General features: G+C 45.4%; 3 protein-coding genes, 2 long non-coding RNA genes and 1 pseudogene across 5 annotated transcripts; 2 read left to right on the forward strand and 4 right to left on the reverse strand.

Moving 5' to 3' along the window:
• Window positions 1-3,916: 3,916 nt before the first annotated feature.
• LOC147961598 (uncharacterized) lies at window positions 3,917-5,565 on the reverse strand. Its single transcript, XM_087531576.1, has 5 exons — window positions 5,474-5,565; window positions 5,264-5,387; window positions 4,855-4,954; window positions 4,181-4,322; window positions 3,917-4,097 (listed from the first exon to the last, which is right to left on the reverse strand). The coding sequence occupies exons 1-5, from the start codon at window positions 5,563-5,565 to the stop codon at window positions 3,977-3,979; spliced, it is 579 nt and encodes a 192-aa protein (XP_087387702.1). The 3' UTR covers window positions 3,917-3,976.
• Window positions 5,566-10,135: 4,570 nt separating this feature from the next.
• LOC147961599 (uncharacterized) lies at window positions 10,136-11,344 on the reverse strand. The gene has a single exon (XM_087532622.1). It carries the CDS (start codon window positions 11,342-11,344, stop codon window positions 10,136-10,138), a length of 1,209 nt encoding a protein of 402 aa, XP_087388748.1.
• A 7,457-nt stretch (window positions 11,345-18,801) lies between these two features.
• LOC147961600 (uncharacterized) lies at window positions 18,802-21,135 on the forward strand. Its single transcript, XR_015611019.1, has 2 exons — window positions 18,802-19,057; window positions 20,862-21,135. It is a non-coding gene; the product is annotated as an uncharacterized LOC147961600 (long non-coding RNA).
• An 18,227-nt stretch (window positions 21,136-39,362) lies between these two features.
• On the reverse strand, window positions 39,363-41,011 carry LOC147961601 (uncharacterized). The gene is made up of 5 exons (XM_087533578.1): window positions 40,920-41,011; window positions 40,710-40,833; window positions 40,301-40,400; window positions 39,627-39,768; window positions 39,363-39,543 (listed from the first exon to the last, which is right to left on the reverse strand). The coding sequence occupies exons 1-5, from the start codon at window positions 41,009-41,011 to the stop codon at window positions 39,423-39,425; spliced, it is 579 nt and encodes a 192-aa protein (XP_087389704.1). The 3' UTR covers window positions 39,363-39,422.
• Window positions 41,012-47,901: 6,890 nt separating this feature from the next.
• On the reverse strand, window positions 47,902-49,110 carry LOC147961602 (uncharacterized; annotated as a pseudogene).
• Window positions 49,111-55,102: 5,992 nt separating this feature from the next.
• On the forward strand, window positions 55,103-58,083 carry LOC147961603 (uncharacterized). The gene is made up of 3 exons (XR_015612136.1): window positions 55,103-55,743; window positions 56,463-56,823; window positions 57,999-58,083. It is a non-coding gene; the product is annotated as an uncharacterized LOC147961603 (long non-coding RNA).
• The last annotated feature ends 13,690 nt before the right edge of the window (window positions 58,084-71,773 follow it).

Here is a 71,773-nt window from a genome sequence, read left to right on the forward strand (position 1 = left end):
ATTCTAAATCACAAACCGGATACGTGTTTACATTAAATGGTGGAGCTGTCAGTTGGTGCAGTTCTAAACAAAGCGTTGTGGCGGGATCTACATGTGAAGAAGAGTACATAGCTGCTTCAGAAGCAGCAAACGAAGGAGTCTGGATGAAGGAGTTCATATCGATCTAGGTGTCATACCTAGTGCATCGGGTCCAATGAAAATCTTTTGCGACAATACTGGTGCAATTGCCTTAGCAAAGGAATCCAGATTTCACAAGAGAACCAAGCACATCAAGAGATGCTTCAATTCCATCCGGGATCTAGTCCAGGTGGGAGACATAGAGATTTGCAAGATACATACGGATCTGAATGTAGCAGACCCGTTGACTAAGCCTCTTCCACGAGCAAAACATGATCAGCACCAAAGCTCCATGGGTGTTAGAATCATTACTGTGTAATCTAGATTATTGACTCTAGTGCAAGTGGGAGACTGAAGGAAATTTGCCCTAGAGGCAATAATAAAGTTATTGTTTATTTCCTTATATCATGATAAATGTTTATTATTCATTCTAGAATTGTATTAACCGGAAACATAATACTTGTGTGAATACATAGACAAACTAAACGTCACTAGTATGCCTCTACTTGACTAGCTCGTTAATTGAAGATGGTTATGTTTCCTAACCATAGACATGTGTTGTCATTTGATTAACGGGATCACATCATTAGGAGAATGATGTGATTGACATGACCCATTCCATTAGCTTAGCACCCGATCGTTTAGTATGTTGCTATTGCTTTCTTCATGACTTATACATGTTCCTATGACTATGAGATTATACAACTCCCGTTTGCCGGAGGAACACTTTGTGTGCTACCAAACGTCACAACGTAACTGGGTGATTATAAAGGAGCTCTACAGGTGTCTCCAAACGTACATGTTGGGTTGGCGTATTTCGAGATTAGGATTTGTCACTCCGATTGTCGGAGAGGTATCTCTGGGCCCTCTCGGTAATGCACATCACATAAGCCTTGCAAGCATTGCAACTAATGAGTTAGTTGCGAGATGGTGTATTACAGAACGAGTAAAGAGACTTGCCGATAACGAGATTGAACTAGGTATTAAGATACCGACGATCGAATCTCGGGCAAGTAACATACCGATGACAAAGGGAACAATGTATGTTGTTATGCGGTCTGACCGATAAAGATCTTCGTGTAATATGTAGGAGCCAATATGAGCATCCAGGTTCCGCTATTGGTTATTGACCGGAGAAGTGTCTCGGTCATGTCTACATTGTTCTCGAACCCGTAGGGTCCGCACGCTTAACGTTACGAAGACAGTTTCATTATGAGTTTATATATTTTGATGTACCAAAGTTTGTTTGGAGTCCCGGATGTGATCACGGACATGACGAGGAGTCTCGAAATGGTCGAGACATAAAGATTGATATATTGGACGGCTATATTCGGACACCGGAAGTGTTCCGGAGAAGTTTCGGAGAAAACTGGAGTACCGGGGCGTTACCGGAACCCCCCCCCCCCGGGGGTTAATGGGCCTAATGGGCCGAAAGTGGAGCAGAGGAGGGGCGGCCAGGGCAGGCCGCGCGCCCCCTCCCCATCTAGTCCGAATTGGACAAGGAGGGGGGGCGGCGCCCCCCCTTTCCTTCCTCTCCTCTCTCCCTTCCTTCCCCCTCTCCTAGTTGGACAAGGAAAAGGAGGGAGTCCTACTCCCGGTAGGAGTAGGACTCCTCCCTGGCGCGCCTCCTCCTGGCCGGCCGCCCCTCCCCCTTGCTCCTTTATATACGGGGGCAAGGGGGCACCTCTAGACACACAAGTTGATCTTCGTGCTCATTCTCTTAGCCGTGTGCGGTGCCCCCCTCCACCATACTCCTCGATAATATTGTAGCGGTGCTTAGGCGAAGCCCTGCGATGGTAGAACATCAAGATCGTCACCACGCTGTCGTGCTGCCGGAACTCTTCCCCAACACTTTGCTGGTTCGGAGTCCGGGGATCGTCATCGAGCTGAACGTGTGCTAGAACTCGGAGGTGCCGTAGTTTCGGTGCTTGATCGGTCGGGCCGTGAAGACGTACGACTACATCAACCGCGTTGTTATAACGCTTCCGCTTTCGGTCTACGAGGGTACGTGGACAACACTCTCCCCTCTTGTTGCTATGCATCACCATGATCTTGTGTGTGCGTAGGAATTTTTTTTAAAATTACTACGTTCCCCAACATTTTTTCCTTCGCGTCACGTGTTATGTTCTTTTCTTTATGACACCTCTTGCTTTCTCCTATTATTCTCATCCTGTATTTATTTTAAATAGGTTTTAATTGCATAAAAATATATTTTATGACAAAGAAGTAACATATCGAAAAGGATAAAAAAAAGAATGAAACATATAATTCCATTCCTGCTCTTCGTACCATCTCACTCTCCCTTTATTTTTCTTGTCATTCTTAAAAAAAATCTATTGTTTTTCGTGTAACAAAAGTAAAACTAAAAATCAAAAAAATATAAAATAAAGATAATTTAAGTGGGTGTGTGGGTCCCACGAACATGTAACTGTGGGCGGCCGACCAATGTGCAACGGGTTGTTGCATATAATGGGTGAGAATCAATGACGAGACTTGCACTTGCGTGCCTAGTGGCATACATGCAACTGCCCCCTCGCCTCTCCCCCGGAGATACTTGCAGCGGCAGTTACGATGAAGACATGCAGTTGCAGTCGAGGGCAACACTTGCACCTGCATGTCTAGTGGTAGACATGCAACTCCCTTAGACAAAAAGCACCGCTAAGTTGCAGTCATATTGATGACATACAGTGTGAGTCGGGGATGACACTTGCAGTTGCATGTCTAGTGGCAGAAATGCAACTTCCCTCCTCACCCTCAGATAGAAAATGTCACTAAGTGGTAGTCACGGTGAACACATGGAGTTGTAGTCTTTTTTTTTTGCAGGGACATGGAGTTGTAGTCAAAGGGCAAAATTTCTAGCTGTGTGCCTACTGGCAGACGTGTAACATCCCACTCTACCAACAAAAACACTGTTGAGTTGTAGTCGCACTGATCTCACGCAGTTGCAGTCGGGGGGGTGGGTGGGAGCGGGGCGACAATTGCAGTTGCGTGCCTAGTGACAGACATGCAGCTATCACTCCCTCCAACAAAACACCACTAGAGTGCAATTGGGGACGGCACTTGTAGTTGCGTTCCTAATGATAGACATACAAGAAAAATGTTAAAAAAACAATAAAAATAGACAAACAAAAATAACAATATGAAAAATACAAATGCAAAATAAAATAAATGTCACAAAGAACACATAAAAATGTTTAAAAAATACTTACAATAAAATAAAAATAAACTAGAAAATGTTTTAAAAAGAAAAGAAAATGAAGCCGAAAAAACCAAGCCATAAAACATCAGGGGTGGACATGCAACTAGCTTACATCCCTCCCATTCAAGTTGCTTCAGTTGTAGGCAGGACGACACGCGTAGTTTCAACTATACTAGTGAACATGCAATGCCCCTCCAGGAGGCCCTTCTCTTGAGACCATCTTTGCATCTTCTTTAATGGGCCGAAATCGCTTGGTGCCACCACATACATACAGGGCTAATTCTCCAGCAGGTACATAGTTTCTCACCGCCAATTTTTCATTCGTTAGTCTATTAAGTGGAAGATGAAACTTTTAACAAATATAATGAATTCTTAAAAACAAATATAATGAGAAAAAGAAACTCTATGCACAATGACAAGAAAATAACGTGGCAACGCATGTTGTTTCTTCTAGTTTTTAATCAATTTTGCAACAAATTAACCACCAAACACAATGCTTATGATAATTTTTCCTGTTAGAACACGAGGTAGCTCTAGTTGGAGCATAGTAGGCAGTGGGATTAAGGGTTACCATTTTCAAATTATTCCTAGCGGCCTAGCTCATGTGGATTGAAACCTGAAATCTAAGGGGTGGCAATTAATGGCTGAGCGTTGTACGTGCTAATCATTCAAACTAACTTCTTCTGATGGGTGCTCGAAGCTGCAGTCTTGAATGGCCCGGAGTAGCTCAGGCTCGAGCAAAAAGTCCCTGAAGCCTAAGTTGTGGATTCCGTCATAGCCCCTACGTGCATAGACCGTTCGTCAGAAAGGGAACAAAAAGGGGCGGAAAGAAGAAAAAACCAAGGAAGTTGAATGAATAATTACTCGTTGGGGCTTGCATGCCCAGTGGCGAGCTTGGCGGCGGCATTAACGACCTTATCAGTCCTTTGGGTGCTCGAAGGCGCAGTCCTGGATGGCCTTGAGCACAATGTCCCTGAAGCCGGAGCCGTGGATTCCAATGTAGCCCCTGCATGCATAGGCCATCCATCAGAAAGGGAGCAAACAAAGGGACGGGAAGAAGAAAAACAGGAAGTTGTAGTGGAGCTAAGGCTCCATGGCACCTCTTATCCGACTTACACATCACAATCCGCATAGGCACATTTTTTTTGTTATCCAACATAAAACAACATATGAACTTCAAACTTTGCAGAGAAACAAACATTCTTACTACAATGTGGAAAATTTATTTTGATTTTTTTCGTGAATCATAAATACTTAAGATAGCCTTTTTACTAAAAATATATCTCATTTTGTATATTTATGCCGGACCAAAAAAATCTAAAAGTATTTCACACATTGAAGTTTGAAAGTTTGGTTGACCTGCAAAGTTTAAAGTCTATATGTTATTTCATTTAAGAGAAACATAGAAGAGAAATTTTCATGTAGTAAGTTAGTTGACTAGCACAGATCTCAAAGTAATGTTGGATGGTAAGTAAGAATAAGGAGTGTCATAAAGCCCGAGCCAAAATAAAAAACAAGAGAGCTGAATTAATAATTACTTCTTGGGGCTGCATGCCCGGCGGCTGGCTTGGCGGCGGCCTTGTTGTCCTTCTCGTAGTCGACCAGCCCTGTGCGCGTAGGCCGTCCGTCAAAAAGGAACTGAAATAAATTAATGAAATGATGAACGTGATCAGCATCTCTGCTAGCATACATTTGATAGCTTCCAAACACGTTTTTAATCAATTGTGCAATATATTAACCACCACACACGTAGCCTATGATTTCTTTTTGCTATTAAAACAGAGGGTAGCTCTAGCTAGTTGGAGCATGGTAGACGGTGAAATTAAGGGTTGGCTTTTACAAATTATTCCTAGCTGTCTAGCTCATGTGGGCTGAAACCTGAAAGCTTAAGAGGTGGCGATTAATGGATCCAAGGGCGAATAGCTAACCGTAATCGAACTAACTTGCCTTCGGGGGGCCGTTGCTCCAAGCGTTAGGCCTGGTCTCAAGGCCGCAGTCCTGGATGGCCCGGAGCAGCTCGGGCTTGAGCAAGAAATATGTGAAGCCGGATCTGTGGCTGCCGACGTTGCCCCTGCGCGCACAGGCCGTCCATCAGAATGGGAGCAAGCAAAGTGAAGGGAAGATGAAGAAAAAGAAGGAAGTTGAATGAATAATTACTTCCTGGCGGCTGCTTGCCCGGCGGCGTCGACAGCCTTGTCGTCGTCGAGCAGCTCCTGCTTGTACACGTCGTTCTCCTTGGCCTGTCCCATCCTGGCAACCAAGGAAAAGGCGGGTGTCAATTCGAGTGAGAAACTCTAGAAATCGCACGCAGGAAGTCAGACTCAGATGTCGTCTCGCGGAGATAGAAAAGATGCGGGGGCGGGCTGCAAAGAAAGAAGCGGCAGGACCGCGTGATCCGCCCAGATCGAGGCTCACCTGAATGAATTGTGTCGCTCCATAGGGTACGGCCAGATCCAGGCTCGACGAGGAGGAAATCGTTGAATTGGGGATGGAGAGGAGTGGATCGTGGGGGAGCAGAGAGAGGGATGGGAGCGGCGCTAGAAGGAATCGGGGCAGAAACGGCGCTAGAAGGAATCGGAGCAGAAAATTTAGGGTTTCGGAGGTTTTCTATGACGAGGTGGGTTAATCCGGTTTGGGCTAAGAAGGAAAAAAATCGTAGCGACAAGTAGCAATGCGAATCTTGGCGCAGCAAATTCCTCATTTCCTTTTTTTACACATTATAGACGCAAGCGCTCATACATACGCGCATACACCCATCTCTATGAACGCACACACGCACACCATACCCCTATGAGTCCTTGCCTGTTAGCAAATCTCGATTCCAAGCTTGGTGTGCTCGTTTGTGACGAAAACGTCATCGTGCCAACCATGGTAGCAGCACCGGTGTTAAATGATTGTCATAGTAGTTTGCTTGAAGTTTGGAAGGTTATAATTGAGCTTTGTATTAGAGAGTCGAATATAGTAGAGCTCATGAGCTGGTTGGATACGGATGTGCGAATTCCTCATATGTTTGGGCGGATGCACCCCCTTATTTTCTTATGAAAATTTTGGGCAATGATGTAACCATTATTTGGTGAAGCATGCCCCTTCCTTTAAAAAATAAGGCACTGAGGAAAGACGGCGGTGACACGGAAAGACGGACAGAGCCAACCGGCCAACTCCATTCCTGTTAGTTTTGCCTAAGTAGATTGATTTTTATCGACTGCTCTGGCGCCGAGACAAGGAGAACTCATTCCGGTGGCGTGGAGAGGACTTGCCCGATGTACAGAATCTGGCCTCGACCGGCTAGGGTGAGCAGCATGATTGTGTTTGCATCGAGGAGTTTGGCTGCGACCTACGGGCAAATGACCTCGACAAACGTTGTGATTAGGGGAAATTTGCGCCGGCCGCCAACAGTGTGGCTCCATCATTCGGTGGTGGTGGAACAACAGTGGCATTTTGGATCTAAACTGTAAAGAGAATGGCAACGGTGGCTGGTTTCACGGTAGGGAATTTGGTGGGTGGGGGATCGGTTGTGTCGAGATTCACACTCCTCGGTATCACTCAAAAAAGATTTGACAAGAATATGACTTTATTCTTGGACAATTCACATATCATTTACAATTAACTTAGAGAAATCAAATGATCTATTGAGATGAGAATAGCTGGTTTGTGCATCCGCTACTCTGTTTTCTTCTCGGTTTGTAAAATCCAAATTCAGGAGGTCAATTAAGCACGTCTATCGACCAAAACTATACGAACAGGTCGTACATGATTTCCTTCCGGCTGAGAAGGTCGTACGCGGGTTACCTACGATAAATAGGCTTGGATATTTGGTGCGACCTAAAAACTCAGCCAAGGCTAAAAATTATCTGTGGTGTGCGTGTGGGGATGTGCGTCACTAGTGAGGCACTGAGGCCGCAGAAGAATGGCATTGGGAGGTAACCGCCCTAGGAAGAGGACTTCACAGGACGCTGACATGGACGATGATGATGATTTAGATGCTATCACTTCTAGTCTGTTGAAACCGACAGATGGGGACAATGCAGAAAAAGGGCGACAATAGTAGTTCGATTCTCCCGCGAGGAATAAGTTCTATTTATCCCTAGTTCCTGCCTCATGTCTGGGGAAGCATTACTAGGGAAAAACTTATACACATGATTTTACCAGCAGCGAGTTTAAAAATAAGGCGCTGCTGCATTGTAGTAGTAGCGCGCTCTGGCAGTACTCGCTGCTGAAATAGACGTAGCAGCAGCGCGCCTCCTCTAAGCCGCGCTACTGTTATAATTCCCACGACCCCGCCGTGATGCTAGTTCTAGCAGCAGCGCTTTTATTCAGACCGCGCTACTGCTAGGTAGTTTAACAGTAGCGCATTTGCCTTTAGAGCGCTACTGCTAAAACTAGCTATCTCCAACCCGCCCCCATGCTCTCCTCTATTCGATCCACACTCACACTCAAACTCACTCCCCCTCAACCCCCCCCCCCCCCCCGTGCGCGCCGGTCCTCCCCCGCCGGCCGCCGTCGCCCCCGCCAGCCGCCGTCGCCTACCCCTCTTCCCTCTGTGCCGCCGTCAACTCATCCTCCTCGCTGGACTCGGTACCGCCCTCCTCCTCCGTCCTCCCTCGACTTGCCGCCGGTCGGCCCCTCCTCGCTCCGCCTTCCTCCTCCGTCCTACTCTCTTCTCCCTCCTCGAGTCGCCCCTCCTTCTTACTCCTCCCTGCTACATTTTGATTTAGTAGGCTAGTTCATATGCAACATTTTGATTTAGTTGATATGATTTAGTTATGGTAGCGCCATATTGGTAGCGCGGCCGCCCGCGCTGCTGATAGCCTCAAAACCTGAGCTACTACTAGGGTTTTCCCTAGTAGTGAAGGGGTGATGTCTCCCACCTTAACACCTCTTTCACCTTCAGCATATGTGTCAATGAGAGATTGAAGAGGCCGAATAAAGAACATTCCACAGAAGAATGATACTCTGGCATTATTGCCGGGCCCAATGGATTTGTTACTTTGGAACTGTCGCGGGTTGAGCGACCACACAACAGTTCATGAACTGCGCGATCTCATGCCGAAGTCTGTGATACATCACTGATATATCTATAAACTTTGTATATTTCACGCCTATTAACTTCTAAGTGTGCAATGTTTCTAATTTTTTTAGGGACCAACGTATTAATTCAATGCTCACTTCTAGTTCCTATTTTTTGTTATTTTTGGAATTTCAGAAAAAAAAATCACCAAACAAAAATTCCTCAATAAAATCTGAGAAAATGATAGCGTGTTTTTGTAGCACTAGAGGACTAGAGTGCCAAGGCCCATCATCTGGAGGGGCATGGTGGGCCCGCAAGGCCTAGGCACCTAGTGAAGGTGCCCGTCTTACAAATGCGCCTATGACATGTGGGGCTTTCCTCCCTCCTCTGTGGCTTCGGTGGCCAATTGCTTTATATACCCTTGAAACCCTACCCTGGATAATTGTGAATTTTTTCGCCGCCACTTTGTGATTCTGAGGGCGATCTTCATACTCAACCCTTTTCGTTACTCTCCAAAGGGAGAACTCGTTTGCATCATCACCAACATCGATCCTCATGCTTCTAGATAAGTTATAAGTAGCACTACAACATATCCGAACACTATTGATCGTGCATCACTGACCGGCCATTGGCCATACGTTAGTGATGAGCACTACCACTGACCTGCCATAAGCACTTTGGTGCTCGGCCGGACGCTTATCACAGACTGAAAAACAATTGCCTGTTTGTGATACGGTGATTCTAAATGAAAAGGCTGCTCCATTTGACATGTCTGAGTTTTCCTTCTAAATCCGACCCTTAGTCTTTCCCACCCGCCAGTGATGTTGTTTAGTTCGGTTGTTATATGCAACCTCCATGGCTCATGTACATTACAACCCTCCCCGCCCATGGCCGAGCACCAGCCACTTTAGCTTTCAGTTTGTCCTGCCCGGCATCATCGAACGTGTGTTGCCAGCCAATGCGGGGCACTACTCTGACACGGCAGCACCCATGTCGTCCCTAGCGGCATTCTGTTTCATGAGTCGCATGTACGGTCACGTGACTATAGACCCCCTCCTCCCCCCCCCCTCAATCGTTCTTATGGTGGTGCCGGTGTTGATATGCCACAGTAGTAAGATTCATTCCTTGTAGGTGCCGATGTATATTCTTCCATGCATGCTTTCATGAACTTAGAGGTGAAAATATTACAATTCTTCTGAATGTTACAATTGGTATGTGCGGCGATACATATTATGTTATGCGTAGTTAGAGGTGACAATGTTACAATTTTTATGAATGATACAATTGGTATGTGTGATGATACATATACTATTATATATGCATTTTTAGAGGTGACAATCTATATTATTTTATGCATTCTTGTAGGTACTGATGTACTCTGCTATGCATGCTTGCACAACTCACCATCTGTCATAAGAAAACATATAAAATCCATGATATGTCATTATGCATTCCATGCGATTACATGAACATGTATGTGATACCGGAGGCAGCATATCACTTGGAAAGTGTTTGATTTGCCTAGATACCGATCAAACATTTATATTTTTTTTATCCTTTTGTATTTCATTGCGCACAATATTAGCATAACGCACAATGGAAGCTAGACCAAAGTAGTAAACAAATCAGCAAGAGGTAAACCTTGCATTCCTCCTTCATTGCTGGGAACTAAGGATGCCAGTTACCGGCCCATTCACATTTTTAATGGTCAAACAGATATAAGCATATAGCAGCATCATGTACATTAATTGTAACTAGCAGACCACATTTATATAGGCAGATTAAAAAGAGGCAAACCTAAGCTAGCAGTGTTATTCTTTCAGCAGATCACGTCCTTCCTTCATCAGAGGGAATTTTGGAGGCCAAACCATCATAAAGGGGCTGACACTAAACACGTAATCATCCTCTTCTGTCACGTCGTAAACCTTCTTCAAAACCTTGCTTTTGATATAAAAAAGGTAGAGGGCATTGTCCGCCTCGGTCTCAGAATTGGACCCAGGTGCATGTACATCTACATCCTTGAAACCATGACTTGGTATCATATGATTAGCACATATCTCACGTAAACAAATGGTATTCACAAGGAACCAGTTGGCAGCGCCATTATTGCCATCCACCCCGTGCAGCCAGATGCGTATTTGTAGGTCCTTGAGAGTGATGAGATGAACCCCAGAATCATCATCTGCGAGCGACAGCTTGCCACACCACGATAACACCTCTTCTGGGAGGTTAACTAACGACAGAGAGGCAGACACAAGATCTAGCACGATTAAAATATTGATCCCGCTCACATAGGCCAGAGTATAGATCTTGCCGTCACCAATCAAACTAGCAACATGATCGAGTCGTAGCGAAATACGGGTGAATTCGGTTGCAACCGAAGAGTAGATGGCCCATATATCATCTTGTAAGACATACACATCCACAATTGTCTGCTGCCCTTCCACGCCCATTGCCAGATAGAAGAAGGACAGGCCGTCGTCGCCGCCTTTGAGGATGACCTCTCTGTCGTAGTATGTGAAGCGGTCATCATGGCTGCTGCTGGTTTGCGGAACTGGCGGGAGGATGGTCGTGTATCTCCCAGGGTAGAGCGGGCATCGGACTGTTCTTACTGGTGGGCCGTCGTGCAGGTAGGAGGTGAGTAGGAGGAGGCCGTTCCAGCAATCCACACAGAAGCCGAAGCTGTCGCTGCCCAAGGTGCCCAAATCGAAGTTTGCAGGGTGGACAACGGCAGCGAGCTCAGGGGGCTGAGGCATCGGCACGAACCGCGGTGGCTTGGTGCCTCCAGTTTTGACGTAGAAGCCGAGGAAACTGGGTGGGTGGAGGTCGCGGAAGCAGCGGAGGAAGACGGGGTCGGAGGCAAGGCGGAGCCAGCTCTTGCAGACTAGAGCGGTGTGGACGAGGCTGGTGGGGAAGGCGACGCGGAGGAGGATCTCGCCGAGGAGATCGTCGTCGTCGAGAACGGCCGAGGTGGCCGCTGTGGCCGGTGGCGGCGATTGCGGCGCCCTGAGTGCTTCCATGGTTTGGTGATCTGATGAGATGAGATTTGGGCGAAGAAGAAAAAGGTAGGAGCTGATTTTTGTTTTTCGATGGGTTTTTCTGATATAAAACACCTGAACGCGTTTCGTTTTTATTACAAAGAGTTGCAAATCCCTGCAAAAAAATAATTTATGCACAAAGCTCTAAAATATTGTTTTTTCTCTACCGGTCTAGTATCTTGTTTTCTGCATCGTTACAAAGTTTTTTTAACACAGTACAGATACAAGCGCTCATACATACACGCATACACTCACCTTATGAACGCACACACGCATACCCTACCTCTATGAGCACCTTCGACAAACTGAGTTGGCATATCATCTTGAGATGTACGAAGACACCGTAGCCGCCTCTCGTCGTCGACGGGAACGTTTTCTCCTACTGAAAGCGCATCGCCGGAAATCCTAAAATAAATCCAGGACTAATGCGAGCACCAGGACTTGACCCCTGGTGGGTTGGGATACCACTGTCTCTCTAACCATCCAACCACAATAAATTGTTGTGGCATTGTCAAAGAGGTCATAGACGATTCCGAACCCTGCATAACATGGCAACCCCAATAGATTCCCACCTCTTGACATCATATTGGCGCTAGAGGCGGGTGGAGTGGCGATGATTTGGCGGTGGAAAAAGAGGCAGAGATGGTCTTCACGCCTATCTACAGGAGAAAGGGGAATAAGAGGCGAAGGGCTCTCTCGATGATTTTTACTTCTTTTATTCGGTCGGAGTTTTATTTACTTGACACTGACAAAAGTCCTCCCATCACTCTTCATATATTCTCAAAGCATATGAGATATGATGACCCTAACTTTCTCTTCACAAAGACATGTAAGATGACTCAAATCAAGAAAGACATGTAAGATCATTTGAGTTAAAAAAGTACACAGAAGATATTTGCAAACAAAAAAGTAGGACCTTTTTTCTATATAAAGTACTTTTGGCACTTCATTTAAAACCACCTTTTGAAGCATGCAAACTTCAGCTTGCATGGTCTATCACAAGAGCTAAGGGCATCTCCAACCGGTCCCTTATAATTTAGCCCCTCAAATGGCCACAGATACCTTAACCCCTAAATAAATCTTCAGCAACTATTTTAAGTTTTTGTATATGATGTAGGGTGAAATCCTAGATGGCCAATCTTTTCACACTTGAAGGGCGGAAAGGAACACTAGTAGAAAACGGGCCTATTCTCCCGGTTTGTAAGGGCCTTTTGTCCCGGTTCTTGAACCGGGACTAAAGGGTTGTTACTAATGCCCTGACCCTTTAGTCCCGGTTCTAACCAGAACCGGGACAGATGGGCCTCCACGTGGCCTGCGCGCTGAGCCCAGGCAGGAGGGCCTTTGGTCCCGGTTGGTGGTACCAACCGGAACCAATAAGCATCGACGCGTCAGCATTTCTGTGGCTGGAGTTTTTGTTTTTTTAAGGGGGGGTGGGGGTTTTGGGGGTTTTGGGGGGTTAATTTAGGTATTTCATATATTGTGTTAGCTAGCTAATTAATAGAGAGAAGTGTCCTCTCTTATGTCCGTACTTGGTCGACGCTACGTACTATACATACGTATAGAGAGGACTAGGCACGCTAGCTAGCTAGTAAGCAAACGAAGGAAACAGAAGATCGTCATGAACATATATGCATACGGAGAGAAGTGATATCGACCACCTCTCCTTCTCCGAGAGATTGGTCGAACAACAAGTTCTCGTATATCTATCCGACACTACAGACTACATATATACAATAATTATCTCTTACAAATATAATCTCCTAAATTACGGACGCATGGTCCACATAGTATTCTCCGTCTTCAGCGATCACGTGGTCAAGAAAGAATGCCGCCAATTTCTCTTGAATTGCTCGCATGCGATCTGGTGCTAGGAGTTCATTCCGCATCCGAAACATCTAATTTGAAGAAGGGGGTCAATACATATATATAGATGTGAATGAATGAAACTCAACACAAATGATGGTAATAAAATAAAATTGAGAATATTGTTATTTACGCACTTCATATTGTTCGTCAGAGTAGCCCCGCTCACAGGTCGTGTGGCGGATGGACTCGCAGACGTAGTATCCACAGAAATCATTCCCTTGTTCCTGCAACAAACACTTTACAAGAAATAGAGGTCAATCAAACTGATAAGCAAGAATACCAAATGGTATTGATGAAACTGGCGCTTGAATCACTAGGAGATGCGCGGAACATGCTACTATAGTACTTACTTTCGGGTGTCTAAATTCCAGCTCCTTCGACAGTCCCGGAGCTTTTCTGGTGAATTTTCTCCAAACCCTGCCGGACGAAGAAAACAATTACTTGATATCAGAAATGAACAAAGTTGCTGATATGGTGGATAATGATCGATTTAACTTACTTCTCGAGCATTTGAGTCATGCCCGCATACTCCTGGGGATCTTTTCATCTAGAGTCCAAGACAGTTACTACTCCCTGCTCAAGCCTAATCTCTAGGAGAATATAGTGGTACCTGCGCACGCATGCATAACTCATCAATTACATTACTATAATCTGGACTAATATATAAGGGAAACCGAATATGCACAAGATAGTAACACTCACTTGAAGTTGTAAGGAAAGAGTATTATATCTTTGTGTTCATTTATTTTGAATGATCGTAGCAAATTGGCCTCGGTTTCTGCAGCATGAAATTTAACCTCAGTTGCATCTATGAGATATGTGTTAATGAACCCAATATCACCGACTTGTCTTTTCTTAAATTCGGCGATCTTCAATCTGCATAATTAATATAGTGAGGATAATTATAAATAAATGCAATGAAAGAGCTGAGCTATATAGAGAGACTTAATGACAGAAGTAGTAGTACTTACAGACAGTAGCAGGTGACCGTTGCTTTATCGAGGGCCAATTGATTGAAAAACTGATAGAACTCCTCAAATGGAATAGGCAACAGATCAATTCCAATGAGGTCATGCTCCTTTTTAACTCTCACATACAAAGTACTCCTCCCCCCAGACTCTCTGCAGATTTTCAAGTACCAATCATGCAATCTTCGCATCATCGTTGTTAGAGATTTTTCATCTTTGACGAGAGGCTCCCCGTACTCGTATCTGTGTATCTGCACGTCCATGAAATCATAATGTACATCGTCGGACAGGTAATCTTCAAGATTGCTATAACCGGGCACCATCCTCGGATCGACGATGTCGCTAGGCACCTTGAGTGGGGGGCACGATTGATTTCCTTGTTCGCCGAGCTGGGCAATTTGTTTCCCAGCTGCTCGTCGTTCTTTCATCCTTTGATCACTGATTGTACTTCCCGACCGCTCCGCTTCGGCCCATGTCTTTCCAATAATGCGCTCATAGTTGCCTTTTCGGCGGAGACTTGGGTGGTTTTGCCAGGGCAGCTAGAGTGCGCTTCACTTTCACCAGATCTACCTTCTCCTCCGGAGGTGGATGTCTCTTTGCTTTCAACCCTTGAAACCAGTCATCCACTTCGGTTCGTGCGATCTTCGCGTTCTCCTCCGGGGTCCTCTCGTATGGTAACTTCTCTGGAGTCTTCAGAGAAGGACCGAATCTGTACGTCCTCCCGCCTCTGGTTGTACTGCTAGACACCGGCCGAACAGACGGAGCGGCTGTCTTCTTTACTTGCTTACGAGGCGGAGGAGAAGGACTACGACGCGCTTGCTGACGAGGTGGCGGGTCTCTTCCGCCCTTGCTGACGAGGCGGAGAAGGAGGAGGCTGGCTGCTCGGGCGCGCCAACGCAGGCGGAGAAGGAGGCGGAGTGCCGCCACGCGCCGGAGAAGGAGCCGGCCGAGGGCCCTGATCGTCACTCGCCGGAGGAGGAGGCGGTGGAGGAGGCAGAGTGCCCTGACTCGCCGGAGGAGGAGGAGGAGGCAGAGGCGTCCAGTTCGGAAGGTTGATGAGCTCCTTCCGCCATAGGCATGGAGTCTTCAGAGAAGAACCCAGCCGAGTATCCCCTTCTCCGGTAGGGTGGTCAAGCGGGAGGTCCTCAAATCCCTCTGTTATTTCATCCACCATCACCTTAGCATATCCTTATGGAATCGGCCGGCAGTGAAAAGTTGCGCCAGGTTTATTAGGAAAAACAGAGCCAACAGCCGCCTTGACCTTCATATTAATCCATTGCGTCATAAGGTGGCAATTTTGAGCCTCCGTGATAGCATCCACGGGATAGCTGGCAGGAGCCGTCAAGACAAGCTCCGGCTGAAGCAGCTCGGTGGAAGCCACGCTGCTTCTCCGCTGAGATGGGGGGGTAGCTTCAGGGGAAGCTTCGGCAAGTCGTTTGCTGCGATTTTCTTCTCGTTCCTCTATCGCTTGTACCCTTGCGTGCAGCGCCTGCAGTTCGGTCTGCTGCACTTTCTTCCTCCTCTCGTGGCTTTTGTAACCGCCTGCGTCAGGAAACCCAGCCTTCCACGGAATGGAGCCTGGCATACCTCGTGTCCGTCCAAGGTGCTCAGGATTTCCGAGGGCCTTTGTGAGCTCGTCGTTCTCTCTGTCTGGAAGGAACGTCCCTTTCTGCGCTGCATCGATATAGTACCGAAACTTCTTCAAGGGTATGTCAAGTTGCTCGTCCGTCCAAATGCACTTCCCTGTTACAGGTCCAAGGATCCACCAGCCCCGAAGAACCAAGTCCGGCAATGGTCTGTCTAGTTCATTGTCTCTAGTTCGATCCCTTTATCAAGCAGATCAGTCTCAGCCTTTGCCCACTTAGGCCGGGGTTTGAGGTAGCCACCTGACCCCGTGCGATGGTGAAGCATCTTCTTCGCAGCATTTTTCTTGTTTGTCTCCGACATCTTCTTACTCTTATCCGATGTCTTGTGGGCCACAAATGCGGGCCATTGATCTCTGATCTTCTCATATTTGCCCTTGAATTCTGGTGTCTCTTTTTTGTCGACAAACCTTTACAGCTCATTCTTCCACCTCCTGAATAGCTCTGCCATCTTCTTAAGAGCAGCAGACTTAATTAATTGCTCTATAACCGGCTTCTCCGGATCCTCCTCTGGCGGTAGGGTGAAATTTGCCTTCAGCTCCTTCCAAAGATCATCTTTCTGCATATCATTGACATAAGACACCTCAGGGTCTTCTTCAACTGGCTTAAACCATTGGTGGATGCTGATCGTGATCTTGTCCCTAACAAGAACCCCGCACTGAGCAGTAAATGCATCCTTTGTCCGGATGGGTTCAATCGGTAGGCCGTCGCGCGCGATTTCTGTGATCTCAAACCTTTCATCCTCGCGCAACTTTTTCTTCGGGCCTAGTCTCTTTACCGAAGTTATGCTCGAACCGGAGGGCTAGAAAAAAGAAGAAAGACGAGAGTTAATTAATATGTGTACGTACCAAAACAATGAATGCATCAATTAGCTAGTCTCAGCACAGGCTTAACTAATATATTTACCTGGCCGGACTCTGTTCGGTCACTGAAGTCGTCACCCTGTTCTTCCGGACCTGCTTCTTCACCTTGCTGTTCTTCCGGACCTGCTTCTTCACCCTGCTGTTCTTCCAGACCATCATTGTCGTTAAGAAAACACGACATGACATCACCTCCGTCTAAGATTATGTCCCGCAACCTCTCTTCTGCTTCCTCGTCTCGTCCGTGCTCCATATTCACTACAAGAAATCTGTTAATCCATGACGGACTTCGGGTGACGTTCCTGAAAACTATCACGGGAACCGTCATGGATGAACAAGACGCGAATAACCTCCAAAACGGCAGCCCCTTGATGACGGGCATTGAAGGACCGTCACAGAAACTGTCATGAATCGACCATCTATGCCTTTTTTTTTCTTTCTTTAGTTGCCATATGAACCGTCATGGATGGCTTCTGCCGATGTGTCTGTTGTACCCGCTTATTTGGTCCACTTGTCAATCAGCCATATATAAAAGTTGGAAAGAAAAGGGCGCGCCTGAAATTTGAGAGAGCGCGGAGATGCAAAATTTTAAGTGGCCAACGCGGCAGGGTGGCAAAATTTTGAGCCAGCCCATTTATACTCCACAGTCCACACACACCTAACCCTAATTCCCCATTCTATCCTCCCGTTCCCTCAGCCGCCGCCACTCCACCAATCTTCCTCCGCCCGCTCCATGCCGGCGCCGCCGCAGAACAGCCTCACCTCTCCCGATCCATCGATCCCCTCTCTTCTCCCCTCTATGTGCGTCGCCCCCTCCCCATCTTTCCCACGGCCACGGCCACAAGCCCGTAACCCCACCCCAGTCCAGATCACGCGCTCGAGTTGCGGCGGTAGTGGTCGCGACAGGTCCATTTCCTCCCGGCGCAGATCAATCCGCCTTCCTCGGTCGCACTCGAGCAGCGCATGTCCCGCCGAAACCCATGATGCATTGTCCATCCAACCAGATCGACACCGACGAGAAGGCCAAGGTGGCGGTAGCGGCGCCGAGCTCGTCGTTCTCTAGCACCGGATTTGGAAGTCTCTAATGTCCCGCGCGACTGCCACGGATCCATCTTCGGTCGGCGGCGAGCTATGGTGAGATACAGGTGGCGCCGCCGCCACGGAGCTAGCCACTCCCTTCTGCCATCCGCGCTGCAGCGACAGGCGCTGCCTCTGCGGCTTTGCCAGGGGCCTCTGCCCGTCGCGTACGTGCTGCTCCTCCTCGTCATCTCCGTGGATGGGTTCGTCCCCTTTAAGCTCTGATCTTACCTACTGCAGGGCTAGTCGATTGGTCCGCGGTTCATTTGTATTCTGTCAAAGTTCATTGGTGATGTCCATGGCTACCTGTTTAGTTATTTCTGGGTACATGTGCAATAGATAGGTTCTGTTTCTTGGTACTCTAGAACTGGAAGATATGTTGTGTTAAAAAATGCAAGTCTGTATGTCACGGTCATGTTCTCAATCTGCAAACAAATAAATCCTTGTCATGCTGTTTGTCCATGTGTCCCATATATCCACTCTTCTTCATCCCATACAAGGAGGGGTTCTCAATATGAATTTCATGTCTGGCTCGGATTCAGATTGTTTTGAGTACATTAATTGGCCTGATATTGGATTTGAGTGCATTAAAATAGACCTGATACTGAATTCAGATTGTTTGAGTACACATTATTTAGCCTGGTAATTAGATTCAGATCTCATGTATTGATGTATGTGTTGAGTAATGCTACTGAAGTACTAATCCAAGGGACAACTGAACGAGCAACCCTGCTTTTATGCATGCGAATTTTGACCTATGCCATGGTTAGTAATGTTCCTCATGTGTTGGGGTGTAGTCTATTGTCTGTTTGTCTTAGTTTTGTATGTCAGTTATTTAAGTGCTTAAATGGCAGGTGTGGCAAACTAGGCTTCATCTGGCATTTTCATGGAATTAATGTGCTTGTACTGTTTCAAAATTCAGGAATGGATTTCTTGGAAGTTCGTCTTGTAGCATTTTCTCTTCAAGAAAATGGAGCCAGTGGTTATGATCTATTTTGGCACACAACTTAATTTGTTATCTGAAGCTGTAGCCAGTGTTGATGTACTTCTCAAGGTATGTTACTGCTTAGTCTTTATGATGCAGCTAGATTTTTCGTGATTCTGGCATTTTCATGGAATTAATGTGTTGCCGATCCTTCGCTCGTTGGACATACCTTGAGATGCATGATGTGCTCGCCAATGAGGCGCTCCAGCAGGGGCTCAAGGAGTACTCCAGCTAGCCCACACTCTTGCAGCTCTTCATCGACGGCGAGTTAACTGGTGACTGCGACATCACTATCGGTATGTATATATGTGCTTTCTGCCTTCTCCCGTTATTATGGTTCAGGACGTTGAGCCCCTCTGTTACTGGCAGTACACATACATGGTATCTGTTCTGCGAGAAGCTTGTTTTGTAATCTGTCATATATGTTCAGTTGTGGATGATAATGGTCAACTTGGCATGTGGAAACTCCATGTCTGCGTAGACGTTTCAGGCATATAATTTGCTCATGTTGAAGGCATGGTACATTCTTGTACCTGACAGTGTCCATGGCAATGTCAAATGTTTTATAGTTCATTTCTTCACATTCAACGTGCACATGGAACTCTACCTGTGGAATATGTGCTCTGTACTTTCCTTTTCCCACAACTATGGTTCAAAATTTGAGTCTTTCTGCTATGGTTGTACATACCGGCGATATTTTTTATGAATTGTTTTGTAAGAAACTTGTTCTGTGCATCAGACATAGAAATACATTTGTTGATTTGACGTACTTGTAGCAACAAAAATGAGTGGGCGGCCTATGGTTCCTTGAGTATTTTGTGTGATGTAGTGTGTGCGTCTGCTTCAGGGATCATTGATCCTATGCTCTAGCACTTAGCCAAAACTATAGTATCACAAAATATGCATGCCAGTTTTATGACTAGCTTTAGATGGCTTTGTTCTCTCAGCACCAACAACATTACATAATGTCAGCCTCTGGTGCGAGCTAATAACCATGTTGCTCAGACTCTGAAGTTCTGAGGAAGCATCTTTGATGTAAACCTTGAAACTGTATTTTATAACCACAAGCCTCCAGGATGGTATGAATTACCATCCCATAACGTGATGACAACCATTGCAAATTATTTTCCAGATTTACTTATGAGTAACAAAAATCACATGCCTGCTGTTGGTTCATGAAACCAACTGTGCTCCAGCATTTCCGCACCATGGTTATTGAACTACTACAATAGTATCCCAGTGCTAGAATGCATGGATATTTCTGGAACCAGCGTATCAGTATCAGGTGCATTTTAAAATTAGTGATCCGTATCAGGTCCATTTTAAAATTAGTACTCCCTCCGTCCCAAAGTTCTCGTATTAGATTTGTCTAGATACGTATGTATCTAATACTAAAATGTGACTTGATACATCCATATTTAGACAAATCTAACACAAGAATTTTGGGACGGAGGGAGTACATGATAAGAAATAGGAAAGCAATGTGCCAGTTCCACCAAGCTGTTCTAATTTGTTTGAGTGAAATATAGAATAACAAATAAATCTCATTCTGTTCTCAAACTCATTGTAGGTGTATCTCCCTAGCTTTTTAAACAATTTACTAGTTAAAGGGTAAAAGAAGGACCAAGACTCACACCGGTAATTGTCCATCTTCCACGAGGAAAATATTTCGCATGTTCATTGTCTGTTAAATGTTTTCTTCTATTAATATTAACAAAATAGAAATTATCACATTAATAAAAGCGATTAATCCCAAGATTCACTATGTAGTCCAACAAAATTATATGTTGTTCCAATCACAAAAGTATTTAATGTCATAGGATAATTTTAGCTCCGAGACCATGGTTGTGGTGTTCGTACAGAAACCAGCCCACTTGCTTCTACATTTAACTTTTAAGGTGTAATTTTTCATTAGTGAGCATGGTAATTGGAAAATGCTATCCATATACAAACCAATTGAAGAATATATATTCTTTAAAAATAATTGAAGAATAGTACATACATGAAATATGAGCTCGCTCGCCCCATGCCACCGGGGTATGCGCCGTGCCAAGATGCATTGCATTTTTTGATGTCGTCTTACAGTTTGTTGACGTGCAGGCAATGTTGAGCATGGGTTGAGTTGAGATATTGGCGTATAAGGTTTTCCCTCCAATGAAGTTGGCGGCAATGGCTGGATCCGTGTCCAGAAATGCATGGAGATGACCCCTGGTTGTCAGTTGTCGTTTGGCCAGCCTTGAGCGGGGCTGTGGTGCTGCAGAATTAACACAGGGTGTTTGTAGTTTTAAGTTTCTTTTTTTGCTAGTCCTTGATAGATGTATTGTTCGGCTATAACTGTAATCTTAAGTTTTTTGTGCAAATTTTTTCTGTTGTATATGGAGTTGATTGCCTACGGACTACAACCCTCCGGTTTATATAGACACCGGATAGGTTTAGGGTTACATATAGTCGGTTACAATGGTAGGATATCTTGAATATCCGCATCGCCAAGCTTGCCTTCCACGTCAAGGAAAGTCCCATCCAGACATGGAACGAAGTCTTCAATCTTGAGTCCGGCTGAAGGTATAGTTCGGCTACCCGAACACCCCCTAATCCAGGACTCCCTCAGTCCTCGTCGGTCTCCACGTAGTAGTAGGCATCGGCGGTGGCATCTGGCTCCTGAGCTCTCACATCTGGTTGCATCAACTGGAAAGAAGAAGAAATGAGGGAAAAGGGGTAGCAAAGCAACCGTGAGTACTCATCCAAAATACTCGCAAGCAAGGATCTACACTACATATGCAACATTATCAAAGGAAGGCTATATATGTGGACTGGGCTGCAGAAATGCCAGAATAGAGGGGAGAACCTTGTCCTATCGAAGACTAGCATCTTCTGGAAACCACCATCTTGCAGCAAAAGGAGAGAGTAGAGTAGCATAAAGTAAAGTAGTAGAAGTGTTATCAACCTCGGCCAGAGACCCTTTCTCGACTCCCTGCGAGAAAGCAATCCCAGAGCCATACTCACTAGTGCAGAACCGGGCAATAGCACCGGTTCGTAAGGCCCTTTAGTGCCGGTTCCATAACCGGCACTAAAGTGTGGTCACTAAAGCCCCCCCCCCCTTTAGTACCGGTTCAGCACGAACAGGTGCTAAAGGGCAACCACGTGGCATGAGCCAGCTCCGGGGGCCGGGAGCCCTTTAGTACCGGTTGGTAACACCAACCGGTACTAAAATGTTTGGGGTTTTTTTGGTTTTATGATTTCTTTTTCATTTAATTTTGTGTTTTCCATTTTAATTCTTTTTCGTTTGCTGGTATTTGAGGCGATCATCTATCATCTGGTTGCGTTGGATCCATCCCTCAATAAAAATTCTTTGTCTCCTAATTTATCATTGCTCTCCGCGATGAGGTACGCATGGCGCACTCGCCCATGAGCGTCTCCAGATTAACGGCTCTCGCTCTGATTCAGGAGGAGGAATCCGAGCATAGCATGCCATGGGCTCGCCCACTAGTGTACGTGTAGCCTTATCTCTTGCCCTCAGTTATTCCAGTCTTTGTTCTTTTTTTTTTGAAATGACCCACAGGTGCTACGCCTTTTCATTTAAGTAGGGGAAAACACAATATACAGAGAAACTAATTAAGCAGGGAAGTAAAGAAAAGAACAGGGTCCAGGAGTGCCACCAGCAGCCCGGCTGTACAACATCTAATTTTTTGGGTGCGACGAGATTTTATGTGAAGCCATAAAACTCTAACCCTCTAACCTTTTCTTTGAGAAAAAAACCGATCTAACGCTGACCTGGAATAGTTTATGGAGGCATGGTGCCGAAGAACTGAGGCACTGACGGAGCCAGGGGCGAGGTGGGAGGTTGAGGAGGGCAGCAAGCGACGCGGGGACTGACCCGGAGCTGGCGGCGCCCGAAGCGGAAGCGGTGATGGCGCCGGCAGCAGCAGCCCTAGGGTTTAGGGTTTCGGTGGTGCAGCGGCGGCGGGTGGAGTAGAAGACCTAGGTTAGGCTCTATACCATACATGTAAAACACAGGTTTTGCAGGAACTGGCTCAACCCTCTATGGGGTGGCCTATAACATATATATAATGATGACATCCAAGTTCAATACCAATATGGTATGGTTTACACAGTAGGACTACAATACGAAGTCTAACAATAATCTACAAGGTACAAATAGTAATGGCGACGCAAGTCTTGCAAATTAACAAAAGGAAATCTAAACCAAAAATCCCTAACCCTAAACCCTAATAGTAAACAGTAAATTGGAAATGCCATTGATACAATTGCGATTATTTTTTTTAAACGAAATGTGAACCCTAAAATCTACATGCGTGCTGTAAACAGTAAGCACTAAACCCTAAATCTTACATGCAGATGTATAAAATCATAATATAAGGATCTACAATCAAGAAAACGGAAAGTATTTGTTTTGCAGACGAAATAGAGGTGTTCTTGCTCTATTTTGCAGAGGAAACAAAGGTGTTCTCCCCTGCAGAATACAACAAGTATCTGTGCCGAGCAGCACTGTTTATACAGTAATGGCAGATGGTTCATGTACCGTGCTCTGGCTATGATCACAGTATTGCCCTTTTACTCAAAGACAATGAATCAAATCCCGGGAGACACCAAAGGGGAGCTTCCTCGAAACAGGCTTTCGCCTCGCTTTATTATATATAAAGCAACAACCGAATAAAGTACATGGCTGAACGATGCAAGATGGGGAGCTAATGGGGAAGCCTAAACAGTTTAACCCTCTTCCTCCAAGGGTAGCTCCTAATATGCATAAAAACAACAGTTTTGCTAAATCACATCTAGATGTGCCATAAGTATTGCACTTCTAAATCATATGTCATTGATCTTACATTGAGATTTGTGTGAATATTTTCTTTCTCTTTTTTCTTTTTTCTTTATGCTTGATTCACTCACTTAGATGTGCAATAAGTAGAGCACATCTAGATGTGCCCTAGACACACCCCTACTTTTTTTTTGAGGGAATGCCATCATGGCTAATTTTATTAAAATTAAATCACGCTTACATCGGTGGCAAAATAAAAGGACTAGGTGGATCATCAGCCCACACACAACTATCTAGCCTACATTCACGTGCAAGTGTATGCGCTACCCCATTTGCTTCCCTTGGACAGTGCATAAATAAGATTCTGTCAAAAGAGCTCGCCTGAATACGAATGTCTTCGAATATTGGAGCAGCAACTGCTGCAGAGAAACCGCCTTCCAGAAGAGTATCAATAACTCCTGCACAATCAGACTGAATAACTAATTTCTGACAGCCTATTTGATTTGCAAGATGAATACCATCTAGAACTGCTTGAGCTTCAGCTGTTGCCGCGTCAAGCGCAAAAGGAATGAGCTTGGATCCTGCGCCTACAAATCTTCCTTTATCATCTCTGATTACCACACCTGTAGCTCCTGACCTCATATTAATATCGTAATTCGTATCAACATTTATAGAGACAAAACCCTCAGACGCCCGATGCCAAGTACTTGATCTTGGCTGAATCTCTTTCCCTTGTGCTTTCGAGAAACTAGATACCAAGACTTGAATTGACATCGCCGCTTGTGAAAAAGATTGCACAGTTTCTGCATGGACTGTCTGTCTTCGTCTCCACCAAATATACCAAGCGGCCATTATGATTGTTTCTCTCAAAAACTTTACTGATGCATCAACTGGGACCCTGAACTTTCCAGCCATCAGATAATCAAGCACTGCACTACCTGACCGATCTATCTGACATGCTTCAGTAACCACCTCTATCAGGCCAATTTTCTGCCAAATACCTTTTGCTTCCTCACACTGAAAAATAACATGTTTTATGTCTTCACAATATCTCTTACAGACCGGACACGTACTGTTATTCATTATGTGGCGGTTAACCAGAACATCATAACAGGGAAGAATCCCATGCAAACATTTCCAAGTAAAAAATTTCACTTTTGCTGGAACAGCGCACTTCCAAAGATCTCTCCAAATCGTGTTCAAACCTGAATATCCCGTTCCATCAGATCTTTGCAAGGAGACACCAAAAGTAGATTCCCACTCCATGTGGTAAGCAGAACGAACTGAAAATAAACCATTCTTACTGAATTTCCATGCCACAAAATCACCCATTCCATTCTGACTCAACGGAATTGCTAGGATTTGTCTTGCATCAATATCCCAAAAAATGGATCAAATTAAGTCAGCATCCCATACTCCTGAACTAGCAAATAGTGACCTTTGGGCGTCAAAATCTTCCCGTTATTACTATACGGTAGCCATGCATCCTCCCAAATATCAATTTGCTGACCATCTCTGACACGCCAGATCGCTCCCTTATTAAATGTATTGAGCCCTAACAATATACTCTGCCAAGTAAAAGATGAACCTGATTTAAGTTTAGCATTAAGTATCTTGCCAACAGGATAGTACTTACTTCTCAAAACTCTTGCGCATAAGCTGTCCGGAGCCTCAATTAATATCCATATTTGTTTAGCTAACATAGCTAAATTAAAATAGTGAGGATCTCTGAACCCCATTCCTCCTATCTCTTTTGGAACACAAAGCTTCCACCAGGCAAACCAGTGCATCTTCTTATTACTGATGTCATCGCCCCACCAACACTGCGCTATTGCATCCGTGATTCCTTTACATATATTTTTTGGAATACTGAATACATACATTGCATATGCCGGAAGAGCTTGGGCTACAGCTTTAAGCAGAACCTCTTTACCTCCAATGGATAATGTTTTCTCTTTCCAACCTTGAACTAGTTGACAAACTCTATCCACCAAATATTGAAATTTGTCACTCCTGTCTGCCCCAACTAACAAGGGTAGACCCAAGTATTTTTTTGACAATGCCTCACTAAAATATTAAGAGTTGTGCACACCTCAACCCTTTTACCAACAGAAGTATTTGGACTGAAATATATGCTGCATTTAGCTTCACTTACCATTTGACCGGACGCATTGCAATATGATTGCAGAATACCCTTTAATGTATTTGCATTAGCCACAACTGCTTTCATCAAAATTAAAGAATCGTCGGCAAATAGAAAGTGTGATACCGAGGGAGCATCACGACAGACCTTCACCTCTTCGATTGCTCCTCTTTCTTCAGCATCCGACAATAAGGCTGATAAACCATCTGCCACCAACAAAAATAAATATGGGCTAAGTGGATCACCCTGTCGGAGCCCTTGTGATGGGATAGATCTTTCTGTTATCTGCGAATTAAATCTCACTAAATATGTAACAGATTTAACACATGCCATCATTAGTTCTACCCATCTCACATCAAATCCCATTATCAACATAATTCCTTCAAGAAAGCACCATTCCACACGGTCATATGCTTTGTGCATATCCAATTTTACCGCACAAAGACCATGATTACCCTTCTTCCTTTTAATTCTATGAACACTCTCATAAGCAACCAAAACATTAGCAGTTATGAGTCTACCCGGGACAAAAGCACTCTGAGCCACTCCAATCACCTCGGGTAATATACCTTTCAGCCTTTTAGGCAACATTTTACTTATAACTTTGTAGACCACATTGCACAAAGATATTGGCCGAAACTGAGATAATTTCTCTGGATTGTCCACCTTTGGAATTAACACTATTACCGTGTCGTTCCATCCTTCTAGTATAACTGCAGTATTAACCGCCTCCAATACCTCCTTCACCAAATCCTCTTCTAACATTACCCAGAAACGCTTATAAAAAGCTGCATGCAGTCCATCGGGACCCGGTGCCTTTAGATCACCTATATCAAAAAGAGCTTTTCTTACCTCCTCAGATGTAAATGGTGCGAGAAGGTGATCGTTCATGGCCGGCGTCACTCGAGGTTTTATTTTATCTAGAACCTCCTCATTTGCTGCATTAGCCTTGGACGTAAACAAGCCCGAAAAATAATCATAAATCAGAATGGCTAAAGAATCACCTTCAACTATGTTACCATTATCATCAAGCAACATTTTAATTAGGTTTCTTTTCTTCCTTGCTGTAGCAAAATGATGAAAAAATTGGTGTTCCTGTCACCATGTCTCAGCCAATTCGCCCGCCCCCTTTGCAACCAGAATATTTCTTCTTGCTCAAACAGATCCTCTTAACATCACCAAGATTTGTCTTTGTCTCTCCAAAGCTTCATCTGTCATAGGGCCCCTTCTTAACTCTTCTAATTCTCCTTTTAATTTTTCTATTCTTTTCCTGGGTTTTTTAAGGACCTTCCTATCCCACCTGTGCAGATCCCCATGAACCTGCTCGAGCGCTTGCATCATTGTTCTGCCAGAACACTTGGCCTTATTCCAAGCGCTATTCACAACCTCCTACACTGTCGGCTCTTGTAGCCATCATGCTTCAAAACGATTAGTAGCTTGTTTATTCTGTAATACATCTGCCTTAAAGTACTGTGTGTCCACAACAATTGGACGGTGATCTGATTTTGTCATACTCTCATTAACCAACGCAGCAAAAGGAAATAAATTTCTCCATTCTGACGAAGACACCGATCTGTCCAGCCTTTCCCTAATTTTGCCACGTCTCCATGTATACTTATCACCCACAAATTCCATATCACTTAGGCCGCAATGATCTAGACAGTCCTGGAAATCTTGCATAAATCTCATGGGCCTTGGATTGCCTCCTTCCTTCTCTGAATTTAATAGAATTTCATTAAAGTCTCCTAGCACAAGCCATGGAATTTTAACCAACTCATGTAAGTCACGTAAATTTGTCCATGTTCTCTCCTTCCAGTCCCAGTTCGGTTCACCATAAATCCCTACTTAATCGTATACAATAACCGCTCCATGTTTTTTTATTTTAGGAAACAGTTACGTGCTTGTCAGTCGTGCATTTGCTGGTAAGGAAGGAAATTAGGAATAACTAGTACCCATGTTTTAAGGATCGTAGAAGGAAAATCGTGAATTAAGGAAGGAAATTATAGAAAAAAGAAATCTGGATAATGGGAAATGCTTAAGCATTTTGGGGCCCCTTGGGCACCGGGGGCCCGGGGCGGGCGTCCCGTTTGCCCCCCTCGGGGCTGGGCCTGAGGGTGGCTAGTGATAGCCGCAGCTAGCGAAGGGGGGACTCATGGTGAGCGTGAGTCTGAGGAGACTGGGAAGGGGGCAAAGGAGGTGGCCCGAGGAGGGGGGCCATGGTTGTGGTAGGAGGTGGGTTGTAGTGGGCAGAGAGGAGGCATGCGTGGGGTCACGGGCGGACAGCGTCGGCGGCAGCCACCGCGCCATATCATGAATCCATGGTTGGATGTAGGAGGTGGGGGGAGGAATGTGGAAAACACAGGCGTTTTGTGCAAAATCACAAACCGTAGTAGTGGGCATCTTTTTGTAAAAGTGCCACAGCTCGCGTCACATCGGTTAGATGTAAGTTGCACGGTCAAAATTGATGGATGGCAAACACACTATCATTACCAACTAAGAATTTTATAGGAGCATAGATTAATACATGGCCCATCTTACAATCTCGCAATGGTTCTTGGAGACCGCGTTACAATAGGTTGTTAATCTACAACCCGCTTCTCTTCTCTGTTCTCTTCTCTCTCATCCAACTAAACAGAAATATATTAGTCTAATTCTTACAGCATGCTGACTGTACCTTATTAACCTTGCTCTTATATCTGAAGTGCAGTAACAAATTAGGGCATGGCCAATGCATAGCCCTATGGTGATGCCCTACAGGCCATGTACGATCGTGTCAGGAAAAGTAGGTTCGGATGGGAAAGCGGGATCCTCGGTAGGAGGCGGGTGCTTGAGGAGAAAAAGTATGGTCCGATGCATATAGCTAAATACTTTAAAGTGGAGAGTAGAGATGCATGTGTAGTGAGAGTCTACTTTCTATTCTTTGATAGCGTTGGCCAAAAAAATCAATATAGATGCCTCACACTACTTTTGTGTTATGGGACATCTGTATCCATATGCCCCATTGTACATGCCCTTATGAGATCTTCGGGTCCCTACCTTGGTAAGAAAATACAAACATTGTTAATGAGATGAAAGTCCTTTAATTTAAGGATTTGTCCACGGCTCAGTTCGACCAGGACTTTGTGAAATCTCAGCCAGCTGAGGTCAACGTACAATCCTTTGGCTTTGGATTTTGTATATTAGGCAGCTTAGGATTTTGCTATGTAGTACTGATCTTTCCTGATTCGTGACCATTACATGGGCCTGCGAATCGGTCCATTTTTTGAAGGAAATATGCCCTAGAGGCAATAATAAAGTTATTATTTATTTCCTTATATCATGATAAATGTTTATTATTCATGCTAGAATTGTATTAACCGGAAACATAATACATGTGTGAATACATAGACAAACTAAACGTCACTAGTATGCCTCTACTTGACTAGCTCGTGAATCGAAGATGGTTATGTTTCCTAACCATAGACATGTGTTGTCATTTGATTAACGGGATCACATCATTAGGAGAATGATTGGATTGACATGACCCATTCCATTAGCTTAGCACCCGATCGTTTAGTATGTTGCTATTGCTTTCTTCGTGACTTATACATGTTCCTATGACTATGAGTATGCAACTCCCGTTTGCCGGAGGAACACTTTATGTGCTACCAAACGTCACAACGTAACTGGGTGATTATAAAGGAGCTCTACAGGTGTCTCCAAACGTACATGTTGGGTTGGCGTATTTCGAGATTAGGATTTGTCACTCCGATTGTCGGAGAGGTATCTCTGGGCCCTCTCGGTAATGCACATCACATAAGCCTTGCAAGCATTGCAACTAATGAGTTAGTTGCGAGATGATGTATTACGGAACGAGTAAAGAGACTTGCCGGTAACGAGATTGAACTAGGTATTAAGATACCGACGATCGAATCTCGGGCAAGTAACATACCGATGACAAAGGGAACAACGTATGTTGTTATGCGGTCTGACCGATAAAGATCTTCGTAGAATATGTAGGAGCCAATATGAGCATCCAGGTTCCGCTATTGGTTATTGACCGGAGACGTGTCACGGTCATGTCTACATTGTTCTCGAACCCGTAGAGTCCGCACGCTTAACGTTACGATGACAGTTTCATTATGAGTTTACATATTTTGATGTACCTAAGTTTGTTCGGAGTCCTGGATGTGATCATGGACATGACGAAGAGTCTCGAAATGGTCGAGACATAAAGATTGATATATTGGACGGCTATATTCGGACACCGGAAGTGTTCCGGAGAAGTTTCGGATAAAACCGGAGTACGGGGGGGTTACCGGAACCCCCCCGGGGGTTAATGGGCCTAATGGGCCCAAAGTGGAGCAGAGGAGGGGCGGCCAGGGCAGGCCGCGCGCCCCCTCCCCCTCTAGTCTGAATTGGACAAGGAGGGGGGGCGGCGCCACCCCCCCTTTCCTTCCTCTCCTCTCTGTCTTCCTTCCCCCTCCCCTAGTTGGACAAGGAAAAGGAGGGAGTCCTACTCCCGGTAGGAGTAGGACTCCTCCCTGGCGCGCCTCCTCCTGGCCATCCGCCCCTCCCCCTTGCTCCTTTATATACGGGGGCAAGGGGGCACCTCTAGACACACAAGTTGATCTTCATGATCGTTCTCTTAGCCGTGTGCGGTGCCCCCCTCCACCATACTCCTCGATAATATTGTAGCGGTGCTTAGGCGAAGCCCTGCGACGGTAGAACATCAAGATCGTCACCACGCCGTTGTGCTGCCGGCACTCTTCCCTGACACTTTGCTGGATCGGAGTCCGTGGATCGTCATCGAGCTGAACGTGTGCTAGAACCTCGGAGGTGCCGTAGTTTCGGTGCATGATCGGTCGGGCCGTGAAGACGTACGACTACATCAACCGTGTTGTTATAACGCTTCCGCTTTTGGTCTACGAGAGTACGTGGACAACACTCTCCCCTCTCATTGCTATGCATCACCATGATCTTGCGTGTGCGTAGGAAATTTTTTGAAATTACTACATTCCCCAACAGTGGCATCCGAGCCTAGGTTTTATGTGTTGATGTTATTTGCACGAGTAGAACACAAGTGAGTTGTGGGCGATATAAGTCATACTGCTTACCAGCATGTCATACTTTGGTTCGGCGGTATTGTTGGATGAAGCGGCCCGGACCGACATTAAGCGTACGCTTACGTAAGACTGGTTCTACCGACGTGCTTTGCACACAGGTGGCTGGCGGGTGTCAGTTTCTCCAACTTTAGTTGAACCGAGTGTGGCTACGCCCGGTCCTTGCGAAGGTTAAAACAGCACCAACTTGACAAACTATTGTTGTGGTTTTGATGCGTAGGTAAGATTGGCTCTTGCTTAAGCCCGTAGCAGCCACGTAAAACTTGCAACAAACAAAGTAGAGGACGTCTAACTTGTTTTTGCAGGGCATGTTGTGATGTGATATGGTCAGGACATGATGCATAATTTTATTGTATGATATGATCATGTTTTGTAACCGAGTTATCGGTAACTGGCAGGAGCCATATGGTTGTCGCTTTATTGTATGCAATGCAATCGCCCTGTAATGCTTTACTTTATCACTAAGCGGTAGCGATAGTCGTAGAAGCATAAGATTGGCGAGACGACAACGATGCTACGATGGAGATCAAGGTGCCGCGCCGGTGACGATGGTGATCATGACGATGCTTCGGAGATGGAGATCACAAGCACAAGATGATGATGGCCATATCATATCACTTATATTGATTGCATGTGATGTTTATCTTTTATGCATCTTATCTTGCTTTGATTGATAGTAGCATTATAGGATGATCCCTCACTAAATTATCATAGTAAAAGTGTTCTCCCTAAGTATGCACCATTGCGAAAGTTCTTCATGCTGAGACACCACGTGATGATCGGGTGTGATAGGCTCTACGTTCAAATACAACGGATGCAAAACAGTTGCACACGCAGAATACTCAGGTTTAACTTGACGAGCCTAGCATATAACAGATATGGCCTCGGAACACGGAGACCGAAAGGTCGAGCGTGAATCATATAGTAGATATGATCAACATAGTGATGTTCACCATTGAAACTACTCCATCTCATGTGATGATCGGACATGGTTTAGTTGATTTGGATCATGTGATCACTTAGAGGATTAGAGGGATGTCTATCTAAGTGGGAGTTCTTTAGTAATATGATTAATTGAACTTAAATTTATCATGAACTTAGTACCTGATAGTACCTTGCTTGTTTATGTTTGATTGTAGATAGATGGCCCATGCCGTTGTTCCGTTGAATTTTAATGCGTTCCTTGAGAAAGCAAAGTTGAAAGATGATGGTAGCAATTACACGGACTGGGTCCGTAACTTGAGGATTATCCTCATTGCTGCACATAAGTTACGTCCTGGAAGCACCGCTAGGTGCCAGGCCTGCTGCTGATGCAACTGACGACGTTAAGGACGTCTGGCAGAGCAAAGCTGATGACTACTCGATAGTTCAATGTGCCATGCTTTACGGCTTAGAATCGGGTCTTCAACGACGTTTTGAACGTCATGGAGCATATGAGATGTTCCAGGAGTTGAAGTTAATATTTCAAGCAAATGCCCGGATTGAGAGATATGAAGTCTCCAATAAGTTCTATAGCTGCAAGATGGAGGAGAACAGTTCTGTCAGTGATCATATACTCAAAATGTCTGAGTATAATAATCACTTGATTCAATTGGGATTTAATCTTCCAGATGATTGCGTCATTGACAGAGTTCTCCAATCACTTCCACCTAGCTACAAGAGCTTCGTGATGAACTATAATATGCAAGGGATGGATAATACAATTCCCAAGCTCTTCGCAATGCTGAAAGCTGCGGAGGTAGAAATCAAGAAGGAGCATCAAGTGTTGATGGTCAACAAGACCACTAGTTTCAAGAAAAAGGGCAAAGGGAAGAAGAAGGGGAACTTCAAGAAGAACAGCAAGCAAGTTGCTGCTCAGGAGAAGAAACCCAAATCTGGACCTATGCCTGAAACTGAGTGCTTCTACTGCAAGCAGACTGGTCACTGGAAGCGGAACTGCCCCAAGTATTTGGCGGATAAGAAGGATGCCAAGGTGAACAAAGGTATATGTGATATACATGTTATTGATGTGTACCTTATTAATGCTCGCAGTAGCACCTGGGTATTTGATACTGGTTCTGTTGCTAATATTTGCAACTCGAAACAGGGACTACGGATTAAGCGAAGATTGGCTAAGGACGAGGTGACAATGCGCGTGGGAAATGGTTCCAAAGTTGATGTGATCGCGGTCGGCACGCTACCTCTACATCTACCTTCGGGATTAGTATTAGACCTAAATAATTGTTATTTGGTGCCAGCGTTGAGCATGAACATTATATCTGGATCTTGTTTGATGCGAGACGGTTATTCATTTAAATCAGAGAATAATGGTTGTTCTATTTATATGAGTAATATCTTCTATGGTCATGCACCCTTGAAGAGTGGTCTATTCTTATTAAATCCCGATAGTAGTGACACACATATTCATAGTGTTGAAGCCAAAAGATGCAGAGTTGATAATGATAGTGCAACTTATTTGTGGCACTGTTGTTTGGGTCATATTGGTGTAAAGCGCATGAAGAAACTCCATACTGATGGGCTTTTGGAACCACTTGATTATGAATCACTTGGTACTTGCGAACCGTGCCTTATGGGCAAGATGACCAAAACACCGTTCTCCGGTACTATGGAGAGAGCAACAGATTTGTTGGAAATCATACATACAGATTTATGTGGTCCGATGAATGTTGAGGCTCGTGGCGGATATCGTTATTTTCTCACCTTCACAGATGACTTAAGCAGATATGGGTATATCTACTTAATGAAACATAAGTCTGAAACATTTGAAAAGTTCAAAGAATTTCATCGTAACAAGAAAATAAAGTTTCTACGATCTGATCGTGGAGGAGAATATTTGAGTTACGAGTTTGGTGTACATTTGAAACAATGCGGGATAGTTTCGCAACTCACGCCACCCGGAACACCACAGCGTAATGGTGTGTCCGAACATCGTAATCGTACTTTACTAGATATGGTGCGATCTATGATGTCTCTTACTGATTTACCGCTATCGTTTTGGGGTTATGCTTTAGAGACGGCCGCATTCACGTTAAATAGGGCACCATCTAAATCCGTTGAGACGACGCCTTATGAACTATGGTTTAGCAAGAAACCAAAGTTGTCGTTTCTTAAAGTTTGGGGCTGCGATGCTTATGTGAAAAAGCTTCAACCTGATAAGCTCGAACCCAAATTGGAGAAATGTGTCTTCATAGGATATCCAAAAGAAACTATTGGATACACCTTCTATCACAGATCCGAAGGCAAGGCTTTTGTTGCTAAATTCGGAAACTTTCTAGAGAAGGAGTTTCTCTCGAAAGAAGTGAGTGGGAGGAAAGTAGAACTTGATGAGGTAACTGTACCTGCTCCCTTATTGGAAAGTAGTACATCACAGAAACCGGTTTCTGTGACACCTACACCAATTAGTGAGGAAGCTAATGATGATGATCATGAAACTTCAGAACAAGTTACTACTGAACCTCGTAGATCAACCAGAGTAAGATCCGCACCAGAGTGGTACGGTAATCCTGTTCTAGAAGTCATGCTACTAGATCATGATGAACCTACGAACTATGAAGAAGCGATGGTGAGCCTAGATTCCGCAAAATGGCTTGAAGCCATGTAATCTGAGATGGGATCCATGTATGAGAACAAAGTGTGGACTTTGGTTGACTTGCCCAATGATCGGCAAGCAATTGAGAATAAATGGATCTTCAAGAAGAAGACTGACGCTAACGGTAATATTACTGTCTACAAAGCTCGACTTGTCGCAAAAGGTTTTCGACAAGTTCAAGGGATTGACTACGATGAGACCTTCTCACCCGTAGCAATGCTTAAGTCTGTCCGAATCATGTTAGCAATTGCCGCATTTTATGATTATGAAATTTGGCAGATGGATGTCAAAACTGCATTCCTGATTTCTGGAAGAAGAGTTGTATATGATGCAGCCGGAAGGTTTTGTCGATCCAAAAGGAGCTAACAAAGTGTGCAAGCTCCAGCGATCCATTTATGGACTGGTGCAAGCCTCTCGGAGTTGGAATAAACGCTTTGATAGTGTGATCAAAGCATTTGGGTTTGTACAGACTTTTGAGAAGTCTGTATTTACAAGAAAGTGAGTGGGAGCTCTATAGCATTCTGATATTATATGTGGATGATATATTACTAATCGGAAATGATACAGAATTTCTGGATAGCATAAAGGGATACTTGAATATGAGTTTTTCAATGAAAGACCTCGGTGAAGCTGCTTACATATTGGGCATTAAGATCTATAGAGATAGATCAAAACGCTTAATTGGACTTTCACAAAGCACAAACCTTGACAATGTTTTGAAGAAGTTCAAAATGGATCAAGCAAACAAAGGATTCTTGCCTGTGTTACAAGGTGTGAAATTGAGTAAGACTCAATGCCCGACCACTGCAGAAGATGTTCCCTATGCTTCAGCCATAGGCTCTATCATGTATGCAATGCTGTGTACCAGACCTGATGTGTGTCTTGCTATAAGTCTAGCAGGGAGGTACCAAAGTAATCCAGGAGTGGATCACTGGACAGCGGTCAAGAACATCCTGAAATACCTGAAAAGGACTAAGGATATGTTTCTCGTATATGGAGGTGACAAAGAGCTCATCGTAAATGGTTATGTTGATGCAAGCTTTGACACTGATCCGGACGATTCTAAATCACAAACCGGATACGTGTTTACATTAAACGGTGGAGCTGTCAGTTGGTGCAGTTCTAAACAAAGCGTTGTGGCCGGATCTACATGTGAAGAAGAGTACATAGCTGCTTCAGAAGCAGCAAACGAAGGAGTCTGGATGAAGGAGTTCATATCGATCTAGGTGTCATACCTAGTGCATCGGGTCCAATGAAAATCTTTTGTGACAATACTGGTGCAATTGCCTTAGCAAAGGAATCCAGATTTCACAAGAGAACCAAGCACATCAAGAGATGCTTCAATTCCATCCGGGATCTAGTCCAGGTGGGAGACATAGAGATTTGCAAGATACATACGGATCTGAATGTAGCAGACCCGTTGACTAAGCCTCTTCCACGAGCAAAACATGATCAGCACCAAAGCTCCATGGGTGTTAGAATCATTACTGTGTAATCTAGATTATTGACTCTAGTGCAAGTGGGAGACTGAAGGAAATTTGCCCTAGAGGCAATAATAAAGTTATTGTTTATTTCCTTATATCATGATAAATGTTTATTATTCATTCTAGAATTGTATTAACCGGAAACATAATACTTGTGTGAATACATAGACAAACTAAACGTCACTAGTATGCCTCTACTTGACTAGCTCGTTAATTGAAGATGGTTATGTTTCCTAACCATAGACATGTGTTGTCATTTGATTAACGGGATCACATCATTAGGAGAATGATGTGATTGACATGACCCATTCCATTAGCTTAGCACCCGATCGTTTAGTATGTTGCTATTGCTTTCTTCATGACTTATACATGTTCCTATGACTATGAGATTATACAACTCCCGTTTGCCGGAGGAACACTTTGTGTGCTACCAAACGTCACAACGTAACTGGGTGATTATAAAGGAGCTCTACAGGTGTCTCCAAACGTACATGTTGGGTTGGCGTATTTCGAGATTAGGATTTGTCACTCCGATTGTCGGAGAGGTATCTCTGGGCCCTCTCGGTAATGCACATCACATAAGCCTTGCAAGCATTGCAACTAATGAGTTAGTTGCGAGATGGTGTATTACAGAACGAGTAAAGAGACTTGCCGATAACGAGATTGAACTAGGTATTAAGATACCGACGATCGAATCTCGGGCAAGTAACATACCGATGACAAAGGGAACAATGTATGTTGTTATGCGGTCTGACCGATAAAGATCTTCGTGGAATTTGTAGGAGCCAATATGAGCATCCAGGTTCCGCTATTGGTTATTGACCGGAGACGTGTCTCGGTCATGTCTACATTGTTCTCGAACCCGTAGGGTCCGCACGCTTAACGTTACGAAGACAGTTTCATTGTGAGTTTATATATTTTGATGTACCAAAGTTTGTTTGGAGTCCCGGATGTGATCACGGACATGACGAGGAGTCTCGAAATGGTCGAGACATAAAGATTCATATATTGGACGGCTATATTCGTACACCGGAAGTGTTCCGGAGAAGTTTCGGATAAAACCGGAGTACCGGGGCGTTACCGGAACCCCCCCCCCCCCCGGGGGGGGGGGGGGGGGGTTAATGGGCCTAATGGGCCGAAAGTGGAGCAGAGGAGGGGCGGCCAGGGCAGGCCGCGCGCCCCCTCCCCATCTAGTCCGAATTGGACAAGGAGGGGGGGGCGGCGCCCCCCCTTTCCTTCCTCTCCTCTCTCCCTTCCTTCCCCCTCTCCTAGTAGGACAAGGAAAAGGAGGGAGTCCTACTCCCGGTAGGAGTAGGACTCCTCCCTGGCGCGCCTCCTCCTGGCCGGCCGCCCCTCCCCCTTGCTCCTTTATATACGGGGGCAAGGGGGCACCTCTAGACACACAAGTTGATCTTCGTGCTCATTCTCTTAGCCGTGTGCGGTGCCCCCCTCCACCATACTCCTCGATAATATTGTAGCGGTGCTTAGGCGAAGCCCTGCGACGGTAGAACATCAAGATCGTCACCACGCTGTCGTGCTGCCGGAACTCTTCCCCAACACTTTGCTGGTTCGGAGTCCGGGGATCGTCATCGAGCTGAACGTGTGCTAGAACTCGGAGGTGCCGTAGTTTCGGTGCTTGATCGGTCGGGCCGTGAAGACGTACGACTACATCAACCGCGTTGTTATAACGCTTCCGCTTTCGGTCTACGAGGGTACGTGGACAACACTCTCCCCTCTCGTTGCTATGCATCACCATGATCTTGTGTGTGCGTAGGAATTTTTTTTTAAAATTACTACGTTCCCCAACATTTTTTCCTTCGCGTCACGTGTTATGTTCTTTTCTTTATGACACCTCTTGCTTTCTCCTATTATTCTCATCCTGTATTTATTTTAAATAGGTTTTAATTGCATAAAAATATATTTTATGACAAAGAAGTAACATATCGAAAAGGATAAAAAAAAGAATGAAACATATAATTCCATTCCTGCTCTTCGTACCATCTCACTCTCCCTTTATTTTTCTTGTCATTCTTAAAAAAAATCTATTGTTTTTCGTGTAACAAAAGTAAAACTAAAAATAAAAAAAATAAAAAATAAAGATAATTTAAGTGGGTGTGTGGGTCCCACGAACATGTAACTGTGGGCGGCCGACCAATGTGCAACGTGTTGTTGCATATAATGGGTGAGAATCAATGACGAGACTTGCACTTGCGTGCCTAGTGGCATACATGCAACTGCCCCCTCGCCTCTCCCCCGGAGATACTTGCAGCGGCAGTTACGATGAAGACATGCAGTTGCAGTCGAGGGCAACACTTGCACCTGCATGTCTAGTGGTAGACATGCAACTCCCTTAGACAAAAAGCACCGCTAAGTTGCAGTCATATTGATGACATACAGTGTGAGTCAGGGATGACACTTGCAGTTGCATGTCTAGTGGCAGAAATGCAACTTCCCTCCTCACCCTCAGATAGAAAATGTCACTAAGTGGTAGTCACGGTGAACACATGGAGTTGTAGTCTTTTTTTTGCAGGGACATGGAGTTGTAGTCAAAGGGCAAAATTTCTAGCTGTGTGCCTACTGGCAGACGTGTAACATCCCACTCTACCAACAAAAACACTGTTGAGTTGTAGTCGCACTGATCTCACGCAGTTGCAGTCGGGGGGGTGGGTGGGAGCGGGGCGACAATTGCAGTTGCGTGCCTAGTGACAGACATGCAGCTATCACTCCCTCCAACAAAACACCACTAGAGTGCAATTGGGGACGGCACTTGTAGTTGCGTTCCTAATGATAGACATACAAGAAAAATGTTAAAAAAACAATAAAAATAGACAAACAAAAATAACAATATGAAAAATACAAATGCAAAATAAAATAAATGTCACAAAGAACACATAAAAATGTTTAAAAAATACTTACAATAAAATAAAAATAAACTAGAAAATGTTTTAAAAAGAAAAGAAAATGAAGCCGAAAAAACCAAGCCATAAAACATCAGGGGTGGACATGCAACTAGCTTACATCCCTCCCATTCAAGTTGCTTCAGTTGTAGGCAGGACGACACGCGTAGTTTCAACTATACTAGTGAACATGCAATGCCCCTCCAGGAGGCCCTTCTCTTGAGACCATCTTTGCATCTTCTTTAATGGGCCGAAATCGCTTGGTGCCACCACATACATACAGGGCTAATTCTCCAGCAGGTACATAGTTTCTCACCGCCAATTTTTCATTCGTTAGTCTATTAAGTGGAAGATGAAACTTTTAACAAATATAATGAATTCTTAAAAACAAATATAATGAGAAAAAGAAACTCTATGCACAATGACAAGAAAATAACGTGGCAACGCCTGTTGTTTCTTCTAGTTTTTAATCAATTTTGCAACAAATTAACCACCAAACACAATGCTTATGATAATTTTTCCTGTTAGAACACGAGGTAGCTCTAGTTGGAGCATAGTAGGCAGTGGGATTAAGGGTTACCATTTTCAAATTATTCCTAGCGGCCTAGCTCATGTGGATTGAAACCTGAAATCTAAGGGGTGGCAATTAATGGCTGAGCGTTGTACGTGCTAATCATTCAAACTAACTTCTTCTGATGGGTGCTCGAAGCTGCAGTCTTGAATGGCCCGGAGTAGCTCAGGCTCGAGCAAAAAGTCCCTGAAGCCTAAGTTGTGGATTCCGTCATAGCCCCTACGTGCATAGACCGTTCGTCAGAAAGGGAACAAAAAGGGGCGGAAAGAAGAAAAAACCAAGGAAGTTGAATGAATAATTACTCGTTGGGGCTTGCATGCCCAGTGGCGAGCTTGGCGGCGGCATTAACGACCTTATCAGTCCTTTGGGTGCTCGAAGGCGCAGTCCTGGATGGCCTTGAGCACAATGTCCCTGAAGCCGGAGCCGTGGATTCCAATGTAGCCCCTGCATGCATAGGCCATCCATCAGAAAGGGAGCAAACAAAGGGACGGGAAGAAGAAAAACAGGAAGTTGTAGTGGAGCTAAGGCTCCATGGCACCTCTTATCCCACTTACACATCACAATCCGCATAGGCACATTTTTTTTGTTATCCAACATAAAACAACATATGAACTTCAAACTTTGCAGAGAAACAAACATTCTTACTACAATGTGGAAATTTTATTTTGATTTTTTTCGTGAATCATAAATACTTAAGATAGCCTTTTTACTAAAAATATATCTCATTTTGTATATTTATGCCGGACCAAAAAAATCTAAAAGCATTTCACACATTGAAGTTTGAAAGTTTGGTTGACCTGCAAAGTTTAAAGTCTATATGTTATTTCATTTAAGAGAAACATAGAAGAGAAATTTTCATGTAGTAAGTTAGTTGACTAGCACAGATCTCAAAGTAATGTTGGATGGTAAGTAAGAATAAGGAGTGTCATAAAGCCCGAGCCAAAATAAAAAACAAGAGAGCTGAATTAATAATTACTTCTTGGGGCTGCATGCCCGGCGGCTGGCTTGGCGGCGGCCTTGTTGTCCTTCTCGTAGTCGACCAGCCCTGTGCGCGTAGGCCGTCCGTCAAAAAGGAACTGAAATAAATTAATGAAATGATGAACGTGATCAGCATCTCTGCTAGCATACATTTGATAGCTTCCAAACACGTTTTTAATCAATTGTGCAATATATTAACCACCACACACGTAGCCTATGATTTCTTTTTGCTATTAAAACAGAGGGTAGCTCTAGCTAGTTGGAGCATGGTAGACGGTGAAATTAAGGGTTGGCTTTTACAAATTATTCCTAGCTGTCTAGCTCATATGGGCTGAAACCTGAAAGCTTAAGAGGTGGCGATTAATGGATCCAAGGGCGAATAGCTAACCGTAATCGAACTAACTTGCCTTCGGGGGGCCGTTGCTCCAAGCGTTAGGCCTGGTCTCAAGGCCGCAGTCCTGGATGGCCCGGAGCAGCTCGGGCTTGAGCAAGAAATATGTGAAGCCGGATCTGTGGCTGCCGACGTTGCCCCTGCGCGCACAGGCCGTCCATCAGAATGGGAGCAAGCAAAGTGAAGGGAAGATGAAGAAAAAGAAGGAAGTTGAATGAATAATTACTTCCTGGCGGCTGCTTGCCCGGCGGCGTCGACAGCCTTGTCGTCGTCGAGCAGCTCCTGCTTGTACACGTCGTTCTCCTTGGCCTGTCCCATCCTGGCAACCAAGGAAAAGGCGGGTGTCAATTCGAGTGAGAAACTCTAGAAATCGCACGCAGGAAGTCAGACTCAGATGTCGTCTCGCGGAGATAGAAAAGATGCGGGGGCGGGCTGCAAAGAAAGAAGCGGCAGGACCGCGTGATCCGCCCAGATCGAGGCTCACCTGAATGAATTGTGTCGCTCCATAGGGTACGGCCAGATCCAGGCTCGACGAGGAGGAAATCGTTGAATTGGGGATGGAGAGGAGTGGATCGTGGGGGAGCAGAGAGAGGGATGGGAGCGGCGCTAGAAGGAATCGGGGCAGAAACGGCGCTAGAAGGAATCGGAGCAGAAAATTTAGGGTTTCGGAGGTTTTCTATGACGAGGTGGGTTAATCCGGTTTGGGCTAAGAAGGAGAAAAATCGTAGCGACAAGTAGCAATGCGAATCTTGGCGCAGCAAATTCCTCATTTCCTTTTTTTTACACATTATAGACGCAAGCGCTCATACATACGCGCATACACCCATCTCTATGAACGCACACACGCACACCGTACCCCTATGAGTCCTTGCCTGTTAGCAAATCTCGATTCCAAGCTTGGTGTGCTCGTTTGTGACGAAAACGTCATCGTGCCAACCATGGTAGCAGCACCGGTGTTAAATGATTGTCATAGTAGTTTGCTTGAAGTTTGGAAGGTTATAATTGAGCTTTGTATTAGAGAGTCGAATATAGTAGAGCTCATGAGCTGGTTGGATACGGATGTGCGAATTCCTCATATGTTTGGGCGGATGCACCCCCTTATTTTCTTATGAAAATTTTGGGCAATGATGTAACCATTATTTGGTGAAGCATGCCCCTTCCTTTAAAAAATAAGGCACTGAGGAAAGACGGCGGTGACACGGAAAGACGGACAGAACCAACCGGCCAACTCCATTCCTGTTAGTTTTGCCTAAGTAGATTGATTTTTATCGACTGCTCTGGCGCCGAGACAAGGAGAACTCATTCCGGTGGCGTGGAGAGGACTTGCCCGATGTACAGAATCTGGCCTCGACCGGCTAGGGTGAGCAGCATGATTGTGTTTGCATCGAGGAGTTTGGCTGCGAGCTACGGGCAAATGACCTCGACAAACGTTGTGATTAGGGGAAATTTGCGCCGGCCGCCAACAGTGTGGCTCCATCATTCGGTGGTGGTGGAACAACAGTGGCATTTTGGATCTAAACTGTAAAGAGAATGGCAACGGTGGCTGGTTTCACGGTAGGGAATTTGGTGGGTGGGGGATCGGTTGTGTCGAGATTCACACTCCTCGGTATCACTCAAAAAAGATTTGACAAGAATATGACTTTATTCTTGGACAATTCACATATCATTTACAATTAACTTAGAGAAATCAAATGATCTATTGAGATGAGAATAGCTGGTTTGTGCATCCGCTACTCTGTTTTCTTCTCGGTTTGTAAAATCCAAATTCAGGAGGTCAATTAAGCACGTCTATCGACCAAAACTATACGAACAGGTCGTACATGATTTCCTTCCGGCTGAGAAGGTCGTACGCGGGTTACCTACGATAAATAGGCTTGGATATTTGGTGCGACCTAAAAACTCAGCCAAGGCTAAAAATTATCTGTGGTGTGCGTGTGGGGATGTGCGTCACTAGTGAGGCACTGAGGCCGCAGAAGAATGGCATTGGGAGGTAACCGCCCTAGGAAGAGGACTTCACAGGACGCTGACATGGACGATGATGATGATTTAGATGCTATCACTTCTAGTCTGTTGAAACCGACAGATGGGGACAATGCAGAAAAAGGGCGACAATAGTAGTTCGATTCTCCCGCGAGGAATAAGTTCTATTTATCCCTAGTTCCTGCCTCATGTCTGGGGAAGCATTACTAGGGAAAAACTTATACACATGATTTTACCAGCAGTGAGTTTAAAAATAAGGCGCTGCTGCATTGTAGTAGTAGCGCGCTCTGGCAGTACTCGCTGCTGAAATAGACGTAGCAGCAGCGCGCCTCCTCTAAGCCGCGCTACTGTTATAATTCCCACGACCCCGCCGTGACGCTAGTTCTAGCAGCAGCGCTTTTATTCAGACCGCGCTACTGCTAGGTAGTTTAACAGTAGCGCATTTGCCTTTAGAGCGCTACTGCTAAAACTAGCTATCTCCAACCCGCCCCCCATGCTCTCCTCTATTCGATCCACGCTCACACTCAAACTCACTCCCCCTCAACCCCCCCCCCTCCGGGCGCGCCGGTCCTCCCCCGCCGGCCGCCGTCGCCCCCGCCAGCCGCCGTCGCCTACCCCTCTTCCCTCTGTGCCACCGTCAACTCATCCTCCTCGCTGGACTCGGTACCGCCCTCCTCCTCCGTCCTCCCTCGACTTGCCGCCGGTCGGCCCCTCCTCGCTCCGCCTTCCTCCTCCGTCCTACTCTCTTCTCCCTCCTCGAGTCGCCCCTCCTTCTTACTCCTCCCTGCTACATTTTGATTTAGTAGGCTAGTTCATATGCAACATTTTGATTTAGTTGATATGATTTAGTTGATTTAGTAGGCTAGTTGATTTAGAAGATTTTGATTTAGTTGATTTAGTAGGCTAGTTGATTTAATGGATTTAGAACATTTCGATTTAGTTGATTTAGTCGGCTAGTTGATTTAGTAGATTTAGTCGGCTAGTTGATTTAGTTGATTTAGAACATTTTGATTTAGTTGATTTACTATGCTAGTGGATTTAGTAGGCTACTTGATTTAGTTGATTTAGTATGCACCATTTGATTGTTATTTTTTCTGTATATGGATAGGTAGATGCTTTTGTTTTTTTGTAATAAGTTATATTTTGGCAAAATGTAGGTGCCAATTTAGTTAAATTTGCCACTTGATTTTTTAATCAATTATCTTAGGCAATAGGGGCCAAAATAGATGAAATGTCTTGGTAGGTGGTACCCTTATTTGGTACCCTTATAATTGTCTATAAAATTGCTTCTCGCGGAAGAACCAAAAATATCACATGCTACTGTTTTTCTTTCCTGTGAAGTGGATCGTTAATCCTTTGCTCATATTGCTTTAGGAAAATTGCGCCGCCACCACCACCACTATGTTGACTGTGTAAGTCAAGGTGCGCCAGCAGCCTTGCAATTGGCAAGCTGTTCGACATCTACTTCCAGCCGAGTTTTCGTCATGCGGCGTAAGAAATTAGATGAAATGTAACAACTGTTTTATTTTTAGTGTTGGCATTTGCATTGTGTCATTTTGCTTTTTTTACACAGATCGTCCCATGCAATGTGAGGTTGAAATTCAACAAGCTGACAAGAGACACTGTGACATTTGAGGCTCTTGGGGGGCCGTACACTATGGAGGTCGAGAAAGGACGCAATATGTCGCAGATTGGAGGAGATGGATGGGCCTGTTTCCTCACCCACATGCGTCTTACTGGTGGTGAGTTGATTAACTTCTCCTTCAGAGCAGAAAGAACCAAGCTGGTTGTCATTTATCTCAACCTGGTGGAAGATGATGAAGATGACGAAGATGACGAAGATGATTCAGATAATGAGGACCCACTCGATGAAGATGATGAGAACTCACTTCATGAAGCCATTGTAGCAAGAATGAGGCTGAGAGAGGAGGAGGTGTGCAACCTATGGGACATAATTCCGCCACGTGATGACTTTGTCGGGGTGCCATTCGTGACCCGCCTGACAAGTACCATGGTCGATCGGCATGAAATGGTATGTTATACTGGCTGTAGTAATTTGATGATATATATATGCTTTATTGTTATACTTACAAATGCAAATTATCCGATGATATGCTTAGTGAATCCGATGATATGCTTAGTGTAGAGTCCAGTGATATGCTTTGTGAAATCTAGTCAATGATATGCTTTAGTGTAGAGTCTGATCACATGCTTATTAGTGTAGAATCCAAGGAACTATTAATAGTGTAGATAATCCATATATACTTACTAGTAGAATCCATGATTAATTAGTACAAATGCATAGTACTGTGTCTTTTGATAGTGTAGAAATCTAGACTTAATAGAAATATATTTGCAAGAGTATGTGCGAAGCTATTTATTAATTGATATATTTTTCTTATTCAGAAATTGCCAAAGAACCTATCTGTGAGTTGTGGTATCGAGCCTGATGAAGAAGGCTCAGCTGGACTACGCCTTACCGCAAGGGGCTCCATCACCACCTGTACTTACCGCATGGACACAGACGGTCGTACACACTTAAACTCGGTTGGGTGGAAGAGATTCCTCATTGGCAAGAATCTTCGTGTTGGACAGGTCATCCTAATTACTATCAGGAACACCCACCGCCCAGGCTTGAGGATGATGATCGTCGTCGATATCATCTTGAACTATATATGTGTGTGTGGCTATATCATCTAGAATTACATATGATGATTGTCGTCGATATCATGTAGAACTACATATGATGATCGTCGTCGATATCATCTAGAACTACATATGATGATCGTCATCGATATCACCTAGTACTGCTTGAGGATGCATGTTGAGTATATATGAAATTGTTATCTAGTACTCCCTCCGTTCCAAATTACTCGTCGTGGTTTTAGTTCAAATTTTAACTAAAACCACGACGAGTAATTTGGAACCGAGGGAATAGTACCTAGTACCTATAATGCTTTATGGCTTTATGAAATTGATATCTAGTAGTACCTAGTATCTCGAAATTGCAGTTTATTGAAGCTGAAACAGGGTGGTAATGATGAAAGATATAGCAGTAGCGTGGGGCTAGAAAATCGCTAAAGCTAACTAATAGTAGCGCGTTCCGGAAAAGCGCTGTTGAAATAGTCAATAGTAGTAGTGCGGGTACAGACAGCGCTACTACTAAGAGTTAGCTATAGCGCCATATTGGTAGCGCGGCCGCCCGCGCTGCTGATAGCCTCAAAACCTGAGCTACTACTAGGGTTTTCCCTAGTAGTGAAGGGGTGATGTCTCCCACCTTAACACCTCTTTCACCTTCAGCATATGTGTCAATGAGAGATTGAAGAGGCCGAATAAAGAACATTCCACAGAAGAATGATACTCTGGCATTATTGCCGGGCCCAATGAATTTGTTACTTTGGAACTGTCGCGGGTTGAGCGACCACACAACAGTTCATGAACTGCGCGATCTCATGCCGAAGTCTGTGATACATCACTGATATATCTATAAACTTTGTATATTTCACGCCTATTAACTTCTAAGTGTGCAATGTTTCTAATTTTTTTAGGGACCAACGTATTAATTCAATGCTCACTTCTAGTTCCTATTTTTTGTTATTTTTGGAATTTCAGAAAAAAAAATCACCAAACAAAAATTCCTCAATAAAATCTGAGAAAATGATAGCGTGTTTTTGTAGCACTAGAGGACTAGAGTGCCAAGGCCCATCATCTGGAGGGGCATGGTGGGCCCGCAAGGCCTAGGCACCTAGTGAAGGTGCCCGTCTTACAAATGCGCCTATGACATGTGGGGCTTTCCTCCCTCCTCTGTGGCTTCGGTGGCCAATTGCTTTATATACTCTTGAAACCCTACCCTGGATAATTGTGAATTTTTTCGCCGCCACTTTGTGATTCTGAGGGCGATCTTCATACTCAACCCTTTTCGTTACTCTCCAAAGGGAGAACTCGTTTGCATCATCACCAACATCGATCCTCATGCTTCTAGATAAGTTATAAGTAGCACTACAACATATCCGAACACTATTGATCGTGCATCACTGACCGGCCACTGGCCATACGTTAGTGATGAGCACTACCACTGACCTGCCATAAGCACTTTGGTGCTCGGCCGGACGCTTATCACAGACTGAAAAACAATTGCCTGTTTGTGATACGGTGATTCTAAATGAAAAGGCTGCTCCATTTGACATGTCTGAGTTTTCCTTCTAAATTCGACCCTTAGTCTTTCCCACCCGTCAGTGATGTTGTTTAGTTCGGTTGTTATATGCAACCTCCATGGCTCATGTACATTACAACCCTCCCCGCCCATGGCCGAGCACCAGCCACTTTAGCTTTCAGTTTGTCCTGCCCGGCATCATCGAACGTGTGTTGCCAGCCAATGCGGGGCACTACTCTGACACGGCAGCACCCATGTCGTCCCCAGCGGCATTCTGTTTCATGAGTCGCATGTACGGTCACGTGACTATAGACCCCCTCCTCCCCCCCCCCCTCAATCGTTCTTATGGTGGTGCCGGTGTTGATATGCCACAGTAGTAAGATTCATTCCTTGTAGGTGCCGATGTATATTCTTCCATGCATGCTTTCATGAACTTAGAGGTGAAAATATTACAATTCTTCTGAATGTTACAATTGGTATGTGCGGCGATACATATTATGTTATGCGTAGTTAGAGGTGACAATGTTACAATTTTTATGAATGATACAATTGGTATGTGTGATGATACATATACTATTATATATGCATTTTTAGAGGTGACAATCTATATTATTTTATGCATTCTTGTAGGTACTGATGTACTCTGCTATGCATGCTTGCACAACTCACCATCTGTCATAAGAAAACATATAAAATCCATGATATGTCATTATGCATTCCATGCGATTACATGAACATGTATGTGATACCGGAGGCAGCATATCACTTGGAAAGTGTTTGATTTGCCTAGATACCGATCAAACATTTATATTTTTTTATCCTTTTGTATTTCACTGCGCACAATATTAGCATAACGCACAATGGAAGCTAGACCAAAGTAGTAAACAAATCAGCAAGAGGTAAACCTTGCATTCCTCCTTCATTGCTGGGAACTAAGGATGCCAGTTACCGGCCCATTCACATTTTTAATGGTCAAACAGATATAAGCATATAGCAGCATCATGTACATTAATTGTAACTAGCAGACCACATTTATATAGGCAGATTAAAAAGAGGCAAACCTAAGCTAGCAGTGTTATTCTTTCAGCAGATCACGTCCTTCCTTCATCAGAGGGAATTTTGGAGGCCAAACCATCATAAAGGGGCTGACACTAAACACGTAATCATCCTCTTCTGTCACGTCGTAAACCTTCTTCAAAACCTTGCTTTTGATATAAAAAAGGTAGAGGGCATTGTCCGCCTCGATCTCAGAATTGGACCCAGGTGCATGTACATCTGCATCCTTGAAACCATGACTTGGTATCATATGATTAGCACATATCTCACGTAAACAAATGGTATTCACAAGGAACCAGTTGGCAGCGCCATTATTGCCATCCACCCCGTGCAGCCAGATGCGTATTTGTAGGTCCTTGAGAGTGATGAGATGAACCCCAGAATCATCATCTGCGAGCGACAGCTTGCCACACCACGATAACACCTCTTCTGGGAGGTTAACTAACGACAGAGAGGCAGACACAAGATCTAGCACGATTAAAATATTGATCCCGCTCACATAGGCCAGAGTATAGATCTTGCCGTCACCAATCAAACTAGCAACATGATCGAGTCGTAGCGAAATACGGGTGAATTCGGTTGCAACCGAAGAGTAGATGGCCCTTATATCATCTTGTAAGACATACACATCCACAATTGTCTGCTGCCCTTCCACGCCCATTGCCAGATAGAAGAAGGACAGGCCGTCGTCGCCGCCTTTGAGGATGACCTCTCTGTCGTACTATGTGAAGCGGTCATCATGGATGCTGCTGGTTTGCGGAACTGGCGGGAGGATGGTCGTGTATCTCCCAGGGTAGAGCGGGCATCGGACTGTTCTTACTGGTGGGCCGTCGTGCAGGTAGGAGGTGAGTAGGAGGAGGCCGTTCCAGCAATCCACACAGAAGCCGAAGCTGTCGCTGCCCAAGGTGCCCAAATCGAAGTTTGCAGGGTGGACAACGGCAGCGAGCTCAGGGGGCTGAGGCATCGGCACGAACCGCGGTGGCTTGGTGCCTCCAGTTTTGATGTAGAAGCCGAGGAAACTGGGTGGGTGGAGGTCGCGGAAGCGGCGGAGGAAGACGGGGTCGGAGGCAAGGCGGAGCCAGCTCTTGCAGACTAGAGCGGTGTGGACGAGGCTGGTGGGGAAGGCGACGCGGAGGAGGATCTCGCCGAGGAGATCGTCGTCGTCGAGAACGGCCGAGGTGGCCGCTGTGGCCGGTGGCGGCGATCGCGGCGCCCCGAGTGCTTCCATGGTTTGGTGATCTGATGAGATGAGATTTGGGCGAAGAAGAAAAAGGTAGGAGCTGATTTTTGTTTTTCGATGGGTTTTTCTGATATAAAACACCTGAACGCGTTTCGTTTTTATTACAAAGAGTTGCAAATCCCTGCAAAAAAATAATTTATGCACAAAGCTCTAAAATATTGTTTTTTCTCTACTGGTCTAGTATCTTGTTTTCTGCATCGTTACAAAGTTTTTTTAACACAGTACAGATACAAGCGCTCATACATACGCGCATACACTCACCTTATGAACGCACACACGCATACCCTACCTCTATGAGCACCTTCGACAAACTGAGTTGGCATATCATCTTGAGATGTACGAAGACACCGTAGCCGCCTCTCGTCGTCGACGGGAACGTTTTCTCCTACTGAAAGCGCATCGCCGGAAATCCTAAAATAAATCCAGGACTAATGCGAGCACCAGGACTTGACCCCTGGTGGGTTGGGATACCACTGTCTCTCTAACCATCCAACCACAATAAATTGTTGTGGCATTGTCAAAGAGGTCATAGACGATTCCGAACCCTGCATAACATGGCAACCCCAATAGATTCCCACCTCTTGACATCATATTGGCGCTAGAGGCGGGTGGAGTGGCGATGATTTGGCGGTGGAAAAAGAGGCAGAGATGGTCTTCACGCCTATCTACAGGAGAAAGGGGAATAAGAGGCGAAGGGCTCTCTCGATGATTTTTACTTCTTTTATTCGGTCGGAGTTTTATTTACTTGACACTGACAAAAGTCCTCCCATCACTCTTCATATATTCTCAAAGCATATGAGATATGATGACCCTAACTTTCTCTTCACAAAGACATGTAAGATGACTCAAATCAAGAAAGACATGTAAGATCATTTGAGTTAAAAAAGTACACAGAGGATATTTGCAAACAAAAAAGTAGGACCTTTTTTCTATATAAAGTACTTTTGGCACTTCATTTAAAACCACCTTTTGAAGCATGCAAACTTCAGCTTGCATGGTCTATCACAAGAGCTAAGGGCATCTCCAACCGGTCCCTTATAATTTAGCCCCTCAAATGGCCACAGATACCTTAACCCCTAAATAAATCTTCAGCAACTATTTTAAGTTTTTGTATATGATGTAGGGTGAAATCCTAGATGGCCAATCTTTTCACACTTGAAGGGCGGAAAGGAACACTAGTAGAAAACGGGCCTATTGTCCCGGTTTGTAAGGGCGTTTTGTCCCGGTTCTTGAACCGGGACTAAAGGGTTGTTACTAATGCCCTGACCCTTTAGTCCCGGTTCTAACCAGAACCGGGACAGATGGGCCTCCACGTGGCCTGCGCGCTGAGCCCAGGCAGGAGGGCCTTTGGTCCCGGTTGGTGGTACCAACCGGAACCAATAAGCATCCACGCGTCAGCATTTCTGTGGCTGGAGTTTTTGTTTTTTTAAGGGGGGGTGGGGGTTTTGGGGGTTTTGGGGGGTTAATTTAGGTATTTCATATATTGTGTTAGCTAGCTAATTAATAGAGAGAAGTGTCCTCTCTTATGTCCGTACTTGGTCGACGCTACGTACTATACATACGTATAGAGAGGACTAGGCACGCTAGCTAGCTAGTAAGCAAACGAAGGAAACAGAAGATCGTCATGAACATATATGCATACGGAGAGAAGTGATATCGACCACCTCTCCTTCTCCGAGAGATTGGTCGAACAACAAGTTCTCGTATATCTATCCGACACTACAGACTACATATATACAATAATTATCTCTTACAAATATAATCTCCTAAATTACGGACGCATGGTCCACATAGTATTCTCCGTCTTCAGCGATCACGTGGTCAAGAAAGAATGCCGCCAATTTCTCTTGAATTGCTCGCATGCGATCTGGTGCTAGGAGTTCATTCCGCATCCGAAACATCTAATTTGAAGAAGGGGGTCAATACATATATATATGTGAATGAATGAAACTCAACACAAATGATGGTAATAAAATAAAATTGAGAATATTTTTATTTACGCACTTCATATTGTTCGTCAGAGTAGCCCCGCTCACAGGTCGTGTGGCGGATGGACTCGCAGACGTAGTATCCACAGAAATCATTCCCTTGTTCCTGCAACAAACACTTTACAAGAAATAGAGGTCAATCAAACTGATAAGCAAGAATACCAAATGGTATTGATGAAACTGGCGCTTGAATCACTAGGAGATGCGCGGAACATGCTACTATAGTACTTACTTTCGGGTGTCTAAATTCCAGCTCCTTCGACAGTCCCGGAGCTTTTCTGGTGAATTTTCTCCAAACCCTGCCGGACGAAGAAAACAATTACTTGATATCAGAAATGAACAAAGTTGCTGATATGGTGGATAATGATCGATTTAACTTACTTCTCGAGCATTTGAGTCATGCCCGCATACTCCTGGGGATCTTTTCGTCTAGAGTCCAAGACAGTTACTACTCCCTGCTCAAGCCTAATCTCTAGGAGAATATAGTGGTACCTGCGCACGCATGCATAACTCATCAATTACATTACTATAATCTGGACTAATATATAAGGGAAACCGAATATGCACAAGATAGTAACACTCACTTGAAGTTGTAAGGAAAGAGTATTATATCTTTGTGTTCATTTATTTTGAATGATCGTAGCAAATTGGCCTCGGTTTCTGCAGCATGAAATTTAACCTCAGTTGCATCTATGAGATATGTGTTAATGAACCCAATATCACCGACTTGTCTTTTCTTAAATTCGGCGATCTTCAATCTGCATAATTAATATAGTGAGGATAATTATAAATAAATGCAATGAAAGAGCTGAGCTATATAGAGAGACTTAATGACAGAAGTAGTAGTACTCACAGACAGTAGCAGGTGACCGTTGCTTTATCGAGGGCCAATTGATTGAAAAACTGATAGAACTCCTCAAATGGAATAGGCAACAGATCAATTCCAATGAGGTCATGCTCCTTTTTAACTCTCACATACAAAGTACTCCTCCCCCCAGACTCTCTGCAGATTTTCAAGTACCAATCATGCAATCTTCGCATCATCGTTGTTAGAGATTTTTCATCTTTGACGAGAGGCTTCCCGTACTCGTATCTGTGTATCTGCACGTCCATGAAATCATAATGTACATCGTCGGACAGGTAATCTTCAAGATTGCTATAACCGGGCACCATCCTCGGATCGACGATGTCGCTAGGCACCTTGAGTGGGGGGCACGATTGATTCCCTTGTTCGCCGAGCTGGGCAATTTGTTTCCCAGCTGCTCGTCGTTCTTTCATCCTTTGATCACTGATTGTACTTCCCGACCGCTCCGCTTCGGCCCATGTCTTTCCAATAATGCGCTCATAGTTGCCTTTTCGGCGGAGACTTGGGTGGTTTTGCCAGGGCAGCTAGAGTGCGCTTCACTTTCACCAGATCTACCTTCTCCTCCGGAGGTGGATGTCTCTTTGCTTTCAACCCTTGAAACCAGTCATCCACTTCGGTTCGTGCGATCTTCGCGTTCTCCTCCGGGGTCCTCTCGTATGGTAACTTCTCTGGAGTCTTCAGAGAAGGACCGAATCTGTACGTCCTCCCGCCTCTGGTTGTACTGCTAGACACCGGCCGAACAGACGGAGCGGCTGTCTTCTTTACTTGCTTACGAGGCGGAGGAGAAGGACTACGACGCGCTTGCTGACGAGGTGGCGGGTCTCTTCCGCCCTTGCTGACGAGGCGGAGAAGGAGGAGGCTGGCTGCTCGGGCGCGCCAACGCAGGCGGAGAAGGAGGCGGAGTGCCGCCACGCGCCGGAGAAGGAGCCGGCCGAGGGCCCTGATCGTCACTCGCCGGAGGAGGAGGCGGTGGAGGAGGCAGAGTGCCCTGACTCGCCGGAGGAGGAGGAGGAGGCAGAGGTGTCCAGTTCGGAAGGTTGATGAGCTCCTTCCGCCATAGGCATGGAGTCTTCAGAGAAGAACCCAGCCGAGTATCCCCTTCTCCGGTAGGGTGGTCAAGCGGGAGGTCCTCAAATCCCTCTGTTATTTCATCCACCATCACCTTAGCATATCCTTATGGAATCGGCCGGCAGTGAAAAGTTGCGCCAGGTTTATTAGGAAAAACAGAGCCAACAGCCGCCTTGACCTTCATATTAATCCATTGCGTCATAAGGTGGCAATTTTGAGCCTCCGTGATAGCATCCACGGGATAGCTGGCAGGAGCCGTCAAGACAAGCTCCGGCTGAAGCAGCTCGGTGGAAGCCACGCTGCTTCTCCGCTGAGATGGCGGGGTAGCTTCAGGGGAAGCTTCGGCAAGTCGTTTGCTGCGATTTTCTTCTCGTTCCTCTATCGCTTGTACCCTTGCGTGCAGCGCCTGCAGTTCGGTCTGCTGCACTTTCTTCCTCCTCTCGTGGCTTTTGTAACCGCCTGCGTCCGGAAACCCAGCCTTCCACGGAATGGAGCCTGGCATACCTCGTGTCCGTCCAAGGTGCTCAGGATTTCCGAGGGCCTTTGTGAGCTCGTCGTTCTCTCTGTCTGGAAGGAACGTCCCTTTCTGCGCTGCATCGATATAGTACCGAAACTTCTTCAAGGGTATGTCAAGTTGCTCGTCCGTCCAAATGCACTTCCCTGTTACAGGTCCAAGGATCCACCAGCCCCGAAGAACCAAGTCCGGCAATGGTCTGTCTAGTTCATTGTCTCTAGTTCGATCCCTTTATCAAGCAGATCAGTCTCAGCCTTTGCCCACTTAGGCCGGGGTTTGAGGTAGCCACCTGACCCCGTGCGATGGTGAAGCATCTTCTATGCAGCATTTTTCTTGTTTGTCTCCGACATCTTCTTACTCTTATCCGATGTCTTGTGGGCCACAAATGCGGGCCATTGATCTCTGATCTTCTCATATTTGCCCTTGAATTCTGGTGTCTCTTTTTTGTCGACAAACCTTTACAGCTCATTCTTCTACCTCCTGAATAGCTCTGCCATCTTCTTAAGAGCAGCAGACTTAATTAATTGCTCTATAACCGGCTTCTCCGGATCCTCCTCTGGCGGTAGGGTGAAATTTGCCTTCAGCTCCTTCCAAAGATCATCTTTCTGCATATCATTGACATAAGACACCTCAGGGTCTTCTTCAACTGGCTTAAACCATTGGTGGATGCTGATCGTGATCTTGTCCCTAACAAGAACCCCGCACTGAGCAGTAAATGCATCCTTTGTCCGGATGGGTTCAATCGGTAGGCCGTCGCGCGCGATTTCTGTGATCTCAAACCTTTCATCCTCGCGCAACTTTTTCTTCGGGCCTAGTCTCTTTACCGAAGTTATGCTCGAACTGGAGGGCTAGAAAAAAGAAGAAAGACGAGAGTTAATTAATATGTGTACGTACCAAAACAATGAATGCATCAATTAGCTAGTCTCAGCACAGGCTTAACTAATATATTTACCTGGCCGGACTCTGTTCGGTCACTGAAGCCGTCACCCTGTTCTTCCGGACCTGCTTCTTCACCTTGCTGTTCTTCCGGACCTGCTTCTTCACCCTGCTGTTCTTCCAGACCATCATTGTCGTTAAGAAAACACGACATGACATCACCTCCGTCTAAGATTATGTCCCGCAACCTCTCTTCTGCTTCCTCGTCTCGTCTGTGCTCCATATTCACTACAAGAAATCTGTTAATCCATGACGGACTTCGGGTGACGTTCCTGAAAACCGTCACGGGAACCGTCATGGATGAACAAGACGCGAATAACCTCCAAAACGGCAGCCCCTTGATGACGGGCATTGAAGGACCGTCACAGAAACTGTCATGAATCGACCATCTATGCCTTTTTTTTTCTTTCTTTAGTTGCCATATGAACCGTCATGGATGGCTTCTGCCGATGTGTCTGTTGTACCCGCTTATTTGGTCCACTTGTCAATCAGCCATATATAAAAGTTGGAAAGAAAAGGGCGCGCCTGAAATTTGAGAGAGCGCGGAGATGCAAAATTTTAAGTGGCCAACGCGGCAGGGTGGCAAAATTTCGAGCCAGCCCATTTATACTCCACAGTCCACACACACCTAACCCTAATTCCCCATTCTATCCTCCCGTTCCCTCAGCCGCCGCCACTCCACCAATCTTCCTCCGCCCGCTCCATGCCGGCGCCGCCGCAGAACAGCCTCACCTCTCCCGATCCATCGATCCCCTCTCTTCTCCCCTCTATGTGCGTCGCCCCCTCCCCATCTTTCCCACGGCCACGGCCACAAGCCCGTAACCCCACCCCAGTCCAGATCACGCGCTCGAGTTGCGGCGGTAGTGGTCGCGACAGGTCCATTTCCTCCCGGCGCAGATCAATCCGCCTTCCTCGGTCGCACTCGAGCAGCGCATGTCCCGCCGAAACCCATGATGCATTGTCCATCCAACCAGATCGACACCGACGAGAAGGCCAAGGTGGCGGTAGCGGCGCCGAGCTCGTCGTTCTCTAGCACCGGATTTGGAAGTCTCTAATGTCCCGTGCGACTGCCACGGATCCATCTTCGGTCGGCGGCGAGCTATGGTGAGATACAGGTGGCGCCGCCGCCACGGAGCTAGCCACTCCCTTCTGCCATCCGCGCTGCAGCGACAGGCGCTGCCTCTGCGGCTTTGCCAGGGGCCTCTGCCCGTCGCGTACGTGCTGCTCCTCCTCGTCATCTCCGTGGATGGGTTCGTCCCCTTTAAGCTCTGATCTTACCTACTGCAGGGCTAGTCGATTGGTCCGCGGTTCATTTGTATTCTGTCAAAGTTCATTGGTGATGTCCATGGCTACCTGTTTAGTTATTTCTGGGTACATGTGCAATAGATAGGTTCTGTTTCTTGGTACTCTAGAACTGGAAGATATGTTGTGTTAAAAAATGCAAGTCTGTATGTCACGGTCATGTTCTCAATCTGCAAACAAATAAATCCTTGTCATGCTGTTTGTCCATGTGTCCCATATATCCACTCTTCTTCATCGCATACAAGGAGGGGTTCTCAATATGAATTTCATGTCTGGCTCGGATTCAGATTGTTTTGAGTACATTAATTGGCCTGATATTGGATTTGAGTGCATTAAAATAGACCTGATACTGAATTCAGATTGTTTGAGTACACATTATTTAGCCTGGTAATTAGATTCAGATCTCATGTATTGATGTATGTGTTGAGTAATGCTACTGAAGTACTGATCCAAGGGACAACTGAACGAGCAACCCTGCTTTTATGCATGCGAATTTTGACCTATGCCATGGTTAGTAATGTTCCTCATGTGTTGGGGTGTAGTCTATTGTCTGTTTGTCTTAGTTTTGTATGTCAGTTATTTAAGTGCTTAAATGGCAGGTGTGGCAAACTAGGCTTCATCTGGCATTTTCATGGAATTAATGTGCTTGTACTGTTTCAAAATTCAGGAATGGATTTCTTGGAAGTTGGTCTTGTAGCATTTTCTCTTCAAGAAAATGGAGCCAGTGGTTATGATCTATTTTGGCACACAACTTAATTTGTTATCTCTGAAGCTGTAGCCAGTGTTGATGTACTTCTCAAGGTATGTTACTGCTTAGTCTTTATGATGCAGCTAGATTTTTCGTGATTCTGGCATTTTCATGGAATTAATGTGTTGCCGATCCTTCGCTCGTTGGACATACCTTGAGATGCATGATGTGCTCGCCAATGAGGCGCTCCAGCAGGGGCTCAAGGAGTACTCCAGCTAGCCCACACTCTTGCAGCTCTTCATCGACGGCGAGTTAACTGGTGACTGCGACATCACTATCGGTATGTATATATGTGCTTTCTGCCTTCTCCCGTTATTATGGTTCAGGACGTTGAGCCCCTCTGTTACTGGCAGTACACATACATGGTATCTGTTCTGCGAGAAGCTTGTTTTGTAATCTGTCATATATGTTCAGTTGTGGATGATAATGGTCAACTTGGCATGTGGAAACTCCATGTCTGCGTAGACGTTTCAGGCATATAATTTGCTCATGTTGAAGGCATGGTACATTCTTGTACCTGACAGTGTCCATGGCAATGTGAAATGTTTTATAGTTCATTTCTTCACATTCAACGTGCACATGGAACTCTACCTGTGGAATATGTGCTCTGTACTTTCCTTTTCCCACAACTATGGTTCAAAATTTGAGTCTTTCTGCTATGGTTGTACATACCGGCGATATTTTTTATGAATTGTTTTGTAAGAAACTTGTTCTGTGCATCAGACATAGAAATACATTTGTTGATTTGACGTACTTGTAGCAACAAAAATGAGTGGGCGGCCTATGGTTCCTTGAGTATTTTGTGTGATGTAGTGTGTGCGTCTGCTTCAGGGATCATTGATCCTATGCTCTAGCACTTAGCCAAAACTATAGTATCACAAAATATGCATGCCAGTTTTATGACTAGCTTTAGATGGCTTTGTGCTCTCAGCACCAACAACATTACATAATGTCAGCCTCTGGTGCGAGCTAATAACCATGTTGCTCAGATTCTGAAGTTCTGAGGAAGCATCTTTGATGTAAACCTTGAAACTGTATTTTATGTTGTTCCAATCACAAAACCTTGAAACAAAATAGAAATTATCACATTAATAAAAGCGATTAATCCCAAGATTCACTATGTAGTCCAACAAAATTATATGTTGTTCCAATCACAAAAGTATTTAATGTCATAGGATAATTGTAGCTCCGAGACCATGGTTGTGGTGTTCGTACAGAAACCAGCCCACTTGCTTCTACATTTAACTTTTAAGGTGTAATTTTTCATTAGTGAGCATGGTAATTGGAAAATGCTATCCATATACAAACCAATTGAAGAATATATATTCTTTAAAAATAATTGAAGAATAGTACATACATGAAATATGAGCTCGCTCGCCCCATGCCACCGGGGTATGCGCCGTGCCAAGATGCATTGCATTTTTTGATGTCGTCTTACAGTTTGTTGACGTGCAGGCAATGTTGAGCATGGGTTGAGTTGAGATATTGGCGTATAAGGTTTTCCCTCCAATGAAGTTGGCGGCAATGGCTGGATCCGTGTTCAGAAATGCATGGAGATGACCCCTGGTTGTCAGTTGTCGTTTGGCCAGCCTTGAGCGGGGCTGTGGTGCTGCAGAATTAACACAGGGTGTTTGTAGTTTTAAGTTTCTTTTTTTGCTAGTCCTTGATAGATGTATTGTTCGGCTATAACTGTAATCTTATGTTTTTTGTGCAAATTTTTTCTGTTGTATATGGAGTTGATTGCCTACGGACTACAACCCTCCGGTTTATATAGACACCGGATAGGTTTAGGGTTACATATAGTCGGTTACAATGGTAGGAGATCTTGAATATCCGCATCGCCAAGCTTGCCTTCCACGTCAAGGAAAGTCCCATCCGGACATGGAACGAAGTCTTCAATCTTGAGTCCGGCTGAAGGTATAGTTCGGCTACCCGAACACCCCCTAATCCAGGACTCCCTCAGTCGTCGTCGGTCTCCACGTAGTAGTAGGCATCGGCGGTGGCATCTGGCTCCTGAGCTCTCACATCTGGTTGCATCAACTGGAAAGAAGAAGAAAGGGGGGGAAAAGGGGTAGCAAAGCAACCGTGAGTACTCATCCAAAATACTCGCAAGCAAGGATCTACACTACATATGCAACATTATCAAAGGAAGGCTGTATATGTGGACTGGGCTGCAGAAATGCCAGAATAGAGGGGAGAACCTTGTCCTATCGAAGACTAGCATCTTCTGGAAACCACCATCTTGCAGCAAAAGGAGAGAGTAGAGTAGCATAAAGTAAAGTAGTAGAAGTGTTATCAACCTCGGCCAGAGACCCTTTCTCGACTCCCTGCGAGAAAGCAATCCCAGAGCCATACTCACTAGTGCAGAACCGGGCAATAGCACCGGTTCGTAAGGCCCTTTAGTGCCGGTTCCATAACCGGCACTAAAGTGTGGTCACTAAAGCCCCCCCCCCCTTTAGTACTGGTTCAGCACGAACTGGTGCTAAAGGGCAACCACGTGGCATGAGCCAGCTCCGCGGGCCGGGAGCCCTTTAGTACCGGTTGGTAACACCAACCGGTACTAAAATGTTTGGGGTTTTTTTGGTTTTATGATTTCTTTTTCATTTAATTTTGTGTTTTCCATTTTAATTCTTTTTCGTTTGCTGGTATTTTACGATACTACACATTGTATATATATATATATAAATAGAATTTCTAGTAGAACCAATCATATATATATCATCAATGTCTCATAAACCACCATATTAATTCACACATACACACATGTATATATAGCTATATACAATTTCTCCTACATATGCATGTTGCCTTCGGAGCTAGTGGCATTAGCCTAACTGGTGCCTTCGGAGCACAATGACAATTGGAAGTGGTTCATGACCTGGTCGATGGGGGCGGTAGCGGGTAATAGTATTCTCCCTTCGGATTTATGACCTGGTCGAGCAAAAATCCCACTATTTCCTCTTGAAATGCTTCTACGCGCTCCGTTTCTAGGAGCTTGTCCCGCACCTCTGTGAACTGTTAAGAAGGAGATCAATATGCATGTGTATTAGTTGTGTGACTAGATATCGATAATGGTGTAAAAATTGTGAATAGTGTTCTGACAAGCGTACCCATTCCTGTCTTTGAGATCTGCTCCTTTCGGACGCCATCATGCGAATGTTCTTGCAAACGCAGAATGCACATAGATTAGTCCCCTGCGCCTGCTTCAGGGCCTTTATTACGAGAATGGAATTTAATTTGATCAGATAATAATTAATCAAGCATGATAATTAAAGAGATGGCAGCTAGCTAGCTAGTACTACTTAATTACTTACCTTGGGTCGAAACCATTTCAACTGTCGTTTCCATTCGCCTTCCGTGACGCTGATGAACCTTGCCCAAGCCCTGCCCGCCGACAAAGGAAATGAATAAAGGGGTTATTAAATAGTTCATATCATGAAATGACGAACTAAATAGGCCAAGATATATAGTTAATAATGATTGAAATTACCTGTTGACTATCCCAAACAAGATGTTATAGTCACTATTTGCTTTGAGTAGTGAGTCCAGTATTTCAACTGTTTCGGCGTCAACTTTAATGATACACAAGATCCAGTGAAATCTGCGTGCACACACGTTTGCATGTCTTAATTAAGCGGGCATATGTAAGCAAAAACATTTAGCTAGCTAGTAGGCAAAAACAGAGAATTTGTAGTACAAGAAAGTGTGACTCACTGGAAGTTGTAAGGAAGTAGTATATCTTCATTGTATTTGAGGCACTTCAAGAACTCTAGCATGCTGTCCTCTACCTGCTTTTCATGATGCTTGTTTATTTCCCATGTGTATTCATTAACGGTGTTTGGGTCAATGAACCCAATGCCATAGCGTCCACCTTTTCTCATTTCATACATCTTCATCCTGCATAATACCACAGAAAAGAATATAGTGAGGATAATTACAGGTAATGATTGATCAAAAGGATCACTACAACTAGCTTGAGACTTAAATTACAGAAAGAAATCACTTACAGACAATAGCAACTGACGATAGATTTGTCGAGTGCGTCTTGATTGTATAACTGAAACAGTTCAGAATACTCAACGGTCACAGGTTTCTCATGGTAGTAATGATCCTTCTTGACTTGCACCATGAGGGACTCTCGATCGGATCTCTTGGTAATGTCCATGTACCATTGATGCAATTCATACATTCTCGTTGGGAGCTTCTTGACCTCTTCTGGCTTGACCAAAGGTTGGCCCCGGGCATATTTCCGTTTTATTTCCTCCTCTGTAAGCACAGGCATGTCCTCGATCTCGAGGAGTTGTCCAACAGTGATGTTGAGAGTTTCAGTCTGCATTATATGCTCCTGGGTTATTACCACATCGCCCACCTCGGGAACGTAAACTGTTTGCCCACAATAATATTGGGCGCGCGTACTGTCACGTGTTGTTGGCGGCACAACAAACGGGGGGATCGATTGCGCCGCCTGTTCTCCCAGCTGGGCAACGGTTTTCCCGCATTTTTTGACAGCTGCTTGTTGTTTGCTCGAGCTCGAGCTCACCTCCTTCTGTAGACGTTGTCGATGTAACTTCCTGATGTGGCGCTCATAGTCTGTGTCAACAGGCTTAGGAGCTGGTGGTTGAGCCATATGAATGAAGTGGTCAACTACTTCCATAGGCACTTTCTCCCTTGGCGGCGGTGGCGGTTTCGGTCCAAAATGGGCGTCGACTTTTGCCCGCACTATGGCATTGGTTTTCTCCTCGGTCCTGTCGTAAGCCCTCTCAGGAAGAGGAGTAGTGAGGTTTGGACCATATTTATATCGCTTGCCTCCACCTGTACTTCCTGTACTATGACCTCGACTCGTACCGCTACGCACCATAGCTGCGGGGTGTCTCTTCTGCGTTTGCTGAGGCGGCAGAGACGGCTGGCGGGGCTGAGTTGGATGAGGAGGAGTGGCCTGAAGCTGTGCCGGACTTGGAGGAGGAGTGGCCTGAGGTTGTGCCAGACTTGGAGGAGGAGGAGTGGCCTCATGCGTTGGTGGACTTGGAGGAGCAGGAGTCTGCTGACTCGGTGGCGGACTTCGATGAGGAGTCGGGTGACGCGGTGTCGGTGGCCTTCGAAAGATGATGCAATCCTTTCTCCATAGGATGATACGATGTTTGGCATCTCCGAGTGTGTGCTCCTCGTCACCTCCAGGAATGTCAAGCTCTAGCCCCGAATATTGGTCCACCACCTCATCAACCACGACACGAGCATAGCCTGCTGGAATCGGGTTGCAATGGAAGGTTGCATCAGGGGAATTTGTATAAGCAACGCCATCCGCCACCTTCAAGGATATGTTCTTAATTTTGAAGTGTAGCTCGCAGTTAGTGTTCTCCGCGATGTCATCCACGGGGTATCTATCCAGCATTGCGTCAAATGGGGCGGAACCCACGCTGCTTCTCGGCATGGATGGGGCGGTGGTATCCAATGCTGGATCATCCGCTAGCTGCTGCAGCTGCTGAGACCCCCTTTGCTGGCTAAGTGAGTCGATCTGCTCCTGCTGCCGCTGGAATTTGACTACCAAGTCCACGTGCGCTGATTCTAGGCCTTGAAGGCGTTCATAGTCTAGCTTCCTCTTCTCCTCCTCCATCTTCCTCTGCTTCTCCTCCGCAATCTTCCTTCTCACACGGGTTCTGTAGTCGGCGTTCCAGTCCGAAAACCCCTCATACCACGGAATAGCGCCCTTGCCTCGTGTTCTTCCCGGGTGTTCAGGATTTCCCAGGGCACGCGTAAGCTCGTCGTTCTCTCTGTTGGGCTAGAACACCCCCGTTCGAGCCTCTTCTATTGCAACAAGTATATTATCGTCGGCTCCGTTCAGACATGCCTTCGTTGAAACTTTGCCTGTCTTCGAGTCCAACTCCCCCCCATGCGCATAGAACCAAGTCCTGCACCTGGGGGGCCAGCTCTTAGTAACCAGAGTGACACCTGCATCCTCCATCTCTTTCTCAGACTTATCCCACTTAGGCATTGCCACCGCGTAGCCACCTGGCCCCAGCTTATGGAACTTATCCTTTTTTTCGGCATTCTTCTTGTTTATTCTCGACCGTTCCTTAGCTAATTCTGAATCCTTGAATTTCACGAAATCGTCCCAATGAGCACTTTGATTCTCTAGTGTTCCCTCGAATACTGGAGTCTTCCTTCCTCCCTTGACGTACTTGTCCCATTCACGATTCTTGTGGTTCTTGAATGCAACCGTCATCTTCCTAAGAGCAGCGTCCTTGACTTTCTGCACATCTGCTTGTGTGAAATGATCTGGTAGAGTGAAATGTTCCATGAGAGTATCCCAAAGCAGACTTTTTTGTCTGTCGTCGACAAAAGTAAGATCTGGACGTGGCTTTGCTGGCTCTCTCCATTCTTGAAGGGAGATCGGGAGTTGGTCCTTCACAAGAACTCCGCACTGACGAACGAACTTGTCCGCAATCTTCTTAGGCGCTAATGGTTCGCCATTAGGTTTGATTGCCTCGATATTATACTTTACGCCCTCCTTCAACTTTTTGTTCGGTATGCAAGACTGCAAAGGCTTCACGACGCCAATGCCAGCCAAACATCATCTGGGTCCCGACGACAATGGTAAAGAGTTCGATCAAAATGTATACCGCTCCATGATTGGTTCCTTACTTTATCTATGTGCATCTAGGCCAGATATTATTCTTAGTGTTTGCATGTGTGCTCGATTCCAAGCGGCACCAAAGGAGTCGCATCACTTAGCTGTGAAGTGAATTCTTCGATATTTGGCTCACACCCCAACTCTAGGATTATGGTATCCAAAGGGCTCAGAGTTTGATCTGGTTGGATTCTCGGATGCTGATTATGCTGGTGACAAGTTGGATCGCAAGTCCACATCAGGCACATGTCATTTTCTGGGACGATCACTTGTATGTTGGTCTTCAAAGAAGCAGAACTGTGTATCTCTCTCCACTGCTGAATCTGAATACATTGCTGCTGGATCTTGCTGCGCTCAGCTTCTGTGGATGAAGCAAACACTCAAGGACTATGGCATTCATCTGAAGCAAGTGCCACTCTACTGCGACAATGAAAGCGCCATCAAGATTGCCAACAACCCAGTTCAGCACTCGAAGACAAAGCACATTGAAATTCGTCATCACTTTCTCAGAGATCATGTTGTGAAGGAAGATATTAATATCATACATGTCAACACTGAAGAACAATTGGCAGATATCTTCACCAAGCCCTTGGATGAGAAGAGATTTTGCAAGTTACGGTGTGAGCTAAATATCTTGGAATCCTCAAATGTCCTGTGATCAGGCACACATCCTAACACTTATGCATATTGATGACTTAGATGTGCAACACACGAAGTAAAGTATATCTTCAATCAATGAAGACATACATTCTAAGTGTGAATACATTAATGTGGAATTTGACTTCAGAGCACCACGATAATTGTGCGCCGTGTCTGGGTCTAATACTTCCTATACGGTGGGTAACGCCACCACCAAAGGTTCTGTTTGAAGTGTTTCACTCATGGCGTTACATTTGCTATTTCTTCACATTTGGTTTGGCTTCAATCTCAACATGTCTTCATGATTATCTTCACTATGTTGAATATATATATACTAGTGTTCTATCCTCTACAGCATTCACTTATAGCTATGTCTTCTTGTTGAATCTTTTGAACTAAGTGAATGTGATCGGACCCTAACCTCTCTATGCTTTCTATCTCAAACACTATCTCTCCAAATCATATGCATTCTATTGAAACTGTTGAATGTCTGCGTCCTTGTCAGCAGAAGATATAGAGACAAACATTAAGTCCATTTTCAATGCTCATTCCTTCACCTGAAACCCGAAGAAGTGGGAACGGCCACCCGACAATCTATGCGTGCGTGGGACGTGGAACAACCTCCGACATGCTCCATGATGGCCACGTGTTCCTCAGATGTGAATCACCAGGGGCACCTGTGTAATAACACTGAGACGCCCATGTCCCTATAAATACACGCCTCACCGCAGTCATTATCTCTTCTTCCACTCTCGCACGAACCCTAGCGCCACCGCTAGCCCTCGACGACGCCGGCGATGAAGTGCTTCGCTGCCGCAACCTCTCCGACGCCGTCTTCACGCCGACCGCGGACATCGTCTTCTCCGCCGTCGCCGTAGGTGTCCTCCGTCGCCAAGTTAGGGCATGGATGATCGAACTGCTCGGCCTCCTCTTCCACTCCGTCTAGCAGTTCTTCGTGTGGTAAATAAAACTTCCTTTTTACAGCCCCTTTGATCCTATAGCTTCGTCACTTTCTACCACAAGCATTTCTGTTCACACAAGTTGGATCTCTTACATACTGCATCTCATAATATGCCTAGTATAATCACTTATGCTTCACAAAGTAGTTAGATTCCTCACTTGTACTGATCTCTGGATTCGTACAAATCTGGAACCAACTCCTTATCTATGAGTGAATGTCTTCGCACGATGAGGTCAATGTCTTCTAAACTGATTTATCTTCAAAATCTTCTGAGAATGCATATGACCTCTTCCCCTTCCCTCGCACCTTAATGCTGTCACAGGTACATGTCCGTGGGAGAATCCCTTGGTTCTCATAGTCTGCATTCATTTGCAGAATTCTTACAACATCATATAAATTCTCCCGAAGCCAGTTCCTGTTTGTCCAGCAAGCGAAAACCTTTGAAGCCTTTGAACGTATTGAAGCCTTTTAGTTTAAAATTCATGGCTTCAGAGAAATCTGCAAGGAAGGGAGGCAGACAGCGTCGTGGTGGAACATCAAGAGATCTGCCTGATGACCTCTCAAAACTTTACAAGACAGATCCTAAAGAGGATTATAATCAGCGCAAGACCCGAATCCAGTGGATTCGAAGATATTGGCCAGAATAATGGTTCAAATACCGGTTTGTGACCCAAGAATATGCTGAGAAAAAAGCCATCAAGCGACCGTGGGGAGACATCCTATACAAGAATCTTCAACCCAGGTCCAGAGAAGAAGCCATTGAACAAGGCTTCTATCCCTGCATGGTCCGTGGGCCACAGCCTGCAGATGCACACCCATCGTCACTACTATGGTGCCGTGACGACAATCTGTTCAAGCGCAACTTCCAGTTTGCCAAGAACTCAGCGAAGCAGAACAAGAAGTCTTTGGGATTAGACTTCAACCCTGGTCCCTCTGCTCCCCGTGCCGCTGGAACTCGCGAAGCTGAACCCAATCTTCTTGGGCCCTTCTACAACCTTGAAGGTCTCATCACCCATATCGTGGTTCAAGGGACTGCCGTGAATGAGCCTGCAGATGACCATGACTCAGATGAAGCGCATGCAGCGCCGAAGCCAAAGAAACTGAAGCAGCCAAAAGCTTCAAAGCCTGCCTCTGCACCAAAAATCTCACGGGCGAAGCCACTGGCCACTGCACCTCCTGAAGACAGTGTGCAGTCTGAAGAGTTTTCACGCATCTCCAAGCCCCAGAAGGTCTAGATGCCTCTGCCACACACCGGCCAAGAACTGACAGCTGCTGCTATTCTGCGCAACGATGCCATTGATCTGTCCAGTGATGAAGATCTTGCAGATGACGCTCTTGAGCAGCTGATCAAGAGCAAAGAAGAAGCAGAAATCTTCAACAATTTGCCTCTCTTTGACATGGCAATCATCCACGACTTCATTGATGAGTGGTTTGAAACGCCCAACCTCAGCTTCGAAGACCTGCAACTTCCCATTGGTCTTAGTGTCGCCTTCCATGGCGCCATTGCTTCAAAGCTAGCTCTAGCTGAGCGCATCGTCGAACTGAAGCAAAAGATAGACTATGAAAAAGCTCAGTTCAAGAAGCATATGGCCAAGCTCAGCGTCCAAGAGGTCAAGAACTTCAAGCTCATGCTGCACGAGCTTAAAGAAGCTTTTCTCAAGAAGCGTGAAGAAGCTCAAGGTTCTCGTGAGCGCATGAAGAGCCTGCCTGACAAGTGTGTGCAAGCCTACAATGAGGCTGAGAAGCGCAAGGCCCTTCGGCGTCCTGGCATCGACCCGAGGATGGCTGCAAAGAAGAAGAAGAAGCCCGCTATGGCCGAACCCGATGCACCAAGGTAGGAAGAAGATCCCATTGTCTTCCCAACTAGCATGACTGGCTCGAAGCCAAAGGCCCGGTCAATCGCTTCAGAGCTGAAGAAGACGAGGACTGCTGAGGCTTAAGCCATAAAGAGGAAACATCCTGAAGCCTCTGCTACTGCTCCCTCCAAGAAGAAGCGGAAGACCAAGAAGGAACGGGCTGCTCCCACAGAGCCCTTGATTGTTGAACCCATCTCCATGGTTCGCCCTGACGCTGAACCTCAAGAACGTCAACTAACTGTCCATGAGCCTGCTTTCACAGAGGCTCATGAAGCTGAAGACTTTCCAGCAGCTGATCCCATCGTTGCTGAAGACATTGGTCACCATGACCATGTTGAAGATGATGTAGTTCTTCCTTAGCTCGAGCACCAACAGGTATCATCGCCTGTGCTAACGCACAGCGAACTCATCAACATTGGTCGTCCTCTGACGCCAATTGCTCAGGATGCATCATGGGCTGATCGCCCACAAGCACAAGAGGAAGAAGACTTTGAGGCCCAGCCAACTCCATCTCCAGAGGCGTCGCCAGCGTTACGCAGGCTTCGCAAAGGACCAAGGCCTCCAGTCTCTGAGTCTGAAGCTAAAGCTGCTGAAGACATTCCGGTTGCATCAGCCGATGAAGAAGAAACCCCAAAAGCTGCTACTCCCCCGTCCCACCAAGAAGCTGTTCTCGAGGAGAACGTGACTGTGACCGACCCTCCAGCTCGTCAAGTGGAGGTTGAGAATATTGAGGCTGCCACCACCAACACCAATGAAGCCACTTACGCTGTCATGGCTGAAGCTAATGTGGAGCCTTCACCAACCCAAGCACCAGAAGTCAGCGAAGCCACTGATCCCACTACTTCTATTCCTGCGCCTGCTGCTGGTCCTCAGTTTGACTATCATGTTGAGCACAGGCCTCAGGTACAGAAGCCAATCCCAAGATTGCCCAGGTTTCCAGGTCCTGCATCAGCACCTGGATCCTTCAATGGCAATGGCTTCAAAGCAGACAACACTTTTTTCAATAGCTCCAGGAACCCCTACTCAAGGGAAAGAATATCTTTTGATCGGTTCTGGAGCTATCCGCAGCGGAGCTATTACTCCTGCATTCTATACAATCAAGGTCGCATCTTCCCACATAAGCGTCTTGACATTGAAGCAATAGATGGTCTGCCCTGTCTGGAAGAAGCTCTGGATTGCTTCAAAGAGGTTGGCTTGCTGCCGTTTGTCACTGACCAAGAGCACTGGAATGAAGAGTTGCTGCTCCAATTCTATGCCACACTTCACATCCGTGGGTACAATAGAGATCCGAAGACTTGGGTCCTGGAGTGGATGACAGGAAATGTTCATCACGAAGCCAAAGCCTTTGATATCATTGAGCTCACTGGTCTACCCACTCTTGGCGATCTCTACGAATCTGGCTGTCAACTTCACAGTGAAGCTGTGGAGAGCATCTTTCAGAAGCCTGAACCTAACATGAGTCAGATGCTCAGTATGATGAAGCCATTGCCCCAAGATGCTGCATATCCCAAGGAGTTCTTCGTTGAAGACCTTGAGTATCCGCCAAGGACTATTTATCACATCATAAGGCGAACTCTTTGGCCCATCAAAGGACATTCTCCACATGCCAAGCTGGACGGTGCAATGAAGACTTTGGTCTTCTATATTCTTCATGCCAAATGCTTCAATGCACAGGACTTCTTCATCCGCCAACTTGCTGCATCAGGCTCTGATCTTTTTGGCTTGAAGTTCTACGCTCCATGGATAATGCGGCTGATCAAACTCCACTCCGCTATCTCATATCAGCCATCTGCTCGCAATCATCGGATCTTTCTTCCTGATGTGGATATGTCTATTGAAGCCATTTATCCTGAGCCTGCCAAGGAACCTCTAAGTCTTCAGAATGCGGAGCATCAGAGTTTTTCCCAGAACATTTAAGGAGTTGAAGCAGTCACTCGTGTGTATCCTTTGGCTGGAACTACACGTGCACCACATCCTGCCCTTACTGAAGCCACCGATAGCACAATTGCCCAACGACCCAAGAAGCGCACTCGTGTTCTCAATGACCAAGAGCTTCTGGTGGTTCTTCATCAGAAATAGGATAGGCATCATGACTGGCTGAAGCGCCAAATGCAAAGCCTCTTGGTGGACGTCAACCGCATTCGCAATCTTGCCACCAAGAATGCCTTTGTTGCCCATGAAACCTCTCGACGCACATGGAAAGGGCTGACGCTGATGTGCTCCAAAGATGATCTTCAAGAGGATGGCATCTCTGAACGCTTCAAGTTTGACTCCACACCTCCTCGAAGGGCAGTGCTGCGACGAACTCCATCTCTTGAAGACTCTGAGTTCTCTTCCTCTGCTGCAACTGTGAATGCCAGAGTGATCAAGGATGAAGACGATGCTACTTCACCGCCACCTCCTTCAGCACGCTTCGACACTGCTCCAAGTTCTTCTGCACCGCTGAACACCACCGACGACCCTGCTGCTTCACCTACTCTTCATGGGAATGAGTAGATGCTCTATGTCTTCAAACCTTTTTGGTCCTTACTAACAAAAGGGGGAGAAGCATATGAGTTTGATAGTCTTCAAGCGGGTCCATATGGGCGGGTGCTTTATATTTTGCTTCGTGTTTACAACTCTCGTTTTGATACATTTGGTTCTTTGAGTTGTAACACTTAAACTCGATGGTCGTCTCCTACTTATTTGCCACTTTGTGATGCGATGATAAATTCCGCATGTGCGACGATAAATTCCGCACTTAGATCATTTTGCAGACGTCCATTTTCCATTATGCATGTCATTATCTTCACATACCTTCACATGCATAGTGGATTGTCATCATAAGTTGAAGAGGATCTCCACAAGCACAACCTTCCATGTGCATTTGCATTCCAAAAGCAAATTACTTATTTGCACATCTTCAGGGGGAGCCCTCACAGCTTATGAAGACAATTCCCTATGCTCTTACAATTTCACATATTATATTCCACGTTGAAAACTTCAACTAGTTTGTCATCAATCACCAAAAAGGGGGAGATTGTAAGTGCATCTAGTGCCACCCCTAGTTGGTTTTGGAGTATTGACGACAAACTTAGTTGAGGGACTAATGTGTTTGTGAGAATTGCAGGATAACACAGGTAGAAGTCCCTCATTGATTCGGTTCCCCTACCAGAGATGACCCCTAAAAATGTATGAAGACATTGATGTCAAAGGTGGTTTATGAAGATATTCTCATTGAAGACTAGGACAAGAGAAGACATCGCATGAAGCCTATGGAGCTCGAAGACTTAGATCTTTCGTAGTTCTGTTTCTTCTTTGTTGAGTCATAGGAACCACCGTACTGTTAAGTGGGGTCCAAGAGAACCAGTCAGAATGACTGAAGTGATGCTTAACCAAAACCTATGTCTTCGAGTGAAGACTATGAGAGCGAATCTTGTCCAGAGTCGGACAAGTCAGCTTTGCTTGTAGCCCAAGTAAAGTTGCTGTGTGAGTTTGAAATCTGACCGTTGGAACACGTGTCAGTTCCTTAGTGACCCAGGGTCATTTCGGACAAATCAGGTCGGGTTGCCTAGTGGCTATAAATAGCCCACCCCCTACGACCATAAACGGTTGGCTGCTCAGAGTTAGAGTACGGCTTTTGTCGTTTGAGAGCAACCCACCTCGAAGCCTTTGAGAGAGAATTCCTTGCGAGGATAAAGCCCTAATCACCCAGAGCCAAAGAGTGTTAAGCATCACTTAAGTCTTCTTGTCTGTGTGATCTGAAGACTTATTACACTTGAGGACTGTGAATCCTCCAGCCGGTTAGGCGTCGTGTTCTGAGCATCCAAGAGACATTGTGGATCGCTGGTGAACAAAGTCTGTGAAGGTTTGGGAGTCTACCTTGAAGACTTACAAGAGTGATTGGGTGAGGTCTGTGTGACCTTAGCTCAAGTGTCCTGAGCTGCGTGTTCAGGACTGGGTGTCCTGAGCTGCGTGTTCAGGACTGTGTGTCCTAAGGTTTAAATACCTAGCCGCCCTAACCAGACGTACAGTTGTCACAGCAACTGGAACTGGTCCAACAAATCATTGTCTTCAACGAGTCACTGGTTTCATCCTTCCCTTCCCTTTACTTACTGTTGGTCCTTGTGAAGTCATTGTATGATTGCACTATCTTTTGTCTTCACTAAGTGAGTGCGTGTTCTGTTTGGCTTCATAATATCTTCCTACCTGATCCTCACTACATTGCTGCTATTAGTCATTGTGCTTTCACTTCATTGAATACTTGACTATGGTTTGCCTAGTGTAGTCTACCTTCCGCTGCATGGTAATAGGTTTATTTCTATCGTTTGTCTTTGAAACTTCCACGTTTTGAAGACTTTCATAAAAATCGCCTATTCACCCCCCCTCTAGTCGATATAACGCACTTTCAATATATCGACCCCCCCACGTGTTGAAGTTATCGGGAGGGGGTAATATCGACAACGATGAGATACATACACGGGAAAATAATGTTATCGGGGAGCGGGTATATCGACCCCCCACCACGTGTTGAAGTTATCGAGAGGGGTTTATATATCAACAACGACGACATACGTACATGGGATAATAATATTATCGGGGAGGGGGTATATCGACCCCCCCCCCCACATGTTGAAGTTATCGGGAGGGGGTATATATCGAGCCCCCCTCGTGTTGAAGTTACCGGGAGGGGGTAATATCGACAACGATGAGATACATACACTGGAAAATAATGTTATCGGGGAGGGGGTATATCGACGCCCCCCCCACATGTTGAAGTTATCGGGAGGGGTACGTATATCGACGATGACAGACCCGATAAAACATAAGAAAACAAAGAAGAAATAAAAAGAGGAGAAGAAGAAAGGGATAGCCAGAGGAGAAGATTGAAGAAAAAAAAAGAAGAAAAAAGAGGAGAAGAAGAAAGGAATAGAGGAGAAGAAGAGAAAATAGAATATTCTATTTTCTCTTCTTCTCCTCTATTCCTTTCTTCTTCCCCTCTTCTTTTTCTTCTTTTTTCTTCTTCTTCTTTATTTCTCCTCTTCTTCCTCTCCCCTCTTCTTCTACTTTCTTCCTCTTCTTATTTCCTTTTTCCTCTCATTCTTTTTCTTCTTCTTCTTTCTTAAAAATACATAAAGTAGTATTGCCTAATTCATTGTTCATATGAATA

This window comes from Triticum urartu, chromosome 7A (assembly GCF_056163025.1).
Source record: "Triticum urartu cultivar PI428250 chromosome 7A, HENAU_Tu73, whole genome shotgun sequence".
Taxonomy (NCBI): domain Eukaryota; kingdom Viridiplantae; phylum Streptophyta; class Magnoliopsida; order Poales; family Poaceae; genus Triticum; species Triticum urartu.

What these genes read in the sequence shown, in the direction of transcription:
- LOC147961598 (XM_087531576.1), bottom strand. Translation starts at nt 5,565, where the DNA reads ATGGGACAGGCCAAGGAGAACGACGTGTACAAGCAGGAGCTGCTCGAC. An exon ending in GGGCAAGCAGCCGCCAGGAA is followed by an intron (nt 5,388 to 5,473) that starts GTAATTATTCAT and finishes CTGTGCGCGCAG; the next exon opens with GGGCAACGTCGGCAGCCACA. An exon ending in GGGCATGCAAGCCCCAACGA is followed by an intron (nt 4,098 to 4,180) that starts GTAATTATTCAT and finishes CTATGCACGTAG; the next exon opens with GGGCTATGACGGAATCCACA.
- LOC147961599 (XM_087532622.1), bottom strand. Translation starts at nt 11,344, where the DNA reads ATGGAAGCACTCAGGGCGCCGCAATCGCCGCCACCGGCCACAGCGGCC.
- LOC147961601 (XM_087533578.1), bottom strand. Translation starts at nt 41,011, where the DNA reads ATGGGACAGGCCAAGGAGAACGACGTGTACAAGCAGGAGCTGCTCGAC. An exon ending in GGAGCAACGGCCCCCCGAAG is followed by an intron (nt 40,401 to 40,709) that starts GCAAGTTAGTTC and finishes AATTTATTTCAG; the next exon opens with TTCCTTTTTGACGGACGGCC. An exon ending in CGGGCATGCAGCCCCAAGAA is followed by an intron (nt 39,769 to 40,300) that starts GTAATTATTAAT and finishes CTATGCATGCAG; the next exon opens with GGGCTACATTGGAATCCACG.